Below are 72,089 nucleotides of genomic sequence, written 5' to 3' on the forward strand. Positions count from 1 at the left end.
CACGGTTTGCACTGTTCATAGGCGGTTTTACTGTTCATACGGTACTGTTCATTTTTTTTTTTATAAATAATTTCAAACTCCATCTAAATCTATTCCAATACCAAATAATCTTTCAATTAACATTGAACAAGTATAAAATATTATAGATTACTCAATAATAAATCTCTAGCCTGACAACTATAATAGTTGAAAAGTAACTAGAAAAGTTGAGATGCAATTGGATAAGAGTCAAAGGACAAAAGTCACGATGGAGGGCATTTTCGGTCTTTGTAAAGTAGCTTATGAAATAAGCCTAAATTAGACCCTAATTAAACTCACACATTTGGTACAAAAAGGAGAGAAATCATGGGGGTACCAAGGAGAGAATTAAGCCAAGAAAAACAATTTTAAAACCAATGTATTGAGAAAAGACCACTTCTCACATGAAAGTGGAATGTCATGCAAGGATGAGAGAGTTTTCAAACCTAGCAACCTTCAAACACTTCCAAAATCATCTCAACACACATCCCTTGAATCCCATCAAATTGAATCATTCGTCAACTTGCCATCAAAGTCCTAAGCCAAACACCAAATCTCAAAAAACACAAGTTACCTTGCAAAATCTACAAAGTAATCAACCTTCTTGATTGAAGACCTTGATCATGTGGAAGGAGGAGAGCAAATGAGGTGAATATCACTTTCAAGATAAAGAGAAAGAGCAAGAGAAGGAAGGAATGAGGATTCTTCACAAAGATCAAGTTAGAATCAATCCAAAAATCAAGTAAAGGAGGTACTATTCATAAATCAAAGGGTATACTTTGCTAAAATGATTTTTGAGTCAAAGGGGAACTCTTAAACCTTTTTGTGTGATGAAAATTGTGTGGATTTGGTAGATCTATGAAAATGATTTTGATTGGAGCAAGAAACTTCAAGTAAATCACTAAAACAACAAAACCTACAAAAAAAAATTTTGAAATGAACCTTAAAAGAGATGTTGATTGGAGCAAGAAACTTCAAGTAAATCACTAAAACAACAAAACCTACAAAAAAATTTTTTGAAATGAACCTTAAAAGAGATGTTTGATGAGATTTTACTGATGATTTTGCTTGCTATGGGTTCTTTTCATATGATTATGATATATTTATGAGGATCTATGTTTTGAAATTGGTTAGATGAACTTTTGACAATTTTTTGCAAACTTATGTTTTTTTATCATGAAATAAATATGATTTTTCTGTAAAAGTTGTTTTTAAACATATTTATATACTAAACTTTTTTATCTTTGATTTGTGTTGTGTTCAGTGTATATAGGTAGGATTTGTGATTTTCTCCTTGCTTGGAATTATTTCGGATTTAAAATGTATTTTTAAGGTATTTTTGATGTTTTTAATAAGAAACTTTAAGAAGTAATGGACTAATAATAAAAAATGTCTATGAAAATTAAGGACCTTTGTAATCTTGGAGATATTTGCAATCCCTACACTATATGAGAAATATGATGAAGACTAAGATTTAAAAACAAATTTAGAAGATTGAATCTTGAAAGAGTAAAGTACCATGATCTTTAATCCAAAATATGCCTTAACAATTTAAGATATTTGACCACATGAGTGGTAGAACAAAAGAATGATTTAGACCTCGTGGAGACTTCAACTTGGACCCACGAATACCTTGGAATCATGCTGCCAAATTTTAGAAAGAAAAAAAAAGGACTTTTTTGTTATAAAATAATATAAAGTTAAGGACTAAACGTGATTTTTGAAAAGTAAAGGGACTTTTTTGCAAAAAAAAATTTATAAATATTTTATCTATATTGAGGATTAAATTAGGATGATTTTTCCACTAGTCTTACTCAATTTAGACTTGAAATGAATTCATTATGATTTTTTAAATATATTATTGTACAAAAAAAATGGGTATAGTATAAGGAAAATTGTTTTCATTTTGGAATACAGAAGTAACGTTATCTTATTTATATTTTTGTATAAAAATATACATTTTAAGAAAAAATATGTATGGTTTTGATTATTTTTAAACTTGAAATAAAATAGTTATGATTTTTTTACTGGACTGATACAGGAAAGTAAACCTCCATGATCAACAGAAAGGAATTGTGCTTTGTTTAAAGGAAAAGAATGCCATGGATTTTGGGATTTTTGGTGTTTTATTGAATAATATATGATTTTTCCAATATTTCAGGTAAAGGGAGTTGATTCCAAACCTTAACTTCTATTTATGTATTTTGATTTAAAAACCCTATTTGTCTCTTATTTTGAATTATAGAACTCTAATATTTTCTTAAAATCTTAGCATTAAGAATGGAATTTTGAGCATGAAAAACCTATGGTTAATTTTGGAACTATCTAAATAAAATCTCATAGTAAAAGCTCTAAATAAAATCATTTTAAGGAGTTCCATGATTTTTCTATCAATCATTATGTATGTACGCTTAATATTATAAATTATTATTTTAAATAATATGCATACTGTGAATGAGGCTAAACTTTAGGATAAATGATTCTTATAAAGACTGAGAGAGTATGATCTCCAGCAATGCACTTTAAATTGTACGATTATGATGAGTTCAAAGGTGTTCAACCTTTGGAATATTGTACTGATTTGTATGATATGAAATTGATTGCATATGATAGAAAGGCTATTGATGTGTATGATTATATGCTCTCTTTTATTTTGAAAACATGAGTTGAGATTATGGTTGTTTGTTTAAAGTAATGAATGAAATGAAACTTGTTTTATTGAAAATATTTTGTGATTAGAGTTGAGTCTAGGGGGTGTTCAACCTCTGGCAAATTGATTGACAATTTAATTGTATTTAAATGACATAGTATGGTAAAGTTGTATTATGATGAGAAAGAAAAAGAATGAAAATAGTACTATTATGAAATGTGATGAAAGGAATGGAGATGAATATTTGAGCACTACTGAGCAAATATGTGTCATGAAAACTGAATAAATAGTGTATAAATAGTTATAGATACACTGGGAGTATAGAATATGGAGACGATTTGGGAAATCTGAGGGAAATATAGGGTGTTGAATGACATTCACATATAGGTGCACCATCTAATTAGTGCGAATGCATCACATGGCCTCACATTTATTTTCTAACTAGACTTCTGACTATACTTTGCTAAGGGGACTTCTATTGTATACGTTGTATCCGTGTGTAAGGGAAAACTGACGACTATCTATACTTATGGAAGATCTCAAGGAATCCTAGGGGCAATGATTGTGAATTGTGAGATATGTGATTATAATAGGTGAGTCATAACGGATTGATTAATGTAATTATAATACATCCATTATAATATATTGACAAGTGTAATTATAATGCATGTATCGTAATGCATTGATTAATATGGTTATAACCCATGCTTATCTATGAAATAAATTAAATGGCATGAATTCAAGGATGGAATGAATGAATTTGATTACGTGTGAAATGTTACGTCTTGATAGAAGAATATATGAAATGGCATAATCTTAGTATGTGTTGAAATATTAACAATGTGATTTTTATAATGTTTGATGTGTTGTAGATTTATTAATATAATACATGAGTTAGCATTATTTTGGTATATATATATGTATATATATTTTGTATTAAATAATGTTTTATGTATTACTTGATTTATTTATAAAATAGTGGGGCGAAGGATACTCATACTTACTAATTATTTTCAAGAAGTGAAACTGAAGGAAGGTTGATCCGTTCTAAGATCATATCCTCAGTGAAGTAGTAGGAAAGACTACTCTATTAGGATTTAAAAATTTATTCTGAAGATTGTAATATTTTATAAAGTTTATATTTGAAATTGATAAGAACATTTAAATGTTTTAATGTGAATTCTAGACTTTATAATACTTAGTTAAATTTTGTTGTAACTAGTAATTTGAAGTGTTTATAATATTCGTAGTTAATTATTTTAGTTCTAGTCTACATTAATTCACTTTGTAAGATACAATGTTATTTATGTCTTAAGCTTATATGTGTATAATATGAATCAAATAATTTACTACGATGAGAATCTTAGTATTTACTTTATTGATAAATTGAAATTTTTGAAACTATTTCCTTTTAAAAGCTTTGAATACCGTAGAGTTTTCATAAATTGAATAATAACAATATAAGTTTTACTTTTCTTCAATTCTTTAAGCTAAAAGTATACAAGAAATTCACTTATTTTCCATTTCTTGTTATAAATCAATATCCATATTGATGAAGGAAATAAATATGTTATAACCATAAAACGAAAAATGGCCACTTATGTTCTGTCTCTAATAAAGGGAGAAGATGTACCTATGATATTAGCTGAACTGCAAATACAAAAATCTCAATCTCAACTCAAAATTAATATAATGTTGGATAATTAATTAATTTTTTCATGGAAAATTCACAAACAAAAGACATTAAAATTATTGATTGGTTAGTTGATTGATTGTTTGATTATTTGGAAGAGTTTTTATTCATTTAAGCATAAGTATTACCTTGTCATATGGTTCATAAATGTTTGTACTCACAATTTCTTTGTTTTGTATCTTTAACAATGTTATGGATGCAAAACGACTCTCTTCCAGGTGGATCAGAGGAGTAGGGGATGAACTGATTAGACAATGACTTATAACTGTTGCAACTAGTTTATCTATTATGTGAATTATGTGTTTAAGGGCTACTACATAAATCTTTTGCTTATGTTATGATGTATTAAATATGTTAAGAGAAAATAGAACGATCTGTAACCTATTTAGCACTATGATAGTATAATATTACTGCTATTGTATAAAAGAGTTAGATGTGATTAACTCTAATATACGTTACAAAAGAAAATTAAAATTTACTTAAGACGAATATGAAAATAAAAATAGAACTATTTGGAATAGGGACGTCTCATTTAGTGATATTAGAGCAATTTAGTTGAATCTGGACTATGAGTCTAAGATAGGAAGGCCTATGAAGTGGTCTACACTCTAAATCTTGTGAGTTTGCTTGATTTTCATGTTGGGAATAGGCAGTTGGTAGTGTGGCCACCTAATTGATTTGTTCCTATATGAAGAGAAAAACAACTTGCAGATGGTGAGGTTAGTACTTGGTACACCTAGTGAAGAAAGTAACATTCACCCTATGATCTAATGTGGTATAAGACGCCTTGGTAGACCTAGTGAAGGAAGTAACATTCACCCTATGATCTAATGTGGTATAAGATGCCTTATGTCTTACCTAAATGTTAAGTTAGTCCTTGGTTATACCAAGGATAGTTAGAATACTTAGGAATACGGAAAAGTTCTTAATAGGTATTGCTTATTGGAAATTTTGCTATAATTTGTTGCTAACCCATATTAAGATATGAGTTATCAAAAAATAGTTGAGAATTCAAGGGAGATGACTCGAGAGCAGGAGAATAAAAGAGGGGATGGAGAGGATTATTCTTGATTGAAAACTTGGAAAGTGAGATAATGCTCTTTGCATTCTTGGTTTTACTTAAATTGCATAAGACAAATTTTTAATGCAATTTGCACAAGATAGTAGAGGAGCATACCTACATCATCTAACAACCTTTTCAACATACACTTGAGTAAGGTTCATATACTCAACTAAGTGGAAAATTTTACTGTTAGTTGCCTTAGGTCCTTAGTTTTCGTGGTTCTCAACCTAGACAAAACTTTAAATATTTTTCTTGACTTTTGTGGAGGATATAATCAATAGGTTGCAACTGATCTTACATCCAGTTTTCTCCACCAACGTTTAGCTTCACCAACTAATATGTATATATATATATATATATATATATATATATATATATATATATGGTATATGTGACTTTGTCTGCATCGGGACACACTATTGCTACAAATATCTTCTTAATCTCTTCAATTCAGAGTTTTGCACCATTAGAGTCGAATTCACCTTTGAATTGTGTCAGGTTTTTCCTCTTAAAGCCATTTAATCCTTGATAAGTAGTTGGTCCACGTTTCCTTTCTATCACATTCGTCATATGTTCCAAGAGATGATTTAGGGTTTGAGAGCTTGGCTTCCATGTACAACCATGATTTCATATGTTCATAAAAGGAACAAATCTCCGTCAAGTATCTATAAATTCTACCTAATATGATGGAATTTAATAAATAAGTGTCATAAACTAAGTTAATCAACTTAAACCAATTGCCATAACATTGAGTCACTAGGACATATATGAAGTCAGACAAAAAAAATATAAATTAATTTTCTAGAATGACAAATTATATTGATAATCACCATAATATTTTTAAAATTAATTCACATATATTTCAGAATGCTATCAACATCTACAAATGTTCTTCTGCTTAATAATTTGTCGATCATTTTACCTAATGTATCTTAATTAGAAGTTAGTAAACAAACAACAACAAAAAATGAAAGGCTACAATGTTTAAAATTGTGTAAAGTTAGCTTCAAAAAGCTTTGAAGAGTTAAATTATACTTAGACTCTGAGACTATTATTAGTGGTACTATAACAAGTCTCTAATGAACTTCAACATAGCTTTAATGAATTGATTTGATACAATTTCTCAAAACTAATATAAAGTTAATTTTTAAATATTGATTTGGATCGACATTGATCTTAGTTTAAATCTATTTTAAATTTAGTCTTTTCTCTAACAAAAATAAGTTTAAAATTCAATTGTTTTAATAAAAATCAATTTTAAATTGGTTATTTTAAACCAAAACTCAATTTAAATGTACTTTTTTTTTTAACTAAATCAATATAAAAATTAGCTAATAATTATGCTTTTATTTTTTTAATGTGAAAATTGTAGAGAAAGATTAAGCTTGTAGCATATTAAATTCAAGTATTTTAAATCAAATTTAGTTTTAAATATAATTTTTTAGCTAAATTTTAATTTAAATTTAGTTAATAATTATGATTGTATTTCTTAATTGTGGAAACGTTAGAGCAAAATATTTTAAATTAAAAGTGCAACATATTAATCTTTGTGCTCTTTCAAAAAAAAAAATGTGCCATTGATTGTTGATGCCAGCTTCATTTACAATGCATTTTATTAGAGTGCTTCTATCTTTATTATGTATTTTCTATTTTTTTTGTCAAATATTATTTTCATATTTAGTAGCATTGTTCTTATAAAAATTAAATTTACTAATTATTGTTTTCAAAAATTAATTAAAAATTTAAATACAAATATTTAAGATATTTTACATGTAAATAACTTGAATTGTATCTAGGTGTATCAAAACGGGCCAGTCTGTCCCGACTCGCCAAAAGCTCGCCTAAAAGCAAGCTGGCTTGAGCCCATCCCATTTTTAAAATGGGCTAACTTTTCTAGCCTGACTCGTTTAAGAGTTCACTGGCAGGCTCATGGGTCAGTCCAGGAAAAATAAAAAAATAAAAAAAATAAATTGACCGTTGAATTAATGAACTAGCCCATTAAAAATTAACAAAAAATAAAAATTTTACAATAAATAATAAAAAATATTTTAAAATTAATATTTTTTATCAATAAAAAATAATATTTAATTATTTTTAATATTATTAAATAAATTTTGGGCCCGACAGACTAACTTGCCCCAGCCTGCCATTGACCTGTATTTTACAGGCTAAAACAGGGTAGGCTAGGTAGGCTGGTGGATCTACATCATTCACCTTGACCTGCCATTTCTGGCGGGTTAGGCAAGCCAGCCCGTCAAGCCAGCCCATTTTGCCACCCTTAATTGTATCTATATTTGCCTATAAGTTGTAACGCCCTGAATTTTATAATAATATATATTAATTGATTTAATTATATAAATGTGTGAATTGATGTTTGAATGTGTGATGAGTTGGATGTGAATGTGATTGTGAATATATCCGTATAGTGTGGTTGAAATGTGGTATGGACTTGTGATTGAGTTGGAATTGTTTGAAATATAGGATAAATGTGTGTTGTAGGGGCATTCTCGCTGTAACGAGTGGATTCTTACTGTAGCGAGAAGGCCCTGGGCATAGAGCATGAATTTATGACATTCTCGCTGTAGTGAGAAGGTCTTGGGAGAAGGGCGTAATTCTATTGCATTCTTGTTGTAGCGAGAAGGTAACAGAGAGGGGTGTAATTTTGGGTTGCAGCCTTCGCTACAACAAGATTTTGTAGAAACTAGAGTGTAGTTTCCTATGAGATTTTTGCTGTAGCGAGAGGAGGTGTCGCTACTAGAAGGGTATTTGAGGGGTTTAGATTTTGGTAAGCTCATTTCTCATCCTCTCGTCAAACTCTCTTCGATTCTCTCGACTCCTAACCCTATTTCACCATTTATATTAATCCTCTACTCAATAGCTGTCTTTGGAATCCTTATTTGTTCAAATTCGAATTCTGGAGGGAAAGTTATGCTTGTAATTGCTGCTCAGTATAAATCTGCGAAGATCTTTAGTGGCATTTTTTGCAATTAAGATCTATCCCTTTTGATTTCTTATATAAAGAGAAATTGTAGCCATGGATGTTAGCTTCAAAAAGAAACTAGAATGGGCTTAAACAGACATCTGTGGACTGAGATATGGTCCAACTACTACACCAAGGTCAGAAATCGCGAATAAAGCGCTCTGGCTTCTTCCAGGCCCAGTTTCAGCTTCTTATCGTCAGAATTGGGTTCTGACCTCTCATAAGAATTGTGTGCCTTTCTCTCAGCTTTCCTACAAATCAAGAATCACAATGAAATGAGTTCTACAACTCAAGATATGGTCAAGAAACCAAAATAATATAAGAATTTGTCAAATACTGGAAAAATTAAATAGAGCCCAAATAAAATTCAAACATCATAAAATAATCCAATTCAAACCAATTAGGCACAAAAGAGGATTAATGAGCTAGGAATGAGAGGAAATAAGGTTATAAAAATCCAATTGATCACTGTGTAAATGAATGTGGGCCTTTGTGCCATGTAATGTGAATAAATGTGGGCAAAGTATGTCGTGTATGATATGCTATTGATGACAACCACAAACCGTGTCGCCGAATTAAACGATCTTGAATTGGATTTCACACAATAAAAACGAAATTATTACGGCACAAATAAGAATTGAAATAAGAAGAAAATTAATAAAAAGTAAAAATAGAATAGAGATGGAAAATGGCGCCACAGTCGCAAGATTGATAAGCCAAGGAACGATCGCCACAAGAGTTTTTGATCTTGATAAGATCAAAGAAAATTGGCTCACTCAAGAACCTAGAGCCACACGCTCTCACAAGAGTGTTCAATCTCAAATTATATTCGAAAAACTAATTAAAAGTGTGTTTATAAGAGCTTATATATGCCTAATGCTTGTAAACTAATACTAACGCAAACCCTAATGGGCTTCTTGTACCAACAAGCCTAAATTCAAATAGACTAAATAAAATAACAAGATTTTATCCTAAATAAAAACTCAAAATAAGTAATGACTAATATTAAAATAAATAAACTAAACATAATAATTAAATCCTAATAAAACTCGTTAGAGTTCAAATCCTCTAAGCATATGTAATTGATTATCTTGGGCTTTTCTAACTCTAAATTGAGCTCTCTTTCAAATAAGACAGCAACAATCTTTTCTAAGTCTTCATTTATTCTTTTTGCCCTTGCCCTTGTCATTGGTCCTTGAAACTCTTCTAATGCCTTCAAGTCTTTGTCTTCAATGGGCCTTCCTTGATTCTCATCAATCCTTCCTTCTTCAAGAGAATTTGCCCTCAAATTTGACTCTTTATTATCTACATCAAAGAGAGATAAATCAGATACATTAAAAGTAGCACTAACACCATATTCACCTGGTAAGTCCACTTTGTATGCATTATCTCAAATCCTCTCTAAGACTTGGAATGGTCCATCTCCTCTTGGCTGAAGCTTTGACTTTCTTTGTATAGGAAACTTCTCTTTACGCATGTGTACCCAAACCCAATCTCCAGGTTCAAATACCACTCTCTTCCTTCCCTTGTTGGCATATTTTGCTTGTTGTTCAACTTTCTTTTCAATTTGAGCCTTCACCTTTTCATGCAACTTTTTAACAAATTCAGCCTTGGCATTGCCATCCTTATGTACTAAAGACGCAACATTAGGAAGTGGCAACAAATCAAGCGGGGTGAGAGGATTAAATCCATAAACAACCTTAAAGGGTGAATGTAGGGTAGTTGAATGAAATGTCCTATTATATGCAAATTCAATATGAGACAAGCATTCATCCCATGATTTGAGATTTTTTTTTTACCATAGTTCTGAGAAGAGTAGTTAAGGTACGATTTACCACCTCTGTTTGTCCATCTGTTTGTGAGTGACATGTGGTAGAGAATAGAAGTTTAGTTCCAAGTTTTTGCCACAAGGTCCTCCAGAAGTGACTTAGAAACTTCGAATCTCTATCTGAAACAATGCTCCTTGGCAAACCATGCAACCTTACAACCTCTTTGAAGTATAGGTCCGCAATATGTGTAGCATCATCTACTTTCCTACTTGGAATAAAATGAGCCATCTTTGAAAATCGGTCCACAACCACAAATATGGAGTCCTTGCCAGTCTTTGTCCTTGGCAAACCTACAATGAAGTCCATAGAAACATCAATCCAAGGGTAATCTGGAACAGGTAATAGAGTATAAAGGCCATGATGATTTACCTTGGATTTAGCCCTCTTGCACACAACACACCTTTCACAAAATTTATAAACATAATGTTTCATTTTAGGCCAAAAGAAGTGTTCTTGCAATATCATTAATGTTTTAGGTACACCAAAGTGTCCCATCAAACCACCCTCATGGGCTTCTCTCACAAGCAAGTCACGAATTGAGCATTTAGGCACACACAATTTATTCCCCTTAAACAAATACCCATCATGCTTGTAAAACCCATCATGAGCTCCTTTTTCACAAGATGCATATAATTCAGCAAAGTCAGCATCATGCACATATAGTTCCTTTACATGTTCAAATCCAAGCAATTTTGTATCAAGCATAGAAAGCAACACATAACGCCTAGATAATGCATCAGCCACTACATTCATTTTACCTTGCTTATGCTTAATAACATAAGGGAATTGTTCTAGGAACTCTACCCACTTAGCATGCCTTTTATTTAATTTTCCTTGACCCTTAAGATATTTCAATGATTCATGGTCACTATGGATCACAAATTCTTTAGATAAAAGATAATGTTGCCATGTTTGGAGTGCCCTAATCAAAGCATAGAGTTCTTTATCATAAGTAGGATACTTCAAGCATGCTCTATTAAGCTTTTCACTAAAGTAAGCAATGGGATGTCCCTCTTGCGTCAAAACAGCCCCTATCCCAACATTAGATGCATCACACTCCAATTCAAAAGATTTAGCAAAATTAGGGAGTGCAAGTATCGGTGCATGCATAAGCTTATTCTTCAAAGTATTAAAGGCTTCTTGTTGCTCCCTTTCCCATTTAAAACCCACATTTTTCTTAACAACTTCATTTAAGGGTGCGGCAATGGTACTAAAATCTCTCACAAAGCGCCTATAAAAGCTTGCTAACCCATGAAAGCTCCTCACTTCACTCACAGTCCTAGGGGTTGGCCAATCTTTAATGGCTTTAACCTTTTCCTCATCCATATGCACACCTTTAGAATTAACAACAAAGCCAAGAAAAATTACATGATCTTTACAAAATGTGCAGTTTTCAATGTTTGCATACAATTGTTCATGTCTTAAAACCTCCAACACACACCTCAAATGCAACATATGCTCATCAAAAGATTTGTTGTAAATTAAGATATCATCAAAGTAAACAACAACAAATTTTCCTAAGAAATTCCTAAGCACATGATTCATTAAGCGCATAAAGGTGCTAGGTGCGTTAGTCAACCCAAATGGCATAACCAACCATTCATACAAGCCATATTTAGTCTTAAAAGCTGTTTTCCATTCATCCCCTTCCCTTATTCTTATTTGGTGATATCCACTCTTAAGATCAATCTTAGAAAAATAACAAGCACCAAACAATTCATCAAGTAAATCATCCAAATGGGGTATGAAGTGTCTATACTTTACAGTAATATTATTGATGGCACGACAATCAGTACACATCCTCCAGCTTCCATCTTTCTTGGGTACCAAGATGACTGGTACAGCACAAGGGCTTAGGCTTTCCTTCACCCATCCTTTCTCTAACAATCCTTCTACTTGTTTTTGAATCTCTTGAGTTTCTTGAGGATTGCTCCTGTATGCAGGTCGATTGGGCAAGGTTGCCCCTGGAGTCAAGTCAATTTGATGTTCTATCCCTCTAATTGGAGGTAGGCCGTGAGGCACTTCTTTAGGGAAGACATCTTCAAATTCTTGCAAAAGAGAAGAAACACCACTAGGCAAAGTATTATTAGCAAAAGAATTAATATAATCACTATGAGGACTTTCTTTACAAAAAAGTAGATGCATAGGCCGAGAGGCCAATAACGCTTTTCTCACTTCCTTTTTTTTTACAAATAAATTTTCTCTCATTTCATGTTGATTTTTTTCTTCACTTTTCTTTTCACTCTCATATTTTTCATTTAGAAGTGTCCTCACTTTTTCTCCTTTCTTTTAAGGTTCCCCTCAAACTCACTCTTTTTCTTTTCATCTTTTCTCTCTTGCTCTCTTCTCAACCTCATGACTATTTGATCATCACACACTTGACTAGGAGTCATGGGCACTAAAGTGATTGTGCTCCCTTTATGTATAAATGTGAACTTGTTGGAATGACCATCATGAATAGCTTTCTTGTCAAACTGCCAAGGTCTCCCTAAGAGTATATGACTTGCTTCCATAGGCACTACATCACACAAGACTTCATCTTTATACTTGCCAATAGAAAAAGTAATTAAAACTTGCCTATTAACAACCAACTCCCCTTCATCACTCAACCATTGTAGCTTATAAGGCTTGGGGTGAGGAGTAGTAGTAAGATTCAATTTCTCAATAAGTCGAATACTAGCCACATTGGTACAACTACCACCATCAACAATAAGAGAACAAACCTTTCCAAGTATCAAACATCTTGAATGAAAAATATTTTCTCTTTGTGTAGTATCATCCTCCTTAGCTAAACTACTCAAGAGACGCCTTACCATAAGCAAATCTCCTTCGTGGCATAAAGCTTCAAACTCACTATCCTCTTCACTTGAAGCGTGTGATAATTGAGATGAACTATCACTTGAGATCTCACCATTCTCTCTCAAAATCATGGTTTTCTTGTTCGAACATTGGGATGCAATATGACCCTTTCCAAGGCACTTGAAGAATTTAATTTCCCTATGTCGAGAAGTAGAAGAAACAGAAGCATTAGTAGGATTAAAAGAAGTTTTAGGTGAAGGTTTACCACTTTGGACAGTCATGTCCTTAGTTAATGTTCCCTCCTTCTTCACTCCTTCCTTCCATCCTTTTGAGTTATAGGAGGAGATACTCTTCCTTAAAGTACCCTTTCTCTTTAGTTGTGCTTCTACTTTAATAGTTTGGTGAACCAAATCTTCAAGTTCCACATAGGGATGAAGTTCCACTATGTCACGGATGTCATGGTTCAACCCATTTAAGAAACGACCCATTGTTGCTTCTCTTTCTTCAAATACATTAGCTCGTATCATGGCAACTTCCATTTCTTTATAATAGTCATCAACACTTTTGTCACCTTGCCTCAAACCTTGAAGCTTTGTATGAAGCTCTCTATTGTAGTATGTAGGAACAAATCTCCTACGCATTAGGTTCTTCATTTCAATCCATGTATCTATAGGCTCCTCATCATATCTCCTTCGGTCCCTTTGAATTTGATCCCACCACACCAACGCGTAGTCGTAAAACTCTAGGGAGGCCACCTTTACTTTCTTTTCTTCACTATAATCATGGCATGAGAATACTTGCTCTATCTTCAATTCCCACTCTAAGTATGCTTCAACATCATTCCTTCCATGAAAACTAGGAATTTTTATTTTAACTCCACCAATTCTCTCATTTTCTCTTATTCTTACATCTTCTCTTCTTCTTCTTTGATTCCTCCTCTCTCTATTATCTCTCCACCTATCATACCTCCTTTCTTCATCATCTCTCCTATTTCTTCTTCTTTCTCTTGAAGAATTACTAGAGTCTCCATAGGCATGTGGAGAACGATCACGTGACCGCCTTCTTGCATTATTTGCCAACGCCTCTTGAACATTCCTTATTGCTTCATTTTGCCTCTCAAACATGTTTTCAAATCTTTGAGCAAGTCTTTCAATTTGCGAGGCAGGAGTGCTCTCTCTACTTGATCCTCCTTCTTGAGACATTCTACAAAACAATAAAAGTTAATGCAAAAAGAAAAGGTTCTCTCCACTCGCTAAGTGTTTTCACTCAGTAGATATTCACTCGTGTTTCACTCTAAATTGGCTTTTGTGTAAGGATTTCTCTCTTGCCTTTTTCCCCTCAAATGCTCTCAAGAGTTCTTAAGGAAGTCAACCTCCAATCCACATAATTAACCAAAACCAAGAGACAATCAATCAATGAGACTCAAGTGAAGCCAACAAAAGAAAACTCTAAGACAAAACTAAGGAAGCCAACAAGACAATAGAAAAAAAAAAGACTAAATAAGAAATAAGCACACTCAAAAATAGATTGCAAATAAGACAAAATTTGATAATTTAAAGAAGATTATATAACGTTAAACAACTACTATTTTTTTTTTTTGGTATGGAATCAAGCAAAATAAGTGAAAGATTGGAAGAAATATATCAAAAACACACTTTTGTATGTTGCAATTTTTTTTTTGTAGTATATTTTTTTTTCTCTTTTTTTTTCCGATGAGCAACGTGCGATGAACAATACTTTTCAATCCAATTCTAACCAGGCTCTGATACCAATTGATGACAACCACAAACCGTGTCGCCGAATTAAACAATCTTGAATTGGATTTCACACAATAAAAACAAAATTATTACGGCACAAATAAGAAGAAAATTAATAAAAAGTAAAAATAGAATAGAGATGGAAAATGGCGCCACAATCGCAAGATTGATAAGCCAAGGAACGATCGCCACAAGAGTTTTGGCCTCTTGATAAGATCAAAGAAAATTGGCTCACTCAAGAACCTAGAGTCACACGCTCTCACAAGAGTGTTCAATCTCAAATTATATTCGAAAAACTAATTAAAAGTGTGTTTACAAGAGCTTATATATGCCTAATGCTTGTAAACTAATACTAACGCAAACCCTAATGGGCTTCTTGTACCAACAAGCCTAAATTCAAATAGACTAAATAAAATAACAAGATTTTATCCTAAATAAAAACTCAAAATAAGTAATGACTAATATTAAAATAAATAAACTAAACATAATAATTAAATCCTAATAAAACTCGTTAGAGTTCAAATCCTCTAAGCATATGTAATTGATTATCTTGGGCTTTTCTAACTCTAAATTGAGCTCCCTTTCAAATAAGACAACAACAATCTTTTCTAAGTCTTCATTGATTCTTTTTGCCCTTGCCCTTGTCATTGGTCCTTGAAGCTCTTCCAATGCCTTCAAGTCTTTGTCTTCAATGGGCCTTCCTTAATTCTCATCAACTATGAATGGTTCAACGATACACTGGAGGTATGGAAGATGAAGGCATTAGAAATACCTTGGGGAAGAGAGAGTAGTGGTGACACCAACAGTGAGTGTGGTTGCACCACACATTGTCCTCCTGACTAGACCTCTGACTTCTACCTTTACTGAGTGACCTATGACTGTCCACACGGTATTCGTGAGGCGGGGTAACTAGCGACCATTCATGGTGTGAAAATGTGATTACAGTGCCACAATGAGCGTGGCTAGGTGCGATAAGCGCACATGTGCGAAATGTTGGTGCAGTGAGTGCACCTGTCATGTTTTGAATTGGAATAGATGATAAATGATGATTGTGATTGAGATGTTTGTATTGTGGATGCGTGATTTAAAATATGTTAATAAATGTATAGTATTTGAGGTGAGTCTCTACGTTTATGTGTGTTGGATAATGTAGAGTACTCACCCTTATATTTATTTTTCAGGTGATCAAGACAATCAGCAGCAGACTCAGTGAAGGAAGGATGAACTGCTATAGGACTTAGATTGTATTTTGAAATTATGATGTAATTGAATTAGTCCTGTAGCAGTCTTTGATATAAATTTGTAATCCTTTATTATTTTGAACTGTTTTATGAAACTCTATAATAAGATCTTTTTATTTAAATGAAAATTTTATTACTCCTATTTTGTGCAATTATTACTTGGAAATTAATTTAAGGTGTTACATGTGGAATGGTTGGAAACTATGAATGGTTCAGCGATATACTAGGGGTGTGACAGATGAGGGCGATAGAAATACCTTGAGAAAGAGATGGTGGTGGAGACACCAACAGTGAGTGTGGGTACACTACAGGCCACACACTCTCCTCTTGACTTAGCCTTTGACTAACACATTTGCCTAGGGACTCAGTACCGTACACGTTGTATACGTGGAGCGGGAGCTATCCGACGACCATCCATAGTGTAAAACTGAATAAGTCCCTGAGGTATAAGGCATCAAGAATTTGTGATCACAATGACACAGTGAGCATGACTATGTGCAGTGAGAGCACGTGTGTGTGAATTGTTTGTTGGTGCAGTGAGCGCACCTGTTTGTGAATTGAAATGGAAAAGTATTATTGTGTTTGTTGATACTTGATTTGGATTATGTTAGAAATGTGTGAAATGTGCAAGGTGACGAAGAAGATCAGTATCGGGCTCAGTAAAGGGATAGATGAAACTGTTATAGGATTTAGAACAATTGTTTGAAATTCTAATGTATTTAAACTAGTTATGTAGCAATCATTTAATATAAATTTGTAACTCATCCTTATTTTGAAATACTTTATTGAACTATGTATTAGAAACCGTTTGAATGAAAAAACTTTTATTATTCCCATTTTTGTGAAATTTATTTATTTAGAAATTAAATTAAGGTGTTACACAAGTCACACTTGAAATATATATTATGATTAACATTGCAATTATTAAAACTTATATCATAATTTTAGACAATAAATAAGATATACCTTAATAAAAAAATTAATAATTAAGAATATGAGTAAAATAAGTGAACAAAAATAAATAAAATAAAATATCTTATATTCCATTATATTTTATCATTATTTTGTCAATTTAAATAATAAAAATCTATACTATTACATTTGATTCTTTATTCCATATTGATATAACATATTTTAGGTTTATATTTATTATTTTATTTTGATTAATAAAATTTTTTCATATGCTTTATTTTTAGATTTTTTATCATCTTCTAGTTATTTGAATAAATTGGACTTATTACAAATAAATATTTTAATTTTGTATTTTCGGTTATTCTAACCTCTGACTACTCTTTTAGTCATAACTTTGTCTACATATATCATTTTTGGCTGATTCAAGTTGCATTATATTCTACACATCCAAGGCTTCAAAATGCATATATGGATAAATGGATTTGAAGTTATTTTCAATTTTTTATGATTTCTTAAAGTTGAGTTAGATTTGTTAAATATTGTTGCGGGATTGCATTTGGACTCTTATTATTTTATAATTGTATTTGAGCTTTTAGATATTATTGAGGCGCAAATTTTGACCACTTAATTCACCCTAATCAGAACCTATAAATAAACTAGTAAGGTTCTAAATTAAAGGAGAGATTAGACACTTTGAGCTTTTGAGATTTGACTGAAATAAGAACCCTCGTTTTTACTTTTTCTTGAATTCTCTCATTCTCTTCTCATTCTTATGTGGGTTAAGTGCTTCGATAGAAGGCTAAACCTTTTATTCAATCCACAGAACCCAAACACTGTAATTCTGATTTGAGTTCTGGGTTAAATTGGTCTGAGTTTGTTCTCTTTTTCTCTAACCTCAAATTTGTATATTGTGATTTCTATCGTTAGAATTCAAATTAGGATTGAATTGATATTCTAATTTGATAATTAATTCAAGGTTAGGTTAAATGATAGTTAAATGATAATTTGATTTAATCTGTGATCTAGTTCAATTAGGTTATTCAATTAAATTAATGATTGAATTTGGTAAATATTCAAACTTAGATTAAAATCTTTAGATATTGTACTAATTAGAATTAAACACATTTTGTATTTCTTCATTTATTTTCTTCCAAATTTATTCTGTTCGTAGTTCAATTTAGTATTTTGCAGATTTTAAAACTACCAAAAGTTTACTCTTGTTCTTTAAAAGAAAACCTAAAATTGAAATTACCTGAAAATGTGTTCCTGTGAATCGACCTAGGTTTAACTTTATACTACAAAATCTTTAGAAAACTTAGTTATTTTAATAGTAACTCGGCATTGTCTATCACATATTCTAAAATTCCAAAAGTTACGTCTAATTTTAATCTTTTTAAAACTTATTATTAAAACTGCATGACATCTTATTTTCAAATAAATTTAACTTATGTATCAATATATGTGATAAATATTTAAAGATAATGTTTTTTACAATATTTAAAAAGATTAAAATTGTGTAGAATAAATAAATTGCTGCTTTTGAAGTTTACATGAATAAAAATAAATTACTTTAAAATTATTTATATTTTATTGGTTAATATAAATATTAAAATAGTTAATTTAAAATTTAATTTAGTAATATTAATGTCATTTTAATATTTAACTTGGATCTATATCAAATACTATATAAATTAAAAAATATGTATGTTATATTTGTATAGGGTGTTTAACATAGATTAGAGAAGTGTTAAAGTAGACGAGTTTGATAAGTCAACTCACCTAATTTATTAAAAATAGTGAGTTAAGCTGAATGTTTGCACTTGCATCCCGTTTTAGTATGTTAAAATATGAGTTAATGGCAAGTTGGGGTAGATTGGCCTGCTAGACCCATTTTTAATTTTTACAAAATAAAAGAATTTATTTATTAATTAAATATTACGCTTTTTATTAATATAAAAATAGTTTAAAATATTTTTATAAATTATTCATTAATTTTTGTAATTTATTTTTATTTTTGTGTTAATTTTAAGTTAATTAATCTATTAACTTAATAATTTATTGAATGATTCTAAAATATTAACTTGATGGTTCACTCTTAAATGGGTTAAGTTAAAAAATTTAATTCATTTTTTAAAAAGAGAAAAATAGGTAAAATGTTAAAATAACATTAATCATTTAATAAATTCATATTTAAAAACATTTTTTTTATAAATCACTTTTAATACATTTTATTCAAATAAAAACTATATTATATTTACTTTTATAAAAATCAATTTTTACTAAACTTCATCCAAAAATATTATTTTGTATTGACTAAAAAAAAGGCATGACATGATAGAACCCCAAGGCGGGGGTCAAGGCGTTTAGGTGTCCGTCGTGGGACAGAACAGATGTTGCATTCCCTCTCTTCCCACAGATTTCTTATATTCATGGCATCCAAACCTCAACGCGTCCATCAAAGTAACTCTCTCTCTCTCTCTCTCTCTCCTCGTTGTATTGTCGTCAATTATCTTCCATAAACGACGATATTGATGCGCATATTTTCCCTTACGGGTTTTTCTTGACAGTTGCAGAGTCCAATTTTCAGAGCGCCGCAAAGAGGGGAAGAACCATGGCCTCGGCTACAGCCCCAGCCACTGAACCCGCAATGAAAGACGCTTTTACTCAATATGCCGGATATCTCAATGACCTTGTAATGCTTTTCATTTCTATCACACACCCCATTAAAATTCTCCTTTTTATAATTCAAATTTCCAGGCTTTTTAAATTACATTGCAACTTTGCAAGACTGTGTAGAACTGACTCAAGGGCTTTTCCTTTGAAGTCCAAATATTTACCTTTTACTTTCTTTTCTGTCTTTCATGGGGTGCTGGTGTACAGAGCTTTATGCCTATGAGTTAATTTCTGATTCTTGTTTTAAGGATGCCACATTCACTGCGGTGTATTATTGGAGTCAATAGGATATGCTTGGATTGAGGGGTTTGGAGGGAAAGGAACTGGAAGGTTATTTTTTTATTTATATTTTTACAATTAGATAACTATAAAATGCTTAGACCAAACGACTAAATTATGCTTGGAAGGTTAGATGATATTCTCTCAGTTATTTTCTTTCACTCAGGAGAATATTTACTTGAAGGTTAACTGTTGCTTATTGTATTAGGCACGGGAATATTAAAGTGGAGAGTTGATAGACAGTTAGTATCTTTTTAGAAATCAAATGGGGAAAAACCTTTATAATTCAAAGAACAGAATACACACACTGCTGAACATCGAGGATCTGCACCTCCCAATGCCAAAAGCCTTTAATTTCCTTTCACAAATCACATGATATTCCTCTCTAATCTCCCCTCTTGTTTATACGAAGCATACCTTATTCAAACTAAGTCACGTAACTAAGCTCACCAATGTGTAACTAAGTACTTATTTTTACTAACTAGGAAAGGGGGTCATCTAACATTACTCACCTGGTCCTCATGGTGAATAACTATGGCAGCTGCAAAAAAAAGTTGTATTGGGGTTCCGTTTGTTTGAAGCATTATGATTTAGCCAACCCCACTACTGCAGCCGCAAGGTAACCTCAACCTCTCTTGGGTCCAACATAGACAAGTGGCTACACTTAATTTCCTTCAGTGCTTTGTTTTCTTTTATATTTTTAGCATTGAAACAGATCATCATTGGCTTTTGCAAGTGTATTGAGAACCCTAGGTTTTCTAGCCAAATCATGCTTCATTATCATCCTTTCTTTATTATTCAAATGATGCTGCATGGGTTTCTCTATCTGACCACTCAAAAAGATGGTCTCCTTCCATAGAAGCAAGCTTGCTGTTAGACCTCACAACACCCAATTGGCTCTCTATCTCAACTACTTGTCCCAATCCATTGAGCTCCTCCATTTTTGGTTGTTAAAATGTGGACTTGTTCCCTTTGAATTCCCTCCTCTTTGTTTGTATTCATTTCCAAGATTTCTGGTCCCCATGATTTTTGTTCATTATCTTGGATAATTGGAAATTTTTTGCAATTGTTTTTGGTCTCCAAGCTGCATAGTTCATTTTCTATGCTTAGATACCAATTGATAGAAATTGGTACCCAATGTTGTCAAGATTGGGATCTTGATCGTGAGATTGCATGATCCTGCGATCTTTCTCCCCCTCCATTTGGATTGAATAGAAGATTGGACTCAACTTAAGATTGTTTGGGATCGTGATCATTTCTGGTAAGATCGTGTGATCTGTGATCTGATCTGATCCCGGTGTTTGGGTCGAATATAAGGACCTTATTTAAAAATACTCATTTCTCATTAGTTTTATTGACCTTCTTACACGTTTAGGACCCTATCTCATGCGCGGGGACCACTTCCTTTCTCTTCTTCGTCTTTGTGCTTATGCATGAGTGACATCTTTGTTTTTGTGCTTCTATGTGAGTGGCTCTATGTTGGGTGGTTCTACGTGGCTGCGTGGTTGGTTCACATTCTCTAGGCATGCTTCTGCATGGGTGGTTAGCGGTTGTGTGTATTTTGTTTGTTGCTAAACTGTGGGCACTGCCAATGTTGTCAAGATCTAGGATTGGAAGAGGGTTAAAAGATCGTGAATCGTGGAATCCTAAAATAGATTGTAAGATTCTACCAAACATGTAAAACTATGTATGCATGTATGCAAACCATCCATGCCCAGAGAGGAGAGAGCCCAAAACCACCCGGAAGCACCAAGACAAAGAATACGTCACTCACGCAAAAGCTCAAAGACGAAGAAGAAGAAGGATGTTAGAGACCAACGTGCATTTGGGCCTAATGAGTTGCTAGTGCAAGATAGTGGACCTGGCCCAAAACAGTGGGTAGTTTATGTGAGAAAGAAAAAGAGAGGCACGGGATATGTGGGTGGAATAGAGGGTGAGCTGGCTAGTTAGTTATGCCAAAAGAGAGAGAATCATTTGTTATATGGGGAAATGATTTGTTTAGAGGGGTATCTTTTGCAGTTAGCCAATTTGTAAGAATGGAGAGCCTCTAAGGTTCTTCAACGGAGCCAGGCTCTGAGGGTAGGGAGAGAGTCTCTCCTTGCATTTCTTCTTGTTTCAGTAATTAAATAAAATCTTCCCATATTTTTCTTTCATTTGCTGCTGCTGTTCTGTGTTTTCTATTCTGATTTTTAACAAAGGAAGTGGTTGTTGCACATGAGATAGGCTTCCAAAAGTGTTAGCGGGTCAAAAAACTAAGGGTAAATGGGTATTTTAAAACTGGGTCGTTATATCCGACCCAAATACCAGGATCGGATCAAATTGAATTGCTGATCACACGATCTTGCTGGAAAAGATCCCAATCCCTAACGATCCCAAGTGACTCCGATCTTTTGTGCGATCCAGATTGTTGAGGGGGAGAAAGATCGAAGGATCGTGCGATTCATGATCAAGATCCCAATCTTGACAACACTGGGCACTGCTAGTGGGTACTTTGTGCTCTGCTGCTGTTTCAGTTTGTGGGTCTTCGTTTGTCTTCTGTTTTTTGTTCTCTCATCTCTCATTTGTGACTTTTAATTTTATGTTTAATTAAATTATATGATTTAGATGTTAATTTTTTTATGTATGTTATGTTCTATGCTTATATATATGTTTAAGTATAACTTTACATGTTTGGTAGGATCTTACGATCTATCTTACGATCCCATGATTTATGATCTTTTACCCTCTCCTCCTGATCCTAGGTAAGATCCTAATCTTGACAATGTTGTTGGTATCAATGATAAGAAAAGTGAATCTTTATTAAGGGAAAAAATCAATTCCAGCCCCACTCCTGATGTGCAAGCATCAGGAAAAAGATACAACAATAACTCCCTTGGATATTTGAGAGTCTAGGGAACTCTCCCACAACTGATGTATGAAACTTGGCCTGATGTGCAAGCAAGGAATGCAAGTGGAGTTTTTTGGAAAAACAAATTGACTCTTATAGTAAAGCCTCCTTTGGTGCAAGGTATAACCCTTATGTGAACTGAGATCTGCTATTAAATCTTTGCATAACTGCTGCAATCTGGAATCTCTTTGAATTTTACTCTCCAATTTGTCCCACTCATCAAAGCTAAAAGTGGAGATAGCTGAATATATCATTTCTCTGGATAAGGCATATCCCACCTTGTTGTCACTTCTCGGTTTGAACTGAATTTCAAAATGGAAACCCGGTAATTTAGTTGTCCATTTATATTGGCATTTACCCATTAAACATTGTTCGGTTAGAAACTTGAGACTTCTTTGATCGCTTCGAATTACAAAGTGCCTGCCTATTAGATAGTGTCTCCACTTTAGAACTGCATATACAGTAGCCATAAGTTCCCTCTCATAGATCGACTTTTGTTGAGCTCTTTCTAACAAGGAATGACTTAGAAAAGCTATAGGACGCCCCTCTTGTAACAGAATTGCACCTACCCTTTTCCCGGATGCATTAGTCTCCACCATAAATGGTTTGGTAAAGTGTGGAATGGCTAGGACAGGTAATGATGTCATGGCTGATCGTAATGACTCAAGAGCTTGTTGTGCTTCTAGTGACTAGTGAAAATTATCCTTCTGCAACAATTCTATGAGTGGTTTGACTCTCTTTCCATAATTGTGGAGAAACCTTCTATAATATCCTATGAATTCCAAAAAACCTCCTAATCCCTTTACATCCTTGGGATTAGGCCAGTCCACGCTTCAATTTTCTTTGAATCAACAACCACTCCATTTGCTGAAATGACATGGCCTAAATACTCTAACTGTTGCACCCGAAAACTTCATTTTTTTATTAGCCATCATATGGTAAATCTGCAGCAATTGGAAAACCTTTTGTAAAGGGTCAACATGACTTTCTTCATCCTTACTATAAATCAGTATGTCGTCCAAGAAACCAGCATAAACTTACTCAAAATAGCTTGTAGCACCACATTCCTTGAGGCTTGGAATGTATATGGTGCATTAGTAAGACCAAATGGCCTTCATGAGTTCTAAAAGCAGTTTTCTCAATGTCTTCCTCCTTCATCCTTATCCGGTGGTAGCTGCTGGATTTAAGGTCTAATTTAGAAAAAATGGCAGCTCTCGTCAATTCGTCTAGTAATTCATCAATAATTGGGATTGAGAATTTATCAGGAACAGTATACTTATTTAGAGCTCGGTAATCCATACAAAATTGCTAACTACTATCTTTTTCTTAACTAAAATAATGGGACTTGAATAGGGACTCGCACTTGGTTGGATGAGACCAGCTTGTAACATCTCTGCCACCAATTTCTCTATTTCAGCCTTTTGATAATGTCCATCTATAAGGTCTCAGATGTGGAATATTTGAGCCTTCCTCCAATGTTATGGAATGATCATGTAGCTTGGAGGGAGGTAATCCTTGGTGGTGTTGAAACACATCTTCAAAATGGTATAGAGCTGCCCTTAATGATTCTGGAATATTGCCTACATATGCTTCCCCACCTTCCTTTCTCTGCACTCAATTAGGAACCCCTGCCCATTTTCCTGTAATTCTCTCACCATAGATTTAATTGTTGCTGCTGATCTACAAAGGGCAGGATCACTTTTTATGGTATGTATCTTATCTTGGAGCTTAACCAGCAGAGTGAGCTCGCCAAAATTTGCTCTGATTTCCCCAAGTACTGCCAAACATTCCATACCAAGAACCAAATCTGCACCACCTAACTCAAAATTGTAAAAGTCTTGTTGAACTTGCAGATCTTGTATCTGTATAGGTAAACCTTTGCAATAACCCCAACTGCTCACCTCGTGGCCATGACTAACCTCTACCCAAAATTGAGGTGTTTGAATACTAGTAGATTAAGTTCTTTCACAACTTGTATGATATGAAGTTATGGGAAGCCCTGCAATCTACTAATGTCAACACTTATTTCCCTTGCATTGTTCCCCACAACTTGAGGGATCTTTTTGACATAAGACCAGTCATACTACTAAGATCCAGCTGAATAGATTTTACTCCCCATTCTGTACTATCTCTTTTCCCTCCCTCTTTTGTCACTTCCCCTGTTTCATTGGGTTCCTCTTCTAATAGCATGGCCCGTAATTGCTTGTTCTTGCATACATGTTCTAGGGAAAATTTCTCATCACACCTAAAACAAAGGCCTTTTCTTTGCCTCTCATTTTACTCTGCTGCAGTCAGTTCTTTAAAACTCCCCCCTCTTTGACTAGTTCCAGTATTTTCAACATGTTTGTTGATAGAATTTATACTTGAACCATTGAATGCTGAAGATTCAACATGAGTAACCCCATTTCTTACCATTGTCCTTCTAGACCTGTAATTTCCTGCATACATTCTTGAAACCAGATTACTCTTATTATTGGTTGTTAGAGACAAGTTTCCAGAGGGACTAAAGGTTTATAAGCGGAAAAACTATAGGAGAGGAATTAGGAAGTAGGCTGTTATATTCTGCTATAGTTTAGGATTTATCTTTTGCTGTTATATTTTAGATTTTATCTTTTGTTATTGTTATTGTTTTCTGTATACAGTTGTTAGGAGCAAAATTAGGAAACAGAATAGTTTAAATAGGGGAGGATTACAGATGGAAAAGGTATCTTGGAAATTAATTCAGAATTATGGTGTTGAGCCACTATAGAGCTCTCTTTCCATTGCTGTATCTCTGCTCAACTGAGCCAATTCAATACATACTTTTTACGTTCAGTTTCACATATCTTATCAATTGGTATCAGAGCACTTTCCTGGTGCTTGGATTCCCCTTGAGACAATGGATTCAGAACGTCTAGAGCGTGTGGAGAAGACGCTGGAAGAATTGATGCAACGAATGGCAGTCCGAGGTCGATCATGCCACCGCGACAGATCCCCACCAAGGACTCCTAACTGCCGATGCGCAGGACGGTGGAGACCCACCTCCAGGATAGAGGCGTCAGTCTCCCTGAAAGACGACGAGCGGCAGTCTTCGGTGTCTCCTGGCGCCTGCTGCCACTATAGGGACACTTCCAGGCGCCGGCGGCACCACTCACCATTCCGAGATCGTCGTCACAACTACTCTCCTTTGGTGGACCGCAATCGAAGAATAGAACTTCCCATTTTCTCTGGCGAAGACCCAGTCAACTGGTTGGTGAAAATCGAGAGATACTTCACGCTCCAATGCATTGAGGGTGACGAGCGCCTTGATGTCGCGCTCCAATGCACCCTCCTGGGCTGCTACCAACCAGGCGCAAGCAAGGACCCTTATGGAGCACTATTCTGCCTAAAACAGTCTGGTCTGGTGCGTGAATATATAGAGGAATTTGAGAAGTTGTCGCGCTCCCTTAAGCATCTGGACATGGAGGTGCAGATCGGCGTTTTCCTCAATGGGCTCCAAGAAGAGATTGGAGCGGAGCTAAGGAGTTTGGAGCTGGAATCGTTAATGGCAATGAAGGATAAGGCCATCCTTCTAGAAGAGAGAAATCAGGCCTGGAGGAATAACCACGTCACACCTTGGGCCAAAGGGGCCAATAATAATAGGCCCAATAACTCCCCCTCCTTCCAAACGGGGAGCTAGACTAAACCCAGCAACTCAACTCCTTTGCAGTCGGCAACATGGGCCCATTAAACAATCAAAGACCCTCAGCCCAAGAGAGACCCACCTCAACCCCACCAAAATCGGCCCAGATTATCCCAATCTGAAATTCAAGAGCGCAGCCGTCGAGGGTTATGTTTCAAATGCGGGGACCCATGGAACAAGGAGCACATCTGTAAGTACAGATAGTACCGACTCGAACTAGTGGAGGATAATGAAGCGGAAAAATTAGAGGAAGAGCGGGGAGAGGGTTCAGGAGAAGAGGATTTGTAGAGACTGGATTTCGTGTACTCAAAATCTCCTTACAGAGTTTGAAGGGATTTACCACCAAGTCTTTCATGGCAAAGGGAACTCTCCAGGGCCATGATGTCACGATTCTGGTGGACTGTGGAGCAGAGGGGAATTTCTTACACAGCACTAGTGGAAAGGTTAGAGATGAAGGTGACCGAGACTCCCCTTTATCGCGTCAAACTAGGAATGGGTACACAACACCAAAGCAGAGGTGTGTGTGAGGGAGTCCAGTTGGAGGTACAGGAGGTGACCATCATACAGACATTTTACCTTATCCAATTGGGTAGTGTGGATGTTGTCCTGGGTATGGATTGGCTGCAAAGCTTAGGGACAATCACAACCAACTTTTCTCAGCTGTATATTAGATGGCATGAGGTAGCTGAAATCCGGGTAATACGAGGGGACCTATCCTTAGGGAGAAAGGGGGCTACGTTCAAAACTACAATGAAGGCCTTGAAGGAGGAAGGTGAAGGCATTTTAATAACCGCAATAGAAGCTCCACCAGAAGAAGTCTTGCAGAAAATTCCAGAAGCCATGAGCAAATTACTAGAAGAGTTTGACGATATAAGCGCAGTGCCCAAGGGGCTTCCCCCTGTGAGGGACTACGACCACGCCATAGTCCTAAAAGAAGGAGCTTCCGAATATCAGACCTTATCGTTATCCTCACTCGCAAAAAAATGAGATTGAAAAGTTAGTGGATGAGATGTTGGAGGCTGGCATCATCAGGCCCAGTATTAGCCCATATTCCAGCCCAAAATTGCTAGTAAAGAAGAAGGAGGGAGGATGGAGGTTTTGTGTTGACTATCGAGTTTTGAATACCATTACTAGGCCAGACAAGTTTCCCATTCTGGTCATTGAGGAGTTGCTGGACGAACTTGGTGAAGCCCGGATATTTACTAAGTTGGACCTAAAATCTGGTTATCACCAGGTTAGGATGAAGGAAGCGGACATTGAGAAGACAACATTCCGAACACACGAGGGACATTATGAATTTTTGGTGATGCCCTTTGGGTTAACCAATGTCCTGTCCACATTTCAATCACTAATGAATCAAGTGCTTCGACCTTTCTTACGGAGGTTTACCTTAGTTTTTTTTAATGACATTTTAATCTACAGCTGGACAGAGGAAGAGCATTTGAGACAAGTAAGGGATGTACTGGAGCTATTAAGGCAAAATTAGTTGTACATCAACAAAAAGAAATGTTGCTTTATGGTTGTCAAGTTAGAATACCTGGGTCATCTTATATCTAAGGAGCGTGTGGAGGCGGATCCCAAGAAGATTGAAGCAGTAACTAACTGGCCAGCACCCCAGAATGTTAAAGGATTGAGGGGATTTTTGGGATTAACAGGTTACTATAGAAGATTTGTGAAAGGCTATGGGAAGATAGCTTGGCCTCTCACCCAACTATTGAAGAAGGACGGATTTTTCTAGAGCTTAGAAGTCCAATCAGCTTTTGAATTTTTGAAGAGGGCCATGACTTCCTTACCGGTGCTAGCAACCCCCTGTTTTAACAAAGAATTTGTGTTAGAAACAGATGCATCGGGGACTGGATTGGGGGCCGTTTTGATGCAGGAGGGAAGGCCTATTGCCTTTTGGAGTCACACCCTTTCAAATAGAAACCAAATGAAATCGGTTTATGAGAGGGAATTAATGGCAATTGCTCTTGCGGTTCAGAGATGGAGGCATTACTTATTTGGAAGGAAATTCATAGTGCATACAGACCAAAAGTCCCTAAAATTCTTAATTGACCAGCGCGTACTAGGGGAAGGGCAGCAAGGGTGGATATCTAAACTCATGGGCTTTGACTTTGAAATCAAATACAAGGCAGGGAAGGAAAACAGGGTCGCGAATGCCCTCTCTCGTAGGCTTCTATTGGCAGCCCTTTCCATGGTTACCTTCTCGAAATGGGCAGGTCTAGAAGACGAGGTTCAACAGGATGAGAGGCTGGCTAGTATAATACAGAAAATGATACAAGGGGAAACCTCAGTTAGCGACTATGAGCATGGGCGACTCTTTTATAGAGGGAAGCTGGTCCTTCCTAAGAAATCTCCTCGAATCCCTTTGATACTTCAGGAGTTTCATGATTCAGCTGTAGGCGGCCACTCAGGATTTTTCAGAACCTACAAGAGGATTGCCAATTTAGTTTGGTGGAAAGGAATGCGGAAGTTCATTCGAGAGTATGTAGTGGCTTGTGATACTTGCAACTGGAACAAGTACCAAACCTTAAGTCCAGCAGGACTATTACAACCTTTACCAATTCCCCAACAGGTTTGGGATGATATCTCCATGGATTTCATCGGGAGACTCCCTAAGTCACAGGGCTGGGATACCATCATAGTGGTGGTCGACAGATTGATCAAGTACAGTCATTTCATTGGTCTAACTCATCCTTACACTGCCAAGGATGTGGCTGAAATTTTCGTCAAAGAGATTGTTAAGTTGCATGGGTTTCCAGTTTCAGTTGTCTCAGACAGAGATAGAGTATTCATGAGCTCTTTCTGGAAAGAATTATTTAGAACAGCAGGGACTCAACTTCGGTTCAGTACGGCTTACCATCCCCAAACTGACTGCCAAACAAAAGTAATTAATAGGTGCTTAGAGACGTATCTGAGGTGTTTTTCCAGCACTAAACCTAAACATTGGGCTTGGTGGTTGAGCTGGGCAGAGCTGTGGTTTAACACCACATTCCACAGTTCGACAGGAACTACTCCTTTCAAAGCATTATATGGGAGAGATCCACCGGCTATCATTCGGGGAGAAGATGGCGCATCAGCAGTGGAGGAAGTCAACATTGCTTTGGCCGACAGAGATCAAATACTTAGAGAATTGAAGGCGCAGCTGACCAAAGCCCTAGGATCGAATGAGAGCACAAGCTAACAAGAAGAAGAGAGAATTAGAGCTAGCAGTGGGAGAGATGGCTTACTTAAAAATCCAGCCTTATAGGATGAGGTCCCTAGCTTCAGAAACTAATCAAAAGCTCATCCCTCGATATTATGGTCCTTACAGGGTATTGGAGAAAATCGGCGAGGTTGCCTATAGGCTAGAACTACCAGTAGAAGCAAGAATACACCCTGTTTTTCATGTTTCCTTGCTCAAAAAATGTGTGGCAGCAGACGTCCAAAGTCAACCTTTACCAACCAGCCTGAACGAGAACTGGGAATTGATGGTTCAACCTATGGAAGTGCTGGCTGTGTGGACTACCAACCAAGGAGACAAAGAAGTGCTGATCAAATGGAAGGGTTTGCCAGATCATGAGAGCACTTGGGAGGTGGCAGAAGATATCCAAATCGAATTTCCCGAATTTCACCTTGAGGACAAGGTGGTTGTTCAGGGGGGGAGTATTGTTAGAGACAAGTTTTCATAGGGACTAAAGGTTTATAAGTGGAAAAACTATAGGAGAGGAATTAGGAAGTAGGCAGTTATATTCTGCTATAGTTTAGGATTTATCTTTTGCTGTTATATTCTGTTATAGTTTAGATTTATCTTTTGTTATTGTTATTGTTTTCTGTTTACAGTAGTTAGGAGCAAAATTAGGAAACAGAATAGTTTAAATAGGGGAGAATTACAGATGGAAAAGGTATCTTGGAAATTAATTCAGAATTAGGATGTTGAGCCACTATAAAGCTCTCTTTCCATTGCTGTATCTCTGCTCAACTGAGCCAATTCAATACATACTTTTTACATTCAGTTTCACATACCTTATCATTGGTCTTCTATTTTGCTCCTCCTGTAATCCCAACACTTCCTTTCCTCAAGATTACCTGATTTTTTTCATTGATTAGCTGTGCCATGTCCATCTCTGCCAGGGATCCCATTGAATGTAACTTCAATTCTGTTCTCACCTCTTCGTTGCGACCATTCAGACAAATACCCTTCAAAATATTCTTATTTTGTGATCTAAGAGGTCCCGCACATATCTCAAATTGTTGCATGGTGTCCTCTTGTTTTAACCCTAATAGGATTTCATATGGATTTTGCATCATTGAGGGTTGGAATTGCCGAATGATTACTTGCTGAAACTGTTCAATTTCCAAAACAAGATTCCCACCATTGAAACCACATTAATACCCTTCATTCTAATGCAACCATGATCTCTGACACACGGTCTCCTTCTAGTATCCCATGTAACTGAATATACCTTTTGATCTTGTTAACCCAACCATATGCATCTTCTGCCTTAAAAATTGGGATTTCAAGTTTTCTCTACCTATCATTCTTCTCTGCAATGTCCTCATCTCCACCCCTGTTATCACTTCTGGCATCCATATTTGAATTGTGGTGTAAGCTTGAATCTCTCCCAGCCTCCATAAAATTTCTTGTACATTGTTTTTGGTGTTGCGAATGCATGCTTCCGTTAGTGAATGACTTTCGCTTTCTTTGTCTCCTTGTTGCCATTATTCCGATTAACTCCTCTCTCTGTAGTGCTTCTACTCGACCCTCCCTTCTTGTGCCTAGGAAAGTAGAGCTTTGATACCAGTTGATAGAACTGGATTGATATAGATGGAAAACAGAACAAACTGATTGTATTATTCACAAGAATGCTTCCTGATGAAGGTGACCAAGAGACAGTAAAATGCTACAAGGTTCACAGGGTACCCTGGACTCTCCCTGACCCTACAATAGTCCTGTTCCTTTTCCCTGCCCTCTTTCCTATCATATTCCCTTCTATATACAATTTCTCACTAACTACCTCCAACTAACTGATTTGGGTTCTAAACCCCTACTCCTCTCCTAATCCTTTTAATGTACACTTGCTTATTAATGGTCTGCTATCACACACCCTTACATAGCCTTTCCAACCTTGTGTATCTTTTCTTCCTCAAGTATTGCAGTGACGTCATTGTGGCTCCACATTAATCAGCCACCAATAGGCTTCTTTTCATTTAAATTCTGGAATTATCTTCAAGATTTAACACCCACAGCTCCAAGATCAGGGCTCTGGTCCTAGTTGATAGAAACGTGGTATTTTTATTAGAAAAAATGGTGAAAGAACTCTGTAATTCACAAAACAGAATACACACACTAGAACTCTGAAAAAAAAAATAGGTATGCTGTGTTTCCAGGATTGTATTTCATATTCGAATGGATCTCGTAATCGTAAGAAAGTGGGTTTTTTAACTACGGGCCTAGCAAACGAAAAATTTGGACAGGATCCAATCCAATAGGATCTCCCCCCTTCAAAATCGGACGTGAAGGTTTCCTCTCATCCGGCTGTGTCTGCACCTCCTGATGACAAAAGGCCCTGATTTCCTGTCACAATCACATGACATTTCTGCCTAATCTCCCCTCTTATTATAGAAAACATGCCTTATTCAGACTAGCACATATAACTAACTAACTCACTAACATAACTAACTAATGGGTAACTAAGTAAACTTAATTTAACTAACTACTAATTGGGGTTATCTGACAAGAGTCTTCTCTTGAATGTTATTTTACTGAATTGTTATACATACTTTGTCTGATTAGTGTTTCACAATTCATGCAGCATTTTTAGAATTCACTACAGGCTTCCTCCTTTATATATTCTTTGTAAACTTGTATTTGTAGAATGACAAACGGGAAAGAGTGGTCAAAGCCAGCCGTGATGTAACAATGAATAGCAAAAAAGTCATATTTCAAGTGCACAGGTTACACATCTCTCCCCTCCCCCCCGCCCCCACACCCACACACACATACTCCCTCTACATGCTCTTGAGAATGTTACTTGGTTCAGCTTACTTACTCAAATATATTGATTTCATGGTCTTTACTGTGATAAGTTGTCCTCTATTATGCATTATCTGTTTAATTAGTTGTCTTACATGTGATCATACCTCAAAATCCCCTATGTATTTTAAATGTGAATAGAATGTGCAAATTTGAGTTAAGAAGACCTTTCTAACCTAATGACTATATATTTTTTTTAATAAAAAAGGTGAAATAAAAGAAATAGGAGTCCAAATTGTACTCCTGATGGCTAATGATTTATTATTACATACATGTGATCTTCATCTTCCTGATCTTGATGACATTACCCATATTCTAATTTCTTAACAAGGATGAGCAAATATAATAAAGTGGAAGTCCTTGAGAAAGCAGAAAAGGATTTAGCTGCTGTGACAGATCAGTACATGTCGCGACTAGTTAAAGAATTGCAGGGAACTGATTTTTGGAAGCTAAGACGAGCATACTCCCCTGGGGTATAATTCACGTTTATTCTTTGTTTAGTTCAAATACTTTTCTCTGATGTCTTGGTGTTTGCAGATACAGGAGTATGTTGAAGCAGCTACATTCTGTAGTTTCTGTAAAAGTGGAACTCTTTTGACGCTTGATGAGATACACAAAATATTGTTACCACTTAGTGATTCATGTCTTCAGCCTCTGCAAATAAATATCCTTGACTACCTATTAGGGGTATAGAACTTAATTTTGTGGCAACAAACTATTTAACCCCTCTGACTTTACCAATTTTGCAAATACATTCCTTGAGCTTCAATTTTGTCCCAATTGATCCTTAAATTCTACATATGTGAATAGCCCCTTCTGTTAAGTTGGGGTTAAATAACTTAAATTACTAGTGGAAAAAAAAATTCAAGCACTGATTTATTTTAGAAGTACCAACCATTTATCTATTTACTTTTTAAATCAATTTTTCCCTTATTTTTTAACTTTTCTAAAATGCAAAAGAAATGATAAAAAAATTTCCCCTGCAAAGGCATCAATTACCATTCTCTTCTATCATGTGCTGCATTTTCTGCATAAAGTTTTTCTGATTATCCATATTCACACTGGCTTTGTTGTTGCTATGTCTTGTTCTGTTCCTTTTAAAAGGCTCAATGATGTCATCATGGACTTGCCAATTCCCCTTCCTTCATTCGATCACTATTGTTCTTTGTCAAAACAATCAAAACCACCTCCATGCATACCTTCTTGAAAGGGTCATGGACAGGGTACGATAGACAGTCATAGGCATGTGTTAGAAGGGCATCACAAGGGCCAACGGGTGCCTTGCCATGGGGACCAGGGGGTTGGACACCATTGAGACAGTGGTCGGGGACTTCTGTGCAATGCAATGGTGGCAGAACGTGAAGTTCCAATGATTCATGATGGTGTTATTGGTGCAGCTACAGAGGAGGCATTTGATGGTGGCATGCCTATTTCCGTGAACATAGTGTGCGTTGATTATGATCTTGTCCTCAATGGGGGCTGAAGGGATTGTGCAGCATGTAATGCCTTAATTGGTTTCACCACCAGAGATGACATGACTTGTGTGGCCAGTGTTGGCCCACCAACATCAAGAGTGTGGCATTATTTTGGTGCCTCTATGCATGAACCCTTGACACAATTGCTGCCGACAGTGCAAGCACCGTTGTTGGGGTTGGAGTTGGCAGCAATCGTGGTGCCCTTCACCAGTTCTTGTTCTTGAGAGGATGACTTAGGTTTTGGTTGTTTTGAATCTTTTGATTGAATCTGAAACCACAGCTTTATATTTTTATCTTTTCTACTTTTTATTGTGGAAAAGTTAAAAAATTATAGATTTAAAAATAAGCTTGATAAACAATCAAGATTTCTTCTCGATTAATAATCCAACCCTAACTTAACAGGATGAGCCACTAAAATGTTATGCAGAGTTTAAGGATCAATTTGGATGAAATAGAAGTTCAAGATGTCTATTTGCTAAAGAGGTAAAGTTTAAGGTGGTTAAATGACCTTCCTATTTTTTTCTCCCTCTTCTTCTCTAAAAGGTGCTTAGTATTCTTTTACAGGTTGCAGATTTGACTGGAGAGCTAATGCGTTTGGCAATAGGTAGGATATCAGATGGTGAACTTGAATTTGCTGAAAAGATATGCAGATTTGTGCGTGATATATACCGGGAGCTTACACTTGTAGTGCCAAATATGGATGACAGTTCTGATATGAAAACAAAGATGGATATAATGCTTCAAAGTGTCATGAAAATAGAGATCGGTAATGTTTTGGCTTTTGAAATACAGTTTGCAAGATCTATCTGTTAATTTTGATGCTTAAATAAAACCTTACTGGCGTCATGAATAAAATAATTTATCTAGCGAATGAAATGGAAAGATATTGCATTTCGTCTTAAATTTATGTACTAGTTTTCCATTGTTTCAAGAGATTATTTTCTTATGTTCCTGATTTAAGACCCTTGCACATTAGAATTTTATTTCTCTATTAAAATGTATCCTTTCAGAATTATATGTAGGCCTAAAATCGTTTTTTCTTCTAAACAAGTCATATTTAGATACGATGATAAATGGATGATTGTTATGGAAATTCCTACCTACATACTCTACTCAGATAATGTCCTGGTGACACTTTCTTTTCCCAAAGAGTCAGAAGAACCCATGATAAACCCCTGTGACAGCAATATAAAATGTTGATTATAAAATGTTCTACTTTTGTATTGAAAATCCAATTGAAAGCTTTTTCTCCCCTTCCCACCCAAGTGAAAGTGTGTGAGAGAGTGGATATTAAGATCTCATATATACAATCTAACGCATGTTCTTTATGTAGCTTGCTTTAGTGTTCATGTAAGAGGATCAGAGTATATTCCACTCCTTGGATCTAATGATTCAAGTTCTTTCTTATTGGGTGTTCCAGATATTGAACTATGAGGTATTCATTGTTGTCAGTTTGAGTTGATTCTTGGAATCTTTTTAAAATGCGTTTCTAATGAAAGGAGGTTTCCTTATGTTATACCAGTTATCCATTGGACGCTTTGTAAGATCAATGTCAGTGAGGGAATAGTCTGCTACAAGGTTTTGAAGGTTGATATCGCCGCATGGACCAATATCAACAATATTTTTATAAGTTGCTAATGATCTTTGACGAGGAAATTTGAGCTGAACATATGACAATGTCCAGTTCTCATTTAACTTGAGATGGTCATTTCACATAATGTTATTGAACTTGCACTAAATCTTCTTTGATATTAAGAAAAAATTGACAGTTGACTTATGCTATTATATAAACATTTCAGTTTATCGATAAATCTGGTGGTGTGTTTTATTTTGACATGTAGAAAAGTGTAAACTTTTTTGTTTGTCAACGAAAAGTTTTAACACTGCCTTTTAATTGCGAAATTCTATATATCTTTATACATATAAGTGGACCCTAAAGGCTCAAAACAACATACAAACCTAGCTGATTAATTGGGAAAACAAATACCATAATTTTCTAAGTAGAGGAACTAGCTAGGGCTGGTTAACCAACAATCTTTATCCTGGTTATTATGAGCACAGTTAGTAACCAAATTAGCACAATAATTAGTCTTTCTATATGACCGAAACTAAATTGATAATATATGATTATTAGGGATATTATAACTAATCGTCTGGATTGTTATTTTGGAGTAAGTTCTACAACTATTCCATATTAGGCAAGCTTATGCATAAGTTGAAGACTAATAAGGATAGCACAAAATTTTGCATGGAGAGCAGATAGGAATGAAAATAGGTCAGGTCGTGTAATAGGGGCCTACAGTCTAGTTTGGTTTAAACTTAACTTTTTTAATAAACAAATAAGGTTTAGATTTTTTTTAAGCTCTGTTTAAGTAAACAAACTAGGCTGAGTTATTTTCGAAGTCTGTTAAGTCTGACATGCTAACCTATATATATATATATATAATTTAAAAATACAGCTGTCAAAATATGTTTAATTAATAAAGATATTTAATAATATATTTTTAATTTTGTTATATTAAATTAATATATTATGTTATAATTATTTTTTATTTATAATTATAATAAATAGAAATTATATTTTATTAAAAATTAAAAATATTTATACACAATTACATTTTTAAATAATAAATTATCATATTTGTTACATTTAAATAAATTAAAAAGTGATTAAATCTTTAAACAGGAACAAAACGCAATCAAAACTGAATGAAATAAAATTAAAAAATGAAATAATAATATTATATTAATATATTTTTTTATATTTTTAATTTTATTATTATTATTTAATTATTTTATTAATATTTATGTTTAATTATTTTTTTATAATAAATAAAAATTATTTAAATATAAATTATATTTTATTCGAAATTAAAATTTTATAAAAATATAATAAAAAAATAAAATAAATTTTTTTATATACTATATATATATATATATATATATATAAATAATAGAATCATATAATAAATAATTTAAATAATATAATTTTAAATAAATTATATATAATAATATATACTTTTTGTAACTTAATATGTATTTTATTTTTATTAGTATAAATTTTTTGAGTAAAATATTTATAAAAAAATTTTATATACCAGCTACACATCAACATACGTAAATATAAATATGTTAAATTTTAAATAATTATTTTCATGAATTTGACATAAATATAAATAGATTTTAAAAAAAAATATAGTTATTAATATACATTTAAAATTTAATAATTAATAAATATTTTAAAAAAACGAATAAATAAAAATTAAATTATTAATTAATTTATTAATTTATAATATATATATATATTTTAATATATTGTATTAGTAATATTTTTATATTATATTAATGTCATAATGTAGTTAATTTTATGTATATTTGTTAATTTAAAATAAAAATTAATAAAATAAATAAAATTAAATATTTTATAATTATTTTTAATTTAATAGTTATTATTATTGTCATTATATATATATATATAAAGTTTTATCACATTTTTTAATTAAGATAAAAGTTTATAAATATAAGTTATTTTAATTTAAATATAAATTTTATTAACTCTTACTATGTTCATATGTTATTTTTCTGCATTCTTAAATTTTATAATATAAATATTTTTTATCTATAATTTTTACAATAACTATTTATTTAATTTTTTAAATATAATATTTTTTTAACTGATTTAACAAATTTTGTAAGTATTATTTTTTGTTATCAATTTTATATATTTATTGTGATTTTATTTATTAAATATAAGATATCTTTACACAAACAAAATATAATTATTATTAAAAATAATTAAAATCTTTAATACTTAATTATAGTTATTAACATATATTTAAAATTCAATAATTTATAAATATTTACATAAATAAAAAATTAAATTATTAGATAATTTATCAATTTATATTTTATATATAAGTATATATTTTAATTTATTGTATTAGTAATATTTTTTTATATTATATTAATGTTATAGTGTTGTTAATTTGACCTGTATTTGTTAATTGAAAATAAAAAATTAATGAAATAAATAAAATTAAATATTTTGTAATTATTTTATTTTTATTTTAATTTAATAGTTGTTATTATTGTTATTATATATATATATGTATACATTTTATTGAATTTAAATTTATTTATTTTTTAAAATATAATAATTTTCTTTCAGCTGATTTAATAAATTGTGTAAATGTTATTTTTTGTGATTAATTTTATGTGTTTATTATGACTTTATTTATTAAATATAAGATGTCTTTAAACAAATAAAATATGATCTAAAAAAATTAAAATCTGTAATAATTTAATAATTTATAAAAAATAAATAAAAAATATAAATAAAAATTTATTTAATATGAAACATTTATAATTAGTGTTCAAATAATATTTTAAAAATTATTATATTTATTTAATAATTATCAATAACATAGATGAAAAGTAAAAAAATATGTAAACTAATTTGATAATAAAATATTTATATTTTCATTAATATTAAGAATTTTTTTTTTGTAACAGGCTTTGTTAACAGTTTTCAGACCAGGTCAGGTCAGACTGAAAATAAAACTTTTAACAGATATTAGGCCAGACTTAGGTTTAATAATTATGTTATTTAAAGTAAAGCCTGACCTGACCTGCCATGGCCTGTTTCATCCTTAAGAGCATAGCAAAGACTCAAATTTTTTCGCAAAAGCAGCTTAAAAAATGCGTTGATGACATTTCTATTTAATTCCTCACAAGATGCTAATTTTTGTTGTAGCAAACTGAGCCATCAACATTTAATTTGAACTTGCTGATTTGAAGAGGAGACCAACCAACTAGGAGCATTTAATTTGAACTGGCTGATTTGAGGAGGAGACCAACGAATTAGGAGTTTCTGTTTGCAAGTCTTGTGAGAAAAAAAGGAACAAAAATCTACTTCAAATTTAATAGAATTAACATAATTTTGGACTGATAATAAATTCCAAATAAATTCTTGGTAAAGATTTCTATTGTTAAAAATCCAGTCATTGCTATTTTACAAAAGAAGCCATATTGTAAAATCAAATTGAATGTTCTAATTATTGAAATAATCAAAAAACAAATTATTCAAATTGAAGTAAAGCCAACTATCTAAACCAATGCTAAAGAATGAACACTAGATTTTATAAACCAATGCCAACTATTCTAGATTTCTAAAGAAGAGCAAGCATAATAGATTCATGGTCTCTATAACATCTAGTGTAGATATTAGATGCTAAAAAGTCATTTATTCTTTTTTCTCATCTGTTAATCAATTTTTCAAAAAAACATCTTAATTCTAAGAGGCCCATGCCACTTTCTAAATTGCAGAAAACAAGCCAAAATTAGTTGAAATTGAAATTTTAGGTTTTGAAATTAGCTTATAGGTAGTTTAAGGAAAAAAATCCATTAGGGGTAGTATACCCACTAACCATATCAGGAGGGATTAAATTACTAATGAGAAGTTTTGTTTGTTCAGAAATAAAAGGAAAAAGTAGTGTAAGATCTTTTTCAGATTTAGGGATTGGTAAAATGTAACATCTCATTTTTCCATTAAAAAAAAAATGAAGTCTCTAATTATTGTTTTAAGTTTTATTAGTAAGAAAGAAGAATACAACTTACATTGTCATTCTCAAAGTTCAAGCCTCTATTTCTGAAACTCTTTCTCGATACAACTTGGAGGATAAAAAATTGCAAGAACGTTTATACCATGCATACAAAATCCAAGGGCCACATGGCAGAGACCATTCTTTTTCTCGGCTGCTTGATCAAAATGGATAAGAGAATGACTAGTATTTGAGCAAAAATAAAAAATTGAGACCAACTACACCCTTTCAACCCTTTTCACGTGAATATTAGCTTCGTAGTTCCCATTCTTATAAGCCCAAATCAATAGCTCTTAGGGACATGCAAAAATTTACTACACCAAAATTCAAATAGGATACAACCCACAAAATGTCAAAACGAAGGTATGCAACCGCATGCAACACAAGACTAAAATTTCCTAATTCTCGTTGCAAATGAGCATCCACCTGAAGCTATACTCAAGTGATACAAGGACCAGATTCTATGAAAGAAGCATGCACCCAACCATTCATGTTCTAAAATGTCCCTATTTTCAATAATTATTTCTCACTATCATCTCATTTGTAACACTCTAAATTTTTTCTTATTTTATAAATGATTATTGAATTATGTTAATCTCATTGCATTAGAAATAAATAGTACATATAGATTTGAGAATTAAAATTTTTTTTAGTAAAATTTATTGAAGTGGTTCTGATCGGTAAAAAATAAAGTAATATATAAAGATAAATATTCAAAAATCTATTTAATATTTTTAGACTATCTAAAATAGTTTTATATGAATTATAAGAGGCCTATAAATATCCAAAAATAGAAAATAAATAAAATTATAAAAAATGACTAAAATACCCCTAAAAACACCCAGAATGGAAGTTTATTTTGTACAAGCAAATGAAGGAAATGAATTAAAAATTTTTTATGATGGATATCCCATATATAGAGGTTATGGACGTGAAAGTATAGAGTCTAAAGATCAGGTATAGAAATTACCCAAAATTATCCAAAAAAAGGCCCAAAAATCAATTGTAAACGAAGGAAAGTAGGCTAGGAATAGTAGTAGGGAGCCATGTGACTCATTAGAATCCACATGAGACTAATCATGATTAAGGAATAAGGTTAATTATAATTTAATCCCAGCTGGATGGGTGTATTTCTCAAGAGCCAATGAAGTCAAGCTGAATCAACAAATTAATCTTTAAGGAGATAAGACTAATAATGAGTAATTTGTATTAATGATTAGATTAATTCTCATCCAAAATAGATCTAATTGAACCATAACCATGTCCATTGGGTTTAAACAAAATAAGTTTCAAAATTAATTGGAATGATTGGAATGGAACTTGAAAGGTTAGAATCCAATTAGAAGTACAAAATCTATCATGAATGAGCATTTTAGACTTTTACAAATGTGCACATGTGTAGGCTTGTGGAATGAGTTAAAAAGGGACCAAAATTTAATCCAAACACTTCTGAGAGAAGGGTGCAGCCTTGAGGTACCTTAGGGGAGGGCCAAAATCAAGACAATTTCTACTTAAAGACATGCATGCGAAAGGGAAGAACTTTCACTCATTTTTCATGCAAGCCTAAGGTGTTTTTCATTCTTCATCTCAATTCTCTCTAAACTTATCCAAGTTCATCTCAAACATTTCTCTTGCACCTTGTCACGACTCCTTTTATAAAGAACCAAAAACATTATTTCTATACCACATACTTATTTAAGATAGATAAATAATAGAGAATATAAGTATAAAATTCACTTCTTGTTTAAAATAAAACAAAGTTTCTTACAACAAATATCCAATGGAACAACATAATATTACATTTAGTTCATAATATTCAAAATACACAAAATTATACTACGTAGCTCCATCTACATGAGGTCTCAAAATATAAGAAAAAAAGACTTTGATGCAAAATTACTTGACTTTAGCTTCTAACATTTCTTCACTGGCCCTTCAGCCTGTGAAGTAGATGCAACACCTGCTACATCTGCTCATGTACCACCATACGATCATCGCAGTACACACGCACACAACGACATAGACAGATATGCAAGGGTGAGCATATAAAAAAAAATAAAATGAAATCGTATATATAGAGCAAAGTATTACTCACATCAACAGTCCTATGCATTACCAGCCCATCTAATGCATAACATGAAAAATAGTTTCCAACTGGTTTCACAGCCTAAGTAACCTAGAAGGAGTCGAATCGGTCCGGGAGTGACCCATTCCAGTATCTGGATTCAGACAGCACAATATAGCATAGCTCAGCATGCTCTACCATTACACGTTTACCCACCTAAATGTGTAACTTGGCTCTATAATGATGCAAGACATATATTTCAGCATGATGCAACACAACTAAAATCATTTCAACAGCTCAACTAAGACAAGTTTATAATAAATCAGCCAAATCTCAGTGTTATTAAATCAGTTATCAGCAGCTACAACATAGAAAAGTAACTTTCAAGTATTAAATCCTTTATATCTCAGCTTTTACCAAAGAGATCTAACAAAACTGACTCAAACCTTTCTTTAATAGCATATTAAACCGTTCAAAACATATTTCATAGACTAAAGTAAGCTTCCTTTATCTTAGAACGGTGATTCACTTCAGATCTATCGAATATTACTTGTTTTATCACAAGATTTATCGAAGATTTGACATTTAGAACAAAGTTTCTCCTAAGAACACCATGAACTTCTATGAGAAAGAGAAGGAGAAGAGAACCAAACGGTGAATCTAACTTTAAACTTAAAGAAACTAACTTCAAATCCCTTAGAACAGACGCAGAATCACAGATCTAAAGATAAATATAAGTTTAGGAGGGTTTAATATGAGAGAAAATGGTGGTATATGGCCTTGGAACCTTTGAGAACCTTGGATAGGAGTGAAGAAATGAAAATTTCGTGTGAAGCCTCTTTTTTATAATTTTTTTAAAATTCACTGTTCACCGCTAGAAACACTGTGCATGCATACTGTACACGTACTGTTTGTGTATGTGACATCAGGGTGACGTCACTGATGACATCATGGTACGTCACTGTTCACGTGACTGTTCACCTTTTTTTTTTAAAAATAATTTCAAACTCCATTTATATCTATTCTAATACCAAATAATCCTTTAATTAACATTTAACAAGTATAAAATATTATAGATTACTCAATAATAGATTACAAGTCTAACAATTCTCCCCTGAAAATAAATTTTTGTCCTTTAGAGAAAAGATGAAGGTACAATTCTCTCATTCTTTCCTCTAACTCCCATGTGACATCACCAGTTACTGGGTCCCAAACAACCTTTACTAACTGAATAGACTTGCCTATAAGTTCCTTAACTCTAGTATCCTCGATACGAGCAGTGTTACGTAAAATTTGAGAGAGATACTAACTAGCAAGTGCACTAGGTAGTTGTAGCAAGTAATAAAATTTGGAAATCAATGAGCCTAGTATGTAAAAACTGACTACTGGGTAAGTGTACCCATTATCAGAGTAGTATTGTGAAAAATAGAGTACTAATTGTTGTATCCGCAGGGACTGTTACTAAGAATTACTTCCATAATTGCGCAGTTGTTAATGAATATGAAAAATAAATTTTGTTGAGCTAAAAATAGAAGAATAATAAATTAAAAGGAACAGATTTCTTATGATAATAAATTATAGAAAAGTATGACTGAAGGTATTCAAGAGAAACAGACGAGTATCTAGATTGTAAATCTTCCTAAGTGTTAAAAAAAAATGTGAATAGTAAAACCATCTATGAACAATGTCGATGAACAGTAAAATCGCCTATGAATACTAAAACCGCGTATGAATAGTGAAATTGCCTATGTACAGTGATCGATGACATCATCAGTGACATCAGCATGACATCACATCTACATATAGTAAACGCATAGTACGTGTGCAAAATATTTTCAGCGTGAATAGTGACCACAAATAGTGTAACATTTTTGTTTTTGCTAAATGATTAATTTATTAATATAGTTCTAAGTTAAAGTATAGTTCTTGGTTTTTTTAAGGAAAATTGTGATAGAATTAACATGAGATACTTTAAATAAAATTATTAGGTATATTTTAAAGAAATTTTTCGTAATTTTTAATTTTAAAATTTTTAAGTTTCAAAACAGTATGCATTTGTACTTGTTAAAATTACGGTATAAAGCTAAAAATAATATTTTATTTTAAAATAATAATAATAAAAAAATATAAAAATTTATATTTTATTTATAAATATTATTTTGTAATTAATGAACATTTTTGGATTTTCTGGTTAATTTTAGGTAAATTATATGCTCGAGCAGAAATTGTGTGTAAAAATTTTGGACACCAACTAAAGAATCAATAGTGTCAAAAATCATTTTATAATTATGTTTAATATATTTTATGATTATTTTTAAATTTTGGGATTTTTATCTAATTATTTCAATTAATTACAAAAAAATTAGTGAAAATTTTAATATTATATTATTATTTTCACTATTTAAGATAAGATCAATGCATCCAATTCATTTTCTTCTCTCTTGGCTACCGTAGAGTGCTCTTCTTCTCCTTCCAAAAGTTTTGAAACTTCTTTTACTCTAATCTTTTGATTTTCCAAGTAAGTTCATTAAAAATTTTTAATATTTCACCTATTTTTATCATTTTGAGCACTTTGAACCGATTAAATTTTTTATTTTTTCCCTCTTTTTAGGTGCTGGAACAGTGGCATGAGGGTGAGATTTTGTCCAAAAATTTTGTTTCTAAATTACGTTTTAATTAGCTTAATCCTTCTATATTTTATAATAAATAATTTTGGTGCTTTTTATTTTGTTAAAAATGCATTTGGGGGTTCAAAACCCTTGGTCTAGAGGTGCTGTCCCAAGAGTGTTATGAGGGAAAAATAATTATTTTTAATCACCTTTAGGCTTATAGTATTCCATTTACATCATAGAAAATAATTGTAAGACCTGTAAGCCATTTTTTTTGCAAAAATTAGAAAATGATAGTTTTAACTCACTAGTAGAGGGTTGGGTGATTAATGCCTCTTAACATTGATCATGACTATGTGTGATTATTTGGTTAGGATCGTGATTTGAGAAGTGGTGAAAGAGGACGTTGGTGAGAAAAATCGGTATACACTTCAAGGTAAGGGAGGACATATCTATTTTCAAGGGTGTAGTAGAAAAACGTTGGGAGATGAGGTGTTTTATTCCTTGCTATGTATGTATAAATTATTTGAAGGAATTTATAATTATTTCTGTACTTAGTGTACAATTGTTTGATATTCCTTTTTTGAGATTGATTTTATATGTGATGATGCTTTTATGATAATTGTTTGTTGAATTCAGTATAAATAATTGATTGCCTAAAATAGTTGTGGAATGAACTATCATTTATGTGGAGTGAGCATATAGAAGGTATGTTGAAAGTTAAAAAGAATTTGAGAATTGTGAAATAAAGATATATAAAAAAAAGGGAAAAATTTGAGATAAAATTTGATGGGTTTTGAAAAAAGTGTTTTAGAAATTGATAAATAGAATTGTGGTTAATTTTCTTCTTAAGAAAATGATTTTTTTTTAAAAATCTTCTTTAATTTCAAGTGGTTTGATCAAAATTTATTTAATAATTTTTATATATTTAAAGTATAGCTATATACATATTTAAATAATTTAAAGTATTTTAATTTATTTTAAAGTATTATTTTAAATGAGTATTTTGAAATGTGGTGATAATTGGGAAAAGGTATTTGAGAGCCATTGAAATAGCTGAAAAGTTGTGAAATGTGATAGTGGTGAGTCTTTGCTTAAAATTAGAAGTGCATTAGAATTTTCTGGCTGTTTTGCAGAGAGAAGAAAATTTGGAAATATCTGAATTATAAAGGAAACTCTGCCGGATTATCGGTGGAATTTTGAAACATGTGTTGTTGATTAAAAAGAAATGTTTAATACCTAATTAAAATACTAAAATTAGGTTCATGCATCATAAGCATGTAATGATAATGGTGTTGGATAGGAAGTATACGAAATCTAGGGGAGACTCCAGGTTAGTCTTAGGGATAGTCAGGTGTGATTGAGCCGGGCAAAGGCCAGGGCTCGCAACCCTGTGCTGTCGGTTCTCACTGCAAAACTGGATTGTCCTGACAGAACCCGATGGATTCTCAGAATCAGTTGAGCTATCCTTTGAAACTATCTGATGAGATGGTTATGACCAAAAATGGTTGGTGGCAGTGAACTCCTGATCCTTCCTAGAAAGAAAGAAAGGAAGAAAAAAATAGTTTGGGCCCACATGCATGTGTCAGTATAGCAATTAACTAGGTGATTGATGAATCCATATTTTTACTGATATTTTAGCATAATTCTAGCTCATTTAATAAGGAAAATATATGAAGAAAGCAGAAAAACTCAGAAAAAGAGAATGATTGAAAGTTTTATTTCAATTTGTAGTTATTTTCGCATTTGTAAAAATTATGCTTAGTTCTTAAGGAATTTATCTTGTTTTTGAAGGAATAATCTGAGCAAAAGTCATGGAAATGGATTATCAATGGAAAGGAAGAGGAAGAATGGCAATGTTGGACTCTAAAATACAAGAATTATGGGATGCAGCCTGGGCGTGATCACTATTGTTAGTGAAAGTGATCATTCCAGAGCCTAAAGGAGAAGAAGAGCCTGTGCGTAATCACTTTTATTTACAAGAGTGAGCGTTGCCAGTGTGCGTTATCACTTTCGCCAACAAAAGTGAGCGTTCCAGAGAAGACTCCATTCCTGATGAGCTGTGCGTTGTCACTTTCGCCAACGAAAGTGAGCGTTCCAGAGGCAATTGTATCAGGACAGCTTGCGCGTGGTTACTATTACTCACGAAAGTGATCACGCGCAGCCCTTGACCTCCTGCGTTGCCACTATTATGAATAAAAGTGAATATTCCAGAGAAGCCTTCAACTCTGCAAGTTGCGCGTGGTTACTCTTGCTCTTGAAAGTGAACACGCGCACTACATAAAGCTTCTGCGTGGTTACTCTTGTGAAGAAAAGTGACAACGCGCAGAACTGGGGTTTCTATATATACATGATTGAAGCGCGAAAACTGGGATCTTTTGCTCATTTTCTGTTTTGTTAGTTAGATTATCGTTGAGAGAGAGTGGAGAGAAGATTGGGGTCGAAGCTTGAAGCTCCAAGAAGAGGGATCGGATTGGAGCTCGTGGCCATGGCTGCTCTGCATTCTTCTTCATCTTCTTCTTCTTCTTTCTCTGTTTTTGTTGCAATGTGTGCTTAATTTCCCATAGTTAGGGGTTTATGGAACTCGAATTGATGTATTGATTCGACTTTATCTTCTGAACTTTAAGTTCTTGGATTAATTGAGTTGTTAATTCTGCTTTTCATGCAATCTTTGAATGGAAATTCATTTGATTAATCAAGAGGAATCTTTACCAATGGGAATTGGATTGTTTGCTCCGATCTGAATTGGCAACCAGAGTTTAGGGATTTCTTAGGGATAAGGAGACCTAATTCTGCAATCTTATAGTTCTAATTCTTAATGCAACCTGAAATTGAATTTCACCTAAGGGATTAGGGAGGTTTAGTGGATTGTTAGGGTCAATGAGTTAAGGAATTAACCTTTGGCTAGGTATATGTGAAACTGATTGTCAATTATACAATTACTTGAATGTTCAGAAGATCTAATTGGATTGATATTGATATTCTTGTGAAGTGAATTCCTAACTATCCTTCATTGCTATTTCATTTCATCACAAATCTTATACTCTGTTTTTCTGCAAGTTCTTTGCTTTAATTGCTTTGGTTTACTGCTGTTATATGTTACAAATCTCATTCCAAAATTCGTATGGCTCAAATGTTTATTTTTCTGTGAAGTGATAATTGAGTTCCTAATTCCCTGTGGAGACGATACTTGGATCTTAAATTTACTCATTACTTGCTGCAATCCTAGTGCACTTGCTAGTGTTTAGATTGCAAACAACAAGTTTTTGGCGCCATTGCCGGGGAATTTGAGTTTCAATAAATTGGGTTAGAAATGTGAGTTGCCTCTCACAAAGCGCTTCTTTAATGTCATTAGCTTGACATTAAATGTTTCTCACTCAAGAAAAACCAGTTTCATGCATGATATGTTCCTTGTAAACTCCTCTCCATGATAGATCTTCAATCTTTGGCCATTGACCTTGAATTCTCTTCCTGTTTTCAGATCTTCTATAAGAATTGCTCCAACGGGAGAAGTTTCCTTAATTAAAAATGGTCCAGACCATCTAGATTTTAGTTTCCCTGGAAACAATTTTAATCTTGAATTGAATAATAGTACTTGTTGGCCAGGTCTGAAATCTTTTTGCAGAATAAATTTGTCATGGATCCTCTTGGTTCTTTCTTTGTACAACTTTGCATTCTCATAAGCTTGTTGTCTGAATTCTTCCAATTCATACAACTGTAAAACTCTCTTCTTTCCATCACTTGACAAATCAAAGTTAAGCCACTTGGTAGCCCAATATGCTCTGTGCTCCAGCTCTAGAAGTAAGTGACAGGCCTTTCCAAATACTAGCTGATATGAAGACATACCAATTGGAGTTTTAAAAGCAGTTCTATATGCCCACAGTGAGTGATAACCACGTCGCAATGGTATCAAACAAGCTAGATTTTCTCAAAAATTTATGCAATACAAGAAGCAAACCTAGGTCATCTCTCAAGGACATAAAATGCATTTTATTTTTAGTTCCATCATGCAATTTCAAATTAGATTGGGGGAGGATTTGTTTTGAATTTAAACGACAAAATAACAAAAATAAAAATTAAGGATTATGAAATTCAACCAATTCAAGATCTCAATCCCTACAATGCAATTCTCGTCGTTCATACAAATATGATCCCAACGAATTTCCCATCACACTAATTCAATGCGCATCAACAACCCTAAAATCTAAATCTAGATTATGAATTCCATCAAAACAAGAACCGCAATCGCAAACCCAATGCTTTAAAAAAATTTAGAACAATTGATTGATTAAATTAGGTGAATCCAATTAATTCAAATCTGAAATTAACCTATTCTTTCTATTTAGGATGCAACGAAAATTCCATATCATGAAAAACGTAATTAACCTAATTAGAAAAGAGGAAGGAAAGGAGGAATTCGATAAAACCTATTTTGAAACTCGAATGCAATGTAGTTTTTGAAACCTTGAACCGGTTGATGAATTAGCCTTGCTTCATAATCATGTTGCTCGACCAATTAGAGAAGGGGATGAAGTTTCTGAAAATAAAAGAGAGGGAGACGAGAGGAATCCTTACGAAAGCTTTTATTTAAAAATTCTGAAAATTAAGGCAAAAAAGAGGGAAGAATATCCCCACACGAAATCATAAACCCTATTTAAAGACAAAATAATTGAGCTTAATTAAGGCCCAGCTTCCTAACGAGGTTCCTAAAACCCTAATTAAGTAATGTTAACAATAAAACCAAATTCTGAAAAATTCATTACAGGACCGCAACATTGTGACGCATTTTTGGGCCTGAAGATGTTCAAAATGGGCTTTTATTGCAACAGATAAGTTGTAGATATCTCTCTTATCTTTCCAGGGACACCAATTTTGTCCAATTCCGAGTAGTGTAGCTCCAGATATGGTCTTTTCAAGAAACTGTGTCAAAACAAGAATTTATGGCGGGAATTAAGAAAGATTTAAATTTAAATCCTAAATGACTTACCAACACAAATCTAAACTAACACATCAAAATAATATACTAAAAAGACTCAATTAAATCGAAAACATAGAGAGAAAGATGTATTAAAATATGACTATCAGTGAGTCATCCAGTTTCTTTGACCAATCCTTCCTTGAACTGTTCACTACTTTCTCTAGAATTTGCTTGATCTCTCTATTTGAAACCTCCACTTGTCCACTTGTTTGTGGATGGTATGGAGTAGCAACCTTATGCTTCACACCATATTTCATTAATATAGCTTCAAGATACTTGTTGTAGAAGTGAGTACCTCCATCACTTATCAGCACTCTAGGCACACCAAATCTTGAAAAAATGTTCTTTCTTATAAAAGAAATCACTACCTTTGCATCATTTGATCTGGTGGGAATTGCTTCTACCCATTTAGACACATAATCCACTGCAACTAGAATGTATTCGTGTGAGAATGATGGGGTAAATGGTCCCATGAAATCAATCCCCTATACATCAAATGGTTCCACTTCTAGGATGTTGGTTAATGGCAGCTCATGTCTTCCTGAAATATTTCCAGTTCTTTGACATTTATCACAGTTTTCCACATACTTCTTGGCATCTTTGAAGAGTGTAGGCCAAAAGAAACCTGCTTGCAAGACTTTTGCAACAGTCCTTGAACTTGCATGGTGGCCTCCATATTCTGAATTGTGACAATGCCATAGTATCTCAGCTTGCTCACTTTGTGGAATGTATCTTCTAATTAACCCATCTATTCCAATTTTGAACAGATATGGGTCTTCCCACACATAGAATTTGCTGTCATATAAGAACTTCTTCTTTTGCTGCCAAGTAAACCTCTTTGGAATGAATTGAGTGGCTTTAAAATTTGCAATGTCAGCAAACCAAGGCATGTTTTCCACTGCAAACAGCTTTTCATCTGGAAATTCTTCATTTATTTCCAATAATTCAATGGTTAAACTCTCCAAAGGAAGTCTGAACAAGTGGTCTGCTACACAATTTTCTTTTCCTTTCTTGTCTTTGATTTCTAGCTCAAATTCTTGGAGTAGCGAAATCCATCTTAATAACCTGGGTTTTGTATCCTGTTTTGTCAAAAGGTATTTAAGAGCAGCATGATCAGTGTATACAATCACTTTTGAACCCATTAAATATGGTCTAAACTTATCAAAAGCATGTACAACAGCTAAAAGTTCTTTTTCTGTTGTTGTGTAATTCACTTGTGCAGGATTTAACACTTTGCTTGAATAATAGATAGCATGTAATTTCCTATCTTTTCTCTATCCTAACACAGCACCCACTGCACTATCACTTGCATCACACATGAGTTCAAAAGGTAATTTCCAATCTGGTTTTGCAAGAATAGGTGCAGAAATCAGTTTCTCTTTTAAAACAGAAAATGCATGCAAACAATTATCATCAAATATGAAATCTGCATCTTTTATAAGTAAATTACTCAAGGGTTTAGCAATCTTAGAAAAATCTTTTATGAATCTTCTATAAAAACCAGCATGTCCTAAAAAACTTCTAACTCCCTTAACATTGATAGGTGGAGGCAATTTACTAATGATTTCTATCTTAGCTTGGTCCACCTCCATTCCTTTCTCTGAAATTTTGTGACCAAGGACAATGCCTTCTTGTACCATGAAATGGCACTTCTCCCAATTCAACACAAGGTTAGTATCTTGACATCTCTGCAAAACAGTGGATAGATTAGCTAAACAATCATCAAAAGAATCACCAAAAACAGAGAAATCGTCCATGAACACTTCTATGATGTTTTCTACTAAATCAGAAAAAATAGAAAGCATGCATCTTTGGAAAGTGGCAGGGGCATTACACAGACCAGATGGCATTCTCCTATATGCAAAGACTCCAAATGGACATGTAAATGTAGTTTTCTCTTGATCCAAAGGATCCACAACTATTTGATTATATCCTGAATACCCATTAAGAAAACAATAAAATGAATGTCCAACAAGTCTTTCTAGCATTTGATCTGCAAATAGTAGTGGGAAATGGTATTTTCTGGTTGCATTATTTAATTTCCTATAGTCTATGCACATTCTCCATCCAGTCACAGTCCTAGTAGGGACAAGTTCATTCTTTTCATTAGGTACAACTGTCATACCACCTTTCTTTGGAACAACTTGGACTGGACTTACCCAATTGCTGTCAGAAATAGGGTATATTATTCCTGCATCTAACAGCTTCATGACCTCTTTTTTAACTACCTCTTTCATGGCTGGGTTTAACCTCCTTTATGGCTACATAACAGGTTTAAAATTCTCTTCAAATAAAATTCTGTGCTTACAAAATGAGGGATTTATACCTTTCAGATCTGCAATACTCCAGCCAATTGTAGATTTGTGTTCTCTTAAGATTCTTAACAATTTTTCCTCTTGTTCTTCCTTAAGTTCATTGTTGATGATGACTGGATTTTCATGTTTCTCATCCAGAAATGCATACCGCAGGTGTGAAGGAAGTTGTTTCAATTCTAGCTTCTGCTTTTCTTCTTCTTTAGCGTCCTTTTTCAGCTCTTATTTCACTAAATTTTCTGCAGGTTTTTGCATCGGTAGAGCTTCCAATTGCTGCTGCATTTCCATGATATCTTCTTCATTCAGAGTTTCAGATTTGTCATTCCCTGCAGATATTATTTCTTCTAATACAGCAGTTTCATCAAATTCTTTCATATGGTGTTGTGTAATAAAAGCATCCAGTATATCTACCTTCATACATGTATTATCTTCAACTGGATATTTTAAAGCTTCAAACACATGAAATATTACCTTCTCATCTTGAACTCGAAGCATAATTTCACATTTTTGCACATCTATTAAAGCTCTCCCGGTTGCAAGAAATGGCCTCCCTAGGATCAAAGGAATGTTAGAATCCACTTCCATGTTCAGAATTACAAAATCTGCAGGAAAAATGAACTTGTCAACTTTAACTAATAAATCTTCAACAACTCCATATGGATAAGTGTATGATATATCAGCTAGCTGCAGTGTAATGTTGGTAGGCTTCACTTCCTTTATGCCAAGTTTCTGTAGAACAGCTAATGGCATCAGATTTATGCTTGCTCCCAAGTCACACAATGCTCTTCCCACAGTGCAGTTTCATATTTCACAAGGAATGCTAAATGATCCAGGATCTTTTAACTTTTGAGGAAGTTTTCTCTTAAGAATGGCACTGCACTCCTCTGTCAAAGGTACTGTTTTGTCATGGTCTAGCTTCCTTTTTCTGGAAAGTAGTTCTTTCATGAACTTTGCATATGAAGGCATTTGCTCCAAAGCTTCTGCAAAAGGAATGTTAATTTGTAATTTCTTAAAGACATTCATAAACCTTTCGAATTGTTCCTCTTGTTTAGGATTTTGGACTCTTTGAGGATAAGGCAGCCTCTTGTATTTTTCTGGGTCTATTGGCTTACAAGCTTCCTCAAAGAGTTGCTTTTTTGTTTTCCTTTCAGAATTCATGGGAACTTTTTCTTTTTCTTCTAAATGGTCTTTCTTCAATAGTTTAAAATTTCCTTGTTGCAGATCTTGTTCAATTTTTCTCTCTACTACATCATTTACTTTCTTTTCTTCTGGTTTAGGACTTGCAACTACAGCTCCACTTCTTGTAGTTATAGCTTGACATTGATCCTTAGGATTGATTACTGTATTACTTGGAAATCTTCCTTCATCCTTGCTGGATAGTTGTTCAGCTAATTGTCCAATCTGTGTCTCTAGTTTCTTCATGGAAGCTTCTTGGTTTTTGAAGCTTGTTTGAGTCACCTTCATGAATTGCAGCATAGTTTCTTCCATCTCAGTCAACCTCTCATTCATAGGTCTGGAAAATTTCTGATTTCCTTGAGGTTGAGTGGATGAATTCCTCTGAAAATAAGGCTGTTGTGTTGCTGGACCTGCATTAGAAAAAGGCAAATTTGAGTTAGAATTCTTTGCAGCAGAATATTGATTATTCCAATTAGAATACTGCTGAGTTCTATTATTCAAAAATTGAAATCCAGGGGGATATGATGGCTATTGTCTCTGAAAATTATTCATATAATTCACTTGCTCTTGTGGTTCACTTGTGGATGCCTCACATGCACCATTTACATTGGTTTCCTCCACAAAAATCACAACTTAGCTGACTGGTAGGCATACTCCCTGTTTGCAGATTGTTGATTTGTTGTGTTAAGGCAGCTAATTGTTCTGAAAACATTTGATTTTGTGGCTGATTTTGTGCAAGAAAAGTTTCCAGAACCTTAGCTTCATGACCAAAGTTTCTTCCTTGATTCCTTGAGTTTGAATTCTGATACATTGAAGATGCCATCATGTCAATAATCCTCTGAGCTTCTTCCAAGGACTTTGTATTTAATGAACCTCCAGCAGCAGCATCAACCATTGTTCTTGTTACTGCATTCATCCCATTATAAAAAGTTTCCAATTGCATCCAATCTGGAATACAATGATGTGGACACCTTCTTAGCAATTCTTTGTATCTTTCCCAAGCTTCATACAATGATTCTCCATCTTGCTGAACAAAGGATGTAATTTCTCCTCTCAGCTTAGCAGCTTTGGATGGAGGGAAGTACTTGGTTAGAAACCTGTTCACAAGTTCTGTCCAAGTTGTAATGCTTCCTTGTGGTTGAGCTTGTAACCAGCATTTTGCTCTATCTCTCAAGGAAAAAGGAAATAGTCTCAGTCTGATGGCTTCTTCACTAACCCCATTTATTCTTATGGTGTCACATAGTTGTAGAAAATTTGAAATATGTAGGTTAGAATCATCAGAATTTCCACCAGAAAACTGATCTTGTTGGACTAAGTGTAATAAGGCAGGTTTAATCTCAAAATGGTTGGCTTGAATAGTTGGCCTGATTATAGAAGAGTTAAAACCTTGCATGTTAGGAATTACATAGTCCCCTAATGTTCTAATTCTATTTTGTTCTGCCATCTCTATTTCTGAATTTAGTTGTCTCAAAGATGTAGGTGTTCTTTTCACTCTAGGATTGTTCTAAAATTCTGGAGAATGGACAGCTTCTAATTCACTATCACTCCCTATGACTTTTTCTGCTCTAGACTCTTTTCTCAATCTCCTTAAGGTTATGTCTATGTCAGGATCAAAGACTAGAGTTGATTTGTTTTTGTTTTTGCCACGTATATACAAATCAAAATGAAGCAAAAGTAAACTACAAGTTAGTATTCAGAACTGCACCACGAAAATTATGCAGCAAATATCAGTAAAAGTAATTGAAACACAAGTTTAAAAGCCGCAGAATTATGCAGAATGGACAAAATGTCTAACTACAGACTAATACTACAGAAATTCAGAGAAACAAAATACTCAATCTAGCTATTCTTATGTTACTAATGATATTGAAACTCAAATTCCCCGGCAACGGCGCCAAAAACTTGTTGTTTGCAATCTAAACACTAGCAAGTGCACTAGGATTGCAGCAAGTAATGAGTAAATTTAAGATCCGAGTATTGTCTCCACAGGGAATTAGGAACTCAATTATCACTTCACAGAAAAATAACCATTTGAGCCATACAAATTTGGGAAGAGAGTTGTATCATATAAAACCAATAATCAGAGCAATCAAAAGTAAAGAACTTGCAGAAAAACAGAGTATAAGATTTGTGATGAAATGAAATAGCAATGAAGGATAGTTAGGAATTTACTTCATAAGAATATCAATATCAATCCAATTAAATCCTCTGAACATTCAAGCAATTGAATAATTGACAATCAGTTTCACATATACCTAGCCAAAGGTTAATTCCTTAACTCATTGACCCTAACAATCCACTAAACCTCCCTAATCCCTTAGGTGAGATTCAATTTCAGGTTGCATTAAGAATTAGAACTATAAGATTGCAGAATTAGGTCTCCTTATCCCTAAGAAATCCCTAAACTCTGGTTGCCAATTCAGATCGGAGCAAACAATCCAATTCCCATTGGTAAAGATTCCTCTTGATTAATCAAATGAATTTCCATTCAAAGATTGCATGAAAAGCAAAATTAACAACTCAATTAATCCAAGAACTTAAAGTTCAGAAGATAAAGTCAAATCAATACATCAATTCGAGTTCCATAAACCCCTAACTATGGGAAATTAAGCACACATTGCAACAAAAATAGAGAAAGAAGAAGAAGAAGAAGATGAAGAAGAATGCAGAGCAGCCATGGCCACGAGCTCCAATCCGATCCCTCTTCTTGGAGCTTCAAGCTTCGACCCCAATCTTCTCTCCACTCTCTCTCAACGAGAATCTAACTAACAAAACAGAAAATGAGCAAAAGACCCCTAGTTTCGCGCTTCACTCATATATTTATAGAAACCCCAGTTCTGCGCGTTGTCACTTTTCTTCACAAGAGTAACCACGCAGAAGCTTTATGTAGTGCGCGTGTTCACTTTCAAGAGCAAGAGTAACCACGCGCAACTTGCAGAGTTGAAGGCTTCTCTGGAACATTCACTTTAATTCATAAGAGTGGCAACGCAGGAGGTCGAGGGCTGCGCGTGATTACTTTCGTGAGTAATAGTAACCACGCGCAAGCTGTCCTGATACAAGTGCCTCTAGAACGCTCACTTTCGTTGGCGAAAGTGACAACGCGCAGCTCATCAGGAATGAAGTCTCTCTGGAACGTTCACTTTCGTTGGCGAAAGTGATAACGCACACTGGCAACGCTCACTCTTGTAAATAAAAGTGATTACGCACAGGCTCCTCTTCTCATTTAGGCTCTGGAATGATCACTTTCACTAACAATAGTGATCACGCCCAGCTTACATCCCATAATTCTTGTATTTTGGAGTCCAACATTGCCATTCTTCCTCTTCCTTTCCATTGATAATCCATTTCCATGACTTTTGCTCAGATTATTCCTTCAAAAACAAGATAAATTCCTTAAGAACTAAGCATAAATTCTACAAATGCGAAAATAACTACAAATTGAAATAAAACTTTCAATCATTCTCTTTTTCTGAGTTTTTCTGCTTTCTTCATATATTTTCCTTATTAAATGAGCTAGAATTATGCTAAAATATCAGTAAAAATATGGATTCATCAATTAAGTTAATCTAACAAGCAAAAATTAACTTTAGCATCCCAATTAAAATTAAGCATCTTAATGGGCTCCAATCTCTATCCCTAAGATTAAGCAATCTCAAAGATTAATCAAAAATAAGCAATTTTGGATTAGAATTTCGTTTGGGTAATTTAGGGTTCATTAAGCAATGTTCCCTTCATGCAAATTTCATTTCATTCAGAGATTGGGTTAATAAATCCAAGGAAAGAAAGAGTAATATTTCCATTAAACCCAAGAATTCAAGGACCATGTGAGTTGACTAGGAATTACAAGAGAATTTAACCCTCCATATGGATAGGCTTCACAAATGAAAGAAGGGAATGCAGAAACGTAAACAACATTAATGTAAACTCAATGAGAATCAAAGGGAAATTGGAAATTAAAACCTATAATGGACCCCTGGCTCTCACCCAAGGCTCCAAAGCTCTAAAAAGAAAAATGTCCTAATTTGGCAAAGGAAATGAAAGAAAAATCAAAACAATATCCCTTGTACCCTAATTCCTAAAATCTATATATAGTGGAGGATATGTCAGCAAAGTGCCCACTTTTGCCTTTGAAAGTGTCCACTTTGGCTCTTGAGAATGTCCACGCATATCTACGTTGGCTTGCAAATTCTCTTGAGTTGCCACTTTTCATGCTGAAAGTAGCTACTTTGGACACGTGTAGCCACTATAAAAGGCAATAGTGTCCACACACATATTGCTTCCCAAACGGCGTCCCTGGAGCTTTCTGGAGTTGCTACTATGAAGGTTGAAAGTGACTACTTTGGACCCTTTAATGCCCAGTGTCACACTTTTTACAACTGTTATTGCAATGAAGGTAAACTGACTAGCAAGTGTACTAGTGTTGTTGTAGTAAGTTATAAAAAATCTTAGAATCAAATTGAGTTCCAAGTATCGTCATCAGGGAATAAAGTTATCAATTACCACTTCACAAGATCACAATTAGTTGAGCTTTACAAATTTCAGATGGAATTGGTATGAATGTATCAAAAATGAAATTAGAAAGTAAAACAGAACAGTTAGTACAAAAGTATATAGTAAACAGATGTAGAAAGAGTAGTTAGGAAATTGTTTCACCAAAACTTCAACATTGAATTAATAAAGTTCTGAACTTTTAAGCATTTAGATGGAATGACAATCAGTTTCACGTTATATTAATCAAAGGACAATCCCTTGCCTTAATGAATCTAACATCTAATCAAATCACTCTAATCGCTTAGATCTAATCCAATCAAATGCTGCATTAAGTTTGAGAAACCAAAAGATTGCAAGATTAAGATATCTTATCCCTAAGAAACCAATAACCTTGGCAATTAATTCAGATCTGAGAAACAAATTCAATTCCCATTAATAAGAGTTCCTCTTTGATTAGTTGATCAAATTTCCATTCAATCACTACTTTAACAGCAGAATCAATCACTCAATCCAATCCAAAACTCAAAGTTCAGATCCAAAATCAATTCAACATTTCCATTTCAGATTCACAATTCCTAACCACAAAGAGTTTAGGTAAACATTACAAAAAGAGAAGAGAAGAGCAGAAGAGAATGAACAAAGAAGAAACATCTTCAAGCGAATCTCCAATCTGATCCCTCAAGAAATGAAGCTTGGTGTTCGTTCTCAATCTCCCTCTCTGACTCTCTCAACAACAAAAACAAATGGAAAATAAAAAATGAACAAAAAAATCCCTAAATTCCTGAGCTAACTGCCTTTTATAGAATTCCCGCTTTGCTGGCGTGATCACTTTTTCCAGCAATAGTAATCACGTAGAAGCTAATTCTTCATTTTCACTTGCGCGTGTTCACTTTTGCTGGTGATAGTAGCCACGCGCACTTCAAAGTGTTCACTTTTGTTGAAAATAGTAGCCACGCAGAAGCTTCCCTTACTAATGTCATGCGCGTGTTCACTTCTGCTAGAAATAGTGAACACGCAGAAGCTACCTTTTTGCGTGTGTTCACTTTTGTGGATAATAGTGAACACGCGCAGTCACTCTTCTTGGAGGACTCTCTGGAACGCTCACTTTTTCTAGAAAAAGCGATTACGCATAAGCTCTTCTCATTGCAACCTCTCTGGAACGATCACTTTTTTCAGCAAAAGTGATTACGCAGAAGCTCTTCTTCATTTTATGGTTCTGGAGTGATCACTTTCACCAGTGAAAGTGATCACTCAGAGGCTGTTCTTCAATTATCAACTTCTTTCCTCCAATTTTTGCTACTTTTCTTCTATTTTTCCTTTGATCATCCAATCCTCATGAACTTAGCTCAGAATTCCCTACAAAAGCATACTTGAAATGTCACTTTTTACATAAAAAATCAATGAATTTTAAAATAACTATGTTTAAAAGTGACATGCAACATTTTATTATTTTTTTAAGGGTTTTCTACTATTTCTAGCATGTTTTCTTTATTAATTGCACTAAAAACTATTGTAAAATACTAGTAAAATATGGATTCATCACTATCCCAAACTTGAATTTTTGCTTGTCCTCAAGCAAATTAGAACATATCAAGGGTGTAAATTCTTATTAATTGGAATCCAAAAACTTTTTACATTTTTCAGAAAAATTCAGATTAAAAATCCATTTTACTTCAATGCATTCTAATTGTTTTCTCACTAAGTCATTCATCATGATAGTCACACTTGACTTATCTGTTTGCTGCACAATCTCATTCATTTCAATCAAGCAAATCATTAAAGCTACATGCAAACAGAGTTGAGAAACATTATCACAGCTCTTAGAAAGTGTTTCTCTAACTCAATCAGTGTTTAAGCTTGTGTTTGCTCTCAGCATCACCAAATTCATCAAACTCTGCCATAAGCTTGCCTATATTCTCTACCTCCTTTGCAAATTTACAATTAATCACATATCAAGAGGACTTTTAGGTAATATTAAGGCTCAAGGATAGGTATGATTTCAATGAATTCAGGATATCAATGCAGCTAATTTCAAACAGAAAAAGTTGCAAATTGAGTAGATAAGCTTTTAAACTTAGTAAGCGCTGCATCAACTGTTTCTATTCTTAATCAACTTTCAATCACAGTTTAAATTTTTGCAAAATTATCTACCAATTTCCTTTTCCTTTTTGATTTGCTGATTTCTTTTTATTTCTTTTTCATTTTTCTATTTTTACTTGCAGCTTTCTACTTCTTTTTCATATTTTCTTTGCATGACTTTTTCTTACTTTCTTATTTCATTTCAATCCTTTTGTCAATCCTTTTCTCTACCCGAAACTTAGAACATTGCTTGTCCTCAAGTAATGCACTAGAAACATGATGTTACCCCAAACTTAGTTTTAAAACTTATTTTTGATTCAACTCAATTTGCCTCTTTTCTATTTGAATAGGTAAAATGGTTTTTCTAGAAAAGCTTGTAGTGAGGTTAATCAAAGAAAGGCTATCAGCTCAAAGGGGCTAACTAGGACATTCAAGAATGATAGGCAGTCTATTTGGCTCATTAGGTAAATCTGAATAATGGCCTCCATCCTTTATGTGATTAGTGCAAAACAGCATATTCAGTTAAGAAACAAAGCAAGTTTTAGAGAGTGAATCAGAATTTGAGATTAGTCACACATCAATGAATGAAAAGGCTCAAGTCTCACCAAGGAAGAAAATGGATAATATTCATCAATTCAGTTCACTATTTACTTCAAGAATTTGCATGAATAAAATGGCAAGACTGCTTTATTTTTAAAAAAATACAAGTATGACAATCATGTTAAGAATGGGAGAAACAACTTATGTAATTCAACAATCAGAATTTCAATCAGGTGAAAATCAGGTTTATTTATCAAGAAAACAAAATCTAATGCAGTTTAATACTTTTCTAACTTGTGAATATTTTATGCAAAATGTAAGTTGTACACATGAAAATAGAGGTACAGAATTAAACCCCCCTTTCATGGTAGCTGTGCATATTTCAATCATTCCATGCGCTCCTTGTTCAGAGTTTGAGAGCATGGTCTGCACAAAAACATCACAAGTTGTTCATCAACTATCAGATAAAAAAAAATTCAATAAAATTCAAAGCTAGTAGATATTTAAAACAGAATTGTTCATAACCAAAATAAAACTAAAATGTAATTACAACACTGAAAAGTCTGAAATTCTAATTACAATCTTTTTACAAAAATTAAACTAATGACAGAAATTTATATTCCTAATCTACTCTTCATCTTCATCCTCATCCTCATCTTCCAAATCATCCTCTTCTTCATCATCTTCTTCCTCGTCTGCAGCAGCTGCCGGTGGAGGAAAATGAGTTCTGTAAATGGGGAAGTCTTTGAAGACAGTTGACCTCAGGCACTGGGCATTCTCTGCTTGATCTGGAGTGTGGTACAAGTCTTCTTTGGTCATGCCCATCTTTTGACCAATGTTCATGAGAACGCCTTTCAGAAGCATGATGCCAGCCTTCAGACTGTTGTGTAACTCATTCTGCCTCTCAGCTAAGGAGTTTTATCTTTCAGCCATGAAGGCTATATTCTCCTTCATTGTGGTTGGATTCTCTCTTTTATACTGGGAGGGAATTGGTGCTGTTGATGTGCAAGAGACAGTAGCATAAATCTCCTTCACCATAGCTACTATAATTGGAGGTGTAGCTCTAATTTTGATTTGATAATCTCCAATTTCAATACCTGCATCCTCACAAAGAACAGTTATTAACGAAGGGAAAGCTAAAGAATCTCTTTTCCTCTTAAGGATGTCCAGAATGCATCCACTAATCACTTCTCCTACATCTATATAAAAACCATTAACTATAGCATATAGGAGTTCAGCTCTCTTCACTGCTAGAGTGGAGCTATGCCTAACAGGCATGAATGAACTTAAAATAAATGTGCTCCACACTTTTGCAAAGGGCAAAAGGTTCTTGGTTGTGATGCATTTGGGCTTTTCTGATAGATTCAGCTCCCAAGTAGTCCCTGGTTTCCCAATCCTCTCAAGGACTTGAACATAGTCCTTATCTTCAGCATCCCTGAATGCTTTAAAGTCTTGCTGCCCAGGTTGCTTTTGAGTCTTAATGTTGAGGACTCTATTGATGTTAGCAACAGAAAAATCAACTATTGTCCTCTTGACCATTGAATGGTAGTTAGGCAGCTGATCTCCTTTGAATCTCATGGCATTGGCATAAAATTCCTATGTAATGTCTCTCTAGCCAATGCCAGCCATCATACAAAATGATTCCCATTCTCTTTTCTGAATTTCCTCCTTGTATTCTGTTAATACCTTCCCAACATCACAAAGAAGTCATCCACTATTGCAAAGATCAATTCTGCTCTATTGACGGCAATAGTGGAGCTGTGAATTACAGGCATAAAAGAACTCAAAATAAAAATACTCCACACTTTTATGAAGGGCAGCAGATTTCTGGTTGGGATATTCTTGGGTGTGGAGATGTTTTTAGCCTCATCTCTTGCTTTATTTCCCAAGTTGACCCTGGTCTATGTTACTCTTACAACTGCTGTTCTACTGAAAGTAAACTGACTAGCAAGTGTACTAGTGTTGTTGTAGCAAGTTATAAAAAATCTTAGAATCAAATTGAGTTCCAAGTATCGTCCTCAGCAAATAAAAATACTCCACACTTTTATGAAGGGCAGCAGATTTCTGGTTGGGATATTCTTGGTGTGGAGATGTTTTTAGCCTCATCTCTTGCTTTCATTTCCCAAGTTGACCCTGGTCTATGTTACTCTTACAACTGCTGTTCTACTGAAAGTAAACTGACTAGCAAGTGTACTAGTGTTGTTGTAGCAAGTTATAAAAATCTTAGAATCAAATTGAGTTCCAAGTATCGTCCTCAGCAAATAAAGTTCTCAATTACCACTTCACAAGATCCAAATTAGTTGAGCTTTACAAATATCAGATGGATTTAGTATGAATGTATCAAAAATGAAATTAGAAAGTAAAACAGAACAGTTAGTACAAAAGTATATAGTAAACAGATGTAGAAAGAGTAGTTAGGAAACTGTTTCACCAAAAGTTCAACATTGAATCAATAAAGTTCTGAACTTTCAAGCATTTAGATGGAATGACAATCAGTTTCACGTTATATTAATCAAAGGACAATCCCTTGCCTCAATGAATCTAACATCTAATCAAATCACTCTAATCCCTTGGATCTAATCCAATCAAATGCTGCATTAAGTTTGAGAAACCAAAAGATTGCAAGATTAAGATATCTTATCCCTAAGAAACCAATAACCTTGGCAATTAATTCAAATCTGAGAAACAAATTCAATTCCCTCTATGATTAGTTGATCAAATTTCCATTCAATTGCTACTTTAACAGCAGAATCAATCACTCAATCCAATTCAAAACTCAAAGTTTAGATCCAAAATCAATTCAACATTTCTATTTTAGATTCACAATTCCTAACCACAAAGAGTTTAAGCAAACATTACAAAAAAGAGAGAGAAAGAGAAGAGAAGAGAAGAAGAGAATGAACAAAGAAGAAACATCTTCAAGCCAATCTCCAATCTGATCCCTCAAGAAATGAAGCTTGGTGTTCGTCCTCAATCTCCTCTCTAACTCTCTCAACAACAAAAAACAAATGGAAAATGAAAAATGAACAAAAACTACTAAATTCCTAAGCTAACTGTCTTTTATAGAATTCCCGCTCTGCTGGCGTGATCACTTTTGCCAACAATAGTAATCACGCAAAGGCTAATTCTTGCTTTCCACTTGTGCGTGTTCACTTTTGCTGGTGATAGTAGCCACGCGCACTTCAAAGTGTTCACTTTTGTTGAAAATAGTAGCCACGCAGAAGCTTTCGTTACTGATGTCATGCGCGTGTTCACTTCTGCTAGAAATAGTGAACGCGCAGAGGCTACCTTTTTGCGCGTGTTCACTGTTGTGGATAATAGTGAACACGCACAACAACTCATCTTGGAAGACTCTCTGGAACGCTCACTTTTTCTAGAAAAAGTGATTACACAGAAGCTCTTCTCATTGCAACTCTCTGGAACGATCACTTTTGCCAGCAAAAGTGATTACGCAAAAGCTCTTCTTCATTTTATGGTTGTGGAGTGATCACTTTCACCAGCGAAAGTGATCACTCAGAGGCTGTTCTTCAATTATCAACTTCTTTCCTCCAATTTTTGCTACTTTTCTTCTATTTTTCCTTTGATCATCCAATCCTATGAACTTAGCTCAGAATTCCCTACAAAAGCATACTTGAATTGTCACTTTTTACATAGAAAATCAATGAATTTTAAAATAACTATGTTTAAAAGTGACATGCAACATTTTATTATTTTTTTAAGGGTTTTCTACTATTTCTAGCATGTTTTCTTTATTAATTGCACTAAAAACTATTGTAAAATACTTGTAAAATATGTATTCATCACTATCCCAAACTTGAATTTTTGCTTGTCCTCAAGCAAATTAGAACATATCAAGGGTGTAAATTCTTATTAATTGGAATCCAAAAACTTTTTACATTTTTCAAAAAAATTCAGATTAAAATCTATTTTATTTCAATGCATTCTAATTGTTTTCTCACTAAGTCATTCACCAATTCTTCATCATGATAGTCACACTTGACTTATCTGTTTGCTGCACAATCTCATTCATTTCAATCAAGCAAATCATTAAAGCTATATGCAAACAGAGTTGAGAAATATTATCATACGCCCAGCTCTTAGGATTTCTTCAAGCTTGATTCTTTGACTTTTCTTCTTTAATTTTAGCTTTTAATCCTTCCTTTAAGCACTTTCAACAACTTTCTATCTTTTGCATGAACTACTACAAAAAATCTAATTTTTTTTTTAATATTTCAACAAAACAACAATTTATACTAATTATTTAATTTTTGTGATCTTTTCAAGTTTATTTTAGAACCATTTTCCTAATTATTAACCAAAAACTATGCTAAAAACATGGTAAAAGATGGATTTATCACCACCCCAAACTTAGAATTTTGCTTGTCCCCAAGCAAATCAAATCAAACAAAAGGGAAAGAGAAAAATCCAATTGACAAGAATTCAATCATCAAACTGATTTTTCAACATTTCTAATACCCAATTCTGTATCTGTCTGATTTCTCATCCAACTCAAGTTATTCATCCATTGATCAACATGATCATTACACTGTTTTAACTACTTAATCAACAAAAATATGCCATTTGAATTCATGTAATTCAGCAAAGTTTCATATGAGCAAAATTGAAAATTATATTCACAGCTCACAAGTAGTGTTTCCCTCATCACTCAATTAGTGTTTAGGCTCAGTATTTGCTCTCAAAATCATCATTTTTACAACACTCTACCATAGGCTTGCGTAAATTCTCAATCTCCTCTAAAAAAATGTAACAAATCACATATCAAGAGGACTTTTTAGGTGAAATTGAGGTTAAAGGATAGGTAGGTGTTCAAAGAATTTGGAAACAATGCAGGTTATGCCAAACAGAAAAATGCAATCCAAGTAGATGATATTCAGAATTTTAGCATGAGATTGCATTCTCTTTTCTTCCATTCAATTTCTGCACAGCATTTTCTGAGTTTTTGAAATATTTCAAGTGCTTTTTATTTTCTGAATTTTTTGTATGAATTTCTTTTCTAATTCACTTTTCCTATTTCTTCTTTTCAATACTTTGCTTTTTCATTCAATCATTCTTTTCAAATGACTTATACTTTGCTGTTACCCACCCCAAACTTAAAACTTTGCTTGTCCTCAAGCAATGTCACACAATATTACAACATGCCACCCCAAACTTAATTCTGAAAATCATCTTTGGTTAAACTTAAATTGCCTCTTTCTTATTTGGAAAGGTGTCATGGTTTTTCAGTAAGGCTTGGATTGAAGTTTACCAAAAGATAGGTTAAAGGCTCAAACGAGTGAACTAGGATTTTCAGCACAAGGGAGGTTTATTTAGGCTCTAAGCATATACAAGGAAGGCCTCCATCATATATGTGATTGTAACATATTATAAATTCAATCAAGAACAATGCAAGTTCTAGAGGTGCAGCAAAATACAAGATCCATTTCACACATCAAATATGCATGAGGCTCAAGTCTCACCAAGGAATTAAAGTGAAAATATTAAACAATTAAGCTCACAATCTACTTTTTCATAATTGAATTGAATGTACAAGATGGCAAGACTAACTCATTTTGAAAATGATAAGTGTGACAATCATGTGAAAATGGGAAAAACAACTTAAAAGAATTTGAAATTCAAAATTCACAGAATCTCACTATTTTCAATTATTTTTTAAAAAAATGCAGTTCAATGATTCTTTTTCAATTATTTTTGTGTTTTTCAGGAAGTGTTTTTAGCTTAAAACTATGAAGTAGAGGTATAAAATTTCACCCCCCTTCTATGAAACTTGTGCAAGTGTGCAGTCCAAGTGTGAGTGCTGTGTGCAATTGTGAAGTGTTCTGAACAAACGAAATTCAGATCATTATCAGTTTAAAGAAATTGCATGAAATGAGTATTGCAAAAATTTAAAGTAATTAACAACAAATTGCATTACAATTGAAAAGGATTTAAAATGTTCTCAGCATTCAAAAGCGCTCACTGAATTATAAAAAATATAAATTGTTCTGAGCACTAAAACTTTTACAGTTGTAAAATAAAGCAAAATAACTCCTAATCTATGCTTCTTCGTCCTCTTCTTCCTCTGAACTGATTTCCTCTTCTTCTTCTTCTTCATTTTCTCTTGGAGGAGTGTGCATACCAGGAGTGAACAATGGCAGATTGTTGAATGTAGTGGTCCTTAGACATGGCACATTTTGGACTTCAGACTCATATAGCTGCTTCTTTGTCATTCCTAGCTTCTTTCCTATGTTCATCATCATAGTGTCCATCAAAAGAAGTCCAGATTTATGACTTTCAAGGAGAGCATCCTGCCTTGCAGCCAAAGATTCTTACCTGTCCAGAATTCTCTGCAGTCGAGACTTCATTTTTAGAGGAGATTCCTTTTTGAATTTAGTTGGAAGAGGTGAGGCAGCAGTGACAGGAGTGTTGGTGTATATTTCTTTGATCATAGCAGTTGTTATAGGAGGAGTGGCCTTAAGTTGTTCTCTGAAATCTGCAAAATCCACTCCAGCATCCTTGCACAGCAAAGCTAACAGTCCTGGAAAGGCTAAAGAATCAGCCTTGGATTTTAAAATTGCCTTAATGCTGCTGTTAATCACCTTCCCAACATCCACAAAGAAGTCATCCACTATTGCAAAGATCAATTCTGCTCTATTGACGGCAATAGTGGAGCTGTGAATTACAGGCATAAAAGAACTCAAAATAAAAATACTCCACACTTTTATGAAGGGCAGCAGATTTCTGGTTGGGATATTCTTGGGTGTGGAGATGTTTTTAGCCTCATCTCTTGCTTTCATTTCCCAAGTTGACCCTGGTCTATGTTACTCTTACAACTGCTGTTCTACTGAAAGTAAACTGACTAGCAAGTGTACTAGTGTTGTTGTAGCAAGTTATAAAAAATCTTAGAATCAAATTGAGTTCCAAGTATCGTCCTCAGCAAATAAAAATACTCCACACTTTTATGAAGGGCAGCAGATTTCTGGTTGGGATATTCTTGGGTGTGGAGATGTTTTTAGCCTCATCTCTTGCTTTCATTTCCCAAGTTGACCCTGGTCTATGTTACTCTTACAACTGCTGTTCTACTGAAAGTAAACTGACTAGCAAGTGTACTAGTGTTGTTGTAGCAAGTTATAAAAAATCTTAGAATCAAATTGAGTTCCAAGTATCGTCCTCAGCAAATAAAGTTCTCAATTACCACTTCACAAGATCACAATTAGTTGAGCTTTACAAATATCAGATGGATTTAGTATGAATGTATCAAAAATGAAATTAGAAAGTAAAACAGAACAGTTAGTACAAAAGTATATAGTAAACAGATGTAGAAAGAGTAGTTAGGAAACTGTTTCACCAAAAGTTCAACATTGAATCAATAAAGTTCTGAACTTTCAAGCATTTAGATGGAATGACAATCAGTTTCACGTTATATTAATCAAAGGACAATCCCTTGCCTCAATGAATCTAACATCTAATCAAATCACTCTAATCCCTTGGATCTAATCCAATCAAATGCTGCATTAAGTTTGAGAAACCAAAAGATTGCAAGATTAAGATATCTTATCCCTAAGAAACCAATAACCTTGGCAATTAATTCAAATCTGAGAAACAAATTCAATTCCCTCTATGATTAGTTGATCAAATTTCCATTCAATTGCTACTTTAACAGCAGAATCAATCACTCAATCCAATTCAAAACTCAAAGTTTAGATCCAAAATCAATTCAACATTTCTATTTTAGATTCACAATTCCTAACCACAAAGAGTTTAAGCAAACATTACAAAAAGAGAAGAGAAGAGAAGAGAAGAGAAGAAGAGAATGAACAAAGAAGAAACATCTTCAAGCCAATCTCCAATCTGATCCCTCAAGAAATGAAGCTTGGTGTTCGTCCTCAATCTCCCTCTCTAACTCTCTCAACAACAAAAACAAATGGAAAATGAAAAATGAACAAAAACTACTAAATTCCTAAGCTAACTGTCTTTTATAGAATTCCCGCTCTGCTGGCGTGATCACTTTTGCCAACAATAGTAATCACGCAAAGGCTAATTCTTGCTTTCCACTTGTGCGTGTTCACTTTTGCTGGTGATAGTAGCCACGCGCACTTCAAAGTGTTCACTTTTGTTGAAAATAGTAGCCACGCAGAAGCTTTCGTTACTGATGTCATGCGCGTGTTCACTTCTGCTAGAAATAGTGAACGCGCAGAGGCTACCTTTTTGCGCGTGTTCACTGTTGTGGATAATAGTGAACACGCACAACAACTCATCTTGGAAGACTCTCTGGAACGCTCACTTTTTCTAGAAAAAGTGATTACACAGAAGCTCTTCTCATTGCAACCTCTCTGGAACGATCACTTTTGCCAGCAAAAGTGATTACGCAAAAGCTCTTCTTCATTTTATGGTTGTGGAGTGATCACTTTCACCAGCGAAAGTGATCACTCAGAGGCTGTTCTTCAATTATCAACTTCTTTCCTCCAATTTTTGCTACTTTTCTTCTATTTTTCCTTTGATCATCCAATCCTTATGAACTTAGCTCAGAATTCCCTACAAAAGCATACTTGAATTGTCACTTTTTACATAGAAAATCAATGAATTTTAAAATAACTATGTTTAAAAGTGACATGCAACATTTTATTATTTTTTTAAGGGTTTTCTACTATTTCTAGCATGTTTTCTTTATTAATTGCACTAAAAACTATTGTAAAATACTTGTAAAATATGTATTCATCACTATCCCAAACTTGAATTTTTGCTTGTCCTCAAGCAAATTAGAACATATCAAGGGTGTAAATTCTTATTAATTGGAATCCAAAAACTTTTTACATTTTTCAAAAAAATTCAGATTCAAAATCTATTTTATTTCAATGCATTCTAATTGTTTTCTCACTAAGTCATTCACCAATTCTTCATCATGATAGTCACACTTGACTTATCTGTTTGCTGCACAATCTCATTCATTTCAATCAAGCAAATCATTAAAGCTATATGCAAACAGAGTTGAGAAATATTATCATAGCTCTCAGAAAGTGTTTCTCTAACTCAATCAATATTTAAGCTTGTGTTTGCTCTCAGTATCACCAAATTCATCAAACTCTGCCACAAGCTTGCTTATATTCTCTACCTCCTTTGCAAATTTACAATTAATCACATATCAAGAGGACTTTTTAGGTAATATTAAGGCTCAGGGACAGGTATGATTTCAATGAATTCAGGATATCAATGCAGCTAATTTTAAATAGAAAGAGATGCAAATTGAGTAAATAAGCTTTTAAACTTAGTAAGGGCTGCATCAACTGTTTCTATTCTTAATCAACTTTCAATCACAGTTTAAATTTTTGCTGAATTATCTACCAATTTTCTTTTTCTTTTTTTTTATTTGCTAATTTCTCAAAAACTTTTTCATTTTTCTATTTCTACTTGCAGCTTTTTACTTCTTTTTCATATTTTCTTAGCATGACTTTTTCTTACGTTCTTATTTCATTTCAATCCTTTTCTCAATCCTTTTCTACCCCAAACTTAGAACATTGCTTGTCCTCAAGTAATGCACTAGAAACATGATGTTACCCCAAACTTAGTTTTAAAACTTATCTTTGATTCAACTCAATTTGCCTCTTTTCTATTTGAATAGGTAAAATGGTTTTTCTAGAAAAGCTTGTATTAAGGTTGATCAAAGAAAGGCTATCAGCTCAAAGGGGCTAACTAGGACATTCAAGAATGAAAGGCAGTTTATTTGGCTCACTAGGTAAATTTGAATAATGGCCTCCATCCTTTATGTGATTAGTGCAAAATAGCATATTCAGTTACGAAACAAAGCAAGTTCTAGAGAATAAATCATAATTTGAGATCAGTCACACATCATTTAATGAAAAGGTTCAAGTCTCACCAAGGAAGTAAATGGATAATATTCATCAATTCAGTTCACTATTTACTTCAAAAATTTGCATGAATAAAATGGCAAGACTGCTTTATTTTTTAAAATACAAGTATGACAATCATGTTAAGAATGAGAAAAACAACTTATGTAATTTAACAATCAAAATTTCAATCAGGTGAAAATCAGGTTTATTTATCAAGAAAACAAAATCTAATGCAGTTTAATATTTTTCTAACTTATGAATATTTTATGCAAAATGTAAGCTGTACACATGAAAATAGAGGTACAGACTTAAACCCCCATTTCATGGTAGCTGTGCATATTTCAATCATTCTATGCACTCCTTGTTTTGAGAGCATGGTCTGCACAAAAACATCACATGTTGTTCATCAATTATCAGATAAAAATTCAATAAAATTCAAATATAGTAGATATTTAAACAGAATTGTTCATAACCAAAATAAAACTAAAATGTAATTATAGCACTCAAAAGTCTGAAATTCTAATTACAATCTTTTGACAAAAATTAAACTAATGACAGAAATTTAAATTCCTAATCTACTCTTCATCTTCATCCTCATCCTCATCTTCCAAATCATCCTCTTCTTCATCATCTTTTTCCTCTTCTGTAGTAGCTGCTAGTGGAGGAAAATGAGTCTTGTAGATGGGGAGGTCTTTGATGACAGTTGACCTCAGGCATTGGGCATTCTCTGCTTGATCTGGAGTGTGGTACAAGTCTTCTTTGGTCATGCCCATCTTTTGACCAATGTTCATGAGAACACCTTCCAGGAGCATGATGCCAGCCTTCAGACTGTTGTGCAACTCATTCTGCCTCTCAGCTAAGGAGTTTTGTCTTTCAGCCATGAAGGCTATCTTCTCCTTCATTGTGGTTGGATTCTCTCTTTTATACTGGGAGGGAATTGGGGTTGCTGATTTGCAAGAGACAGTAGCATAAATCTCCTTCACCATAGCTACTGTAATTGGAGGTGCAGCTCTAATTTTGATTTGATAATCTCCAATTTCAATACCTGCATCCTCACAAAGAACAGTTATTAACGAAGGGAAAGCTAGAGAATCTCTTTTCCTCTTAAGGATGTCCAGAATGCATCCACTAATCACTTCTCCTACATCTATATAAAAATCATTAACTATAGCATATAGGAGTTCATCTTTCTTCACTGCTAGAGTGGAGCTATGCCTAACAGGCATGAATGAACTCAAAATAAATGTGCTCCACACTTTTGGAAAGGGCAAAAGGTTCTTGGTTGTGATGCATTTGGGCTTTTCTGATAGATTCAGCTCCTAAGTAGTCCCTGGTTTCCCAATCTTCTCAAGGACTTGAACATAGTCCTTGTCTTCAGCAGCCCTGAACGCTTTAAAGTCTTGCTGTCCAGGTTGTTTTTGAGTCTTAATGTTGAGGACTCTATTGATGTTAGCAGCAGAAAAATCAACTGTTGTCCCCTTGACCATTGAATGGTATTTAGGCAGCTGATCTCCCTTGAATCTCATGGCATGGGCATAAAATTCCTGTGTAATGTCTCTCCAGCCAATGCCAGCCATCATGCAGAAGGATTCCCATTCTCTTTTCTGAATTTCCTCCTTGTATTCTGGATAATGGTCTTCAGCTATCACAAGTGCTCTATCTTGGACAATCTTTCTTCTCAAGATATTAGCTCTGAAATAATTCTCATGAGCTATGCTTCTGAACCTTGGATCATGTTGAGGATTTGGCCTTGATGAAGAGGCTCCTGCTAATCTTCCTCTCTTTGTTCTAGGAGTACCTCTAGAAGAGCCAACTGGAGTGTTGTCTGATGTCCTTACCATTTTTTTAAAAAATTTCCTGCATAAAAAGAATATTTCAATACACTGAAAGACATGAATGCAATGCAATGCAGGACATTTTCAATTTCAGAATAGCAGAATATGAACAATGCAGAACATAAGAATATCATAACAATGTAAAATATGGTTCCTTGAAGCATTTAAACTCAGATATTCATGATTTTGAGTGCAAAATGCTAAAGTTCAAGAGTTACATTTATGCAAAAATTTCTTTCAAACTATTTTTCACTTTAAGTCCTAAGGTTAACTCATGTAATCTGTCAATGTAGGTTTCTTTCATCTAATAAATTTATCAATTGAAGTGAGAATTACTCTACATTGCCTTGTAATTGCATGTTCAGATTAGTTATTAACAAGAAAATTTCTATTTTTCCATTACTCAATGTTTTCCACAATTCTGCAAAATGAAGAACCCTAATTTCTAAATCAGAGAAGTAGAATACTGACTTGGATTTGGAGAAATGTGCAGAATGAACTTCAATTGATTGCTTAGAAACAAATTTCGTTCAGCAAAAGGTCAGAAAGATCAAGAATTTGAGAAATGAGATGAAGAAATGAAGATTTGAGATTTTGAAAATGGCTCTGCGTGGTTCCTTTTATGC

General features: G+C 33.8%; 1 protein-coding gene, 1 non-coding gene and 1 pseudogene across 4 annotated transcripts; 2 read left to right on the forward strand and 1 right to left on the reverse strand.

Annotated features, from left to right (window-relative positions):
• Positions 1-8,531: 8,531 nt before the first annotated feature.
• LOC113859502 lies at positions 8,532-14,234 on the reverse strand (annotated as a pseudogene).
• A 5,016-nt stretch (positions 14,235-19,250) lies between these two features.
• Positions 19,251-35,739, forward strand: LOC113858523 (translin-associated protein X). 3 transcript variants are annotated; one of them, XM_027491207.1, is made up of 9 exons: positions 19,269-19,402; positions 19,510-19,634; positions 19,864-19,945; positions 32,300-32,379; positions 32,790-32,931; positions 32,996-33,145; positions 34,498-34,699; positions 35,267-35,368; positions 35,456-35,703. In XM_027491207.1, the coding sequence occupies exons 4-8, from the start codon at positions 32,345-32,347 to the stop codon at positions 35,365-35,367; spliced, it is 630 nt and encodes a 209-aa protein (XP_027347008.1). In that variant the 5' UTR covers positions 19,269-19,402; positions 19,510-19,634; positions 19,864-19,945; positions 32,300-32,344; the 3' UTR covers position 35,368; positions 35,456-35,703. The 3 variants fall into 3 exon arrangements, 2 of the variants coding, with proteins under 2 accessions (XP_027347007.1, XP_027347008.1); XR_003503373.1 differs by lacking the exon at positions 19,864-19,945 and having other exon boundaries at positions 19,251-19,402; positions 35,277-35,368; positions 35,456-35,496; XM_027491206.1 differs by lacking the exon at positions 19,864-19,945 and having other exon boundaries at positions 19,251-19,402; positions 35,456-35,739.
• A 17,887-nt stretch (positions 35,740-53,626) lies between these two features.
• LOC113860480 lies at positions 53,627-53,733 on the forward strand. The gene has a single exon (XR_003503932.1). It is a non-coding gene; the product is annotated as a small nucleolar RNA R71 (small nucleolar RNA).
• Positions 53,734-72,089: the final 18,356 nt, after the last annotated feature.

This window comes from Abrus precatorius, unplaced genomic scaffold, assembly GCF_003935025.1.
Source record: "Abrus precatorius isolate BTA unplaced genomic scaffold, Abrus_2018 Scaffold2, whole genome shotgun sequence".
In the NCBI taxonomy this organism is placed as follows: domain Eukaryota; kingdom Viridiplantae; phylum Streptophyta; class Magnoliopsida; order Fabales; family Fabaceae; genus Abrus; species Abrus precatorius.

Excerpts from the sequence above, each read along its gene's own strand:
- LOC113858523 (XM_027491206.1), top strand. The coding sequence starts at position 19,333 with ATGTTGCATTCCCTCTCTTCCCACAGATTTCTTATATTCATGGCATCC. Across the intron at positions 19,403-19,509 it reads ACCTCAACGCGTCCATCAAA|TTGCAGAGTCCAATTTTCAG; the intron begins GTAACTCTCTCT and ends TTTTCTTGACAG. Across the intron at positions 33,146-34,497 it reads TCCTTGACTACCTATTAGGG|GTTGCAGATTTGACTGGAGA; the intron begins GTATAGAACTTA and ends ATTCTTTTACAG.